This window comes from Miniopterus natalensis, chromosome 3 (assembly GCF_054644295.1).
Source record: "Miniopterus natalensis isolate mMinNat1 chromosome 3, mMinNat1.hap1, whole genome shotgun sequence".
Taxonomy (NCBI): Eukaryota; Metazoa; Chordata; class Mammalia; order Chiroptera; family Miniopteridae; genus Miniopterus; species Miniopterus natalensis.
The window spans coordinates 53,994,667-54,066,755 of record NC_142083.1 but is presented as its reverse complement, the minus strand read 5'-3'; positions in this window follow the sequence as shown (position 1 = coordinate 54,066,755).

The window sequence follows — 72,089 nt, the reverse complement described above, 5'->3', positions numbered from 1 at the left end:
GCCATTAAAAGTATGACGGGAAATGTTAAACAAAAAGTATCCAAGTAAAACAGTGTAATGCATGTTGTAGGTAATCAAAAGTTGGTATCTCTTATGTACTTGCTCCCTCACCTGGCCTGTAGTTCAAATCCTTTCTCAGGTTTGCTCTCTTGATGCTAGGAACTGACTGTACATTTACAAGCACTGTATGTATTCTATACCACCAATTTAAAATTAGGAGAATGGTTTTGTGATGGTTGCTGTTATAGTTACTATTGTTATTAACTGCCCATGACAAGATAAAATGCAAAGGCAAATTTTGAAAATAACCTAATGGTGTTTTATGCAACATTTTGTACAGGAAAATGAGAAATCACAGACCAAGTGGTACCTTGACTTGCTGAAAACCCAGTGGCTAGTTTCTGTAAGAGCCAGGATGAGAGCAAAAGCCCTGATTCTCAATCCCGTTTATCTCTTTTGTTTGTTTATAAGTTGGTTGGTTTCTTTTTGTGGCTTACATTTGTTTGAATTTTATATCCTGCTTTTAGTGATATTTTACTGTATTGCCTACATTTGCTAACATTTGATATATTTTTATTGCCAACTGATGGTAATCATTTACTCATTCACATTCATTCATATAATGTATACATTTGAAAATTATTTCAAAAGAAAATAGCTCATCATGTAACACATAGCAATTTTTTCCATTTGATTCAGTATATTTCCACGGATTGTAGTGTCCCCAAAAATGTATGCACACACTTTGAATAATTTTAAAGGCGCTGTTTATTAAAATACATTTCATTTTCAAAATCGAGCTATTAGCTGTTAAAGTGTGTATACATATTTTTGGGACACCCTGTATATTCATAAACTCCTCTCTCTGAGTATACAGTAGATGATACCAATTATTTTTTAAAAAGACCTTTGTAGCTTACCCTGCAAAGTATTAACCTATTGTTAGGAACGAACTAGTCCTTTGATATTAATTTGTGAAAGTTAATTTGAATAATTCTCTTGCTAATTTATTCATAACACAGGAAGATGCTGATTTCTCCTTAGTGTTTTTCACATATCATTCCATATTTTGATGTACTTAAAAAGTAACTATGAAATGGATATTTATTCAAGCTTTTGATCTTTTTAATGGAGACATTCTCAAATCATTGAAAAGAATTTAGAAAAAGAGCTGTGACTTTATTATACTTAGCTTACTAGAACATAAAACACATTGCAAATAATATGTAACTATAGGAAGGCCTAGGAAATTCCCCTGCAATATGAAGCAAAACTGTTACTAAGACAGGGAGTGTGGGGAGGATACAGGGCCAGTGGACTCCTCATATCTTGCAGCTGGGAGTGTAAAGCGACGCCACGCTTTGGACAAGTCTTGAACAGTTTCTTTTGAACACATTCATACTTTACCCCAGAATTCGTCTCCATGAAAATATATGCTCATGAAAAGGCTTTACAAGTATGTTCATAGCAGCATTGTTTACAAGAGCTAGCGACTGCAAAAACAAACCGAGGAGAGAGAGAGAGAGGAGGCAACAGTGCACTGTCCATCGGCAGGACGGAGAGCGGGGCGCGGGTGGACCCCACCGAGAGGCACTTTCTGCCCAGCAACGTGGGAGGACGACTCCTGACGGCTAACCTGGAGCACCTCCTACCACAGTTCTGAATGAAAGAAGACAAGCATGAGCAAACAAATAAAACTCATTATTGGTGATAGATGACCACGTGGGGAAAGGACCTGTAAAGTGACACTGAGGAGTACTCTGGGGTGATGCAGATAGTTTACGTTTTGTTTTGCACGGAAGTTAGAGCTTTGTAACTGTCAATATCATCAAACTGAACGCAAGACCTGTGCATTTTATTGTTTAAAAATATATCTCAATATAAATTAAAACAACAACACTGATACGTTTTCCAGTGTTTGGAATACATTTAGTACTTTTTGGAAAGAGTGTGAATCAGGAAAGAAATCTCATTGATTTCTTTATCTATATGCATATATTTTAGGACTCCAAGAAAATACCTAGTTTAGGCTTTATAGAGAGTTTCTTTCAAATATTATGAGCTTGGAAAGGACAGCTTTAGTGGAAATATAATTAAACTATTCCCTTGAGGTGAATGGACAAAGTAGATTTATTTTTCCTTGAAAACTGATGGAGGATATATTATTTAATTTTACTTGCTGTTGTTAGCTATTTTAAAGAAATATTGCCCTATTTTAGTGTTCAACAGTCTGTAAAGTTTTCAAGGTTGGGGAATAATAATTTTCTCAACCATATTTAGTTCCTCAATATAATTTGGCCATATGCCAACATTATGTCATTCAGGTACACTTTATGGGTATATTGCTTTGATATATCTTTGTAATCTATTAGAAGAAAAGCAGTGTTGCTTATTGGCAGAGGGGGAAGGACTGGTCCTTCCTGCCTCACTCACCATGGAACTCTATCAGCTGATAAATACTTGGAACTTCACCCAGCATGTAACAAACAGTCTGATGTAAATAAATAAGATGAGTCAAACACATAGTAGATTTTGGAAGGAGATTTTATAAAGCAACATTCAGTAAATCTAGATGAACTGGTGATACCCACACAAAATATGTTGTATATTAAAGATTTTCAAAATTATGAAATACTATCAACCTTGAGATAATTCTAAATTGATGACAGTTTTGGTATAAAAGGTGTCAGGTCCCTTGGCTAATGGATCTCAATTCTGTCTGAATTTTAGAGCTTTTGAAATATATAGATACATGGTCTTACTCCATGTATCAACAATTTCAGGGAGTAGGGCCAATCATAGATAATTTTTAACAATCCACATTTAGTTCTAAAATGCAACCAGATTGTAGGACTTCTGGTAGTTCTGAGGGTTTTTGAAATACCAGTTCTAATTCCCAAACTAAGATAAAGAGAGGCAAGATAAGGTCTGGGTGCTTTAATAGTTAGATCTAAATTTTTCTAATTATTATTTCTCATCTGCAAAATATATCACCTGACTGAAGTCAGCTGTCTGGCCAGTGTAGTACCTTTCTACTAAAGATTTGTTGGAGCTATGTGATAAATTCTCACTTATATCACCAAATGGCATCCAATATTCTGAAAGATACTAGCCAAAAGGATTTTGAAAGATAGCTCCTTGATCTAATTTTCACAAAGATAACTTGACATTTTTAGCAATAATGCCTGGTATCTTATACATAGATGGAGATAAAGGTAATAAGAACACACATGGTTGGTTTCTGGGCAACCAGCCTGCAAACTTAAGATGATTTCCAAAGTAACTTATTAACATAACAGAAGACACCTTTATCGCTCTCATCATTTAGGAAGCTACAGATTTTAGGAGCTCTGTGACAGAAACAGGGAGGAAAACCAAATATATAAATTTCTTATTACAATTACAGTATCACAGAAAGTGGGAGAGAGACCCTGGAGGAATTTAAGCCCTGGTCCCAGTGATTCATGAGACCTGCCACATCTGTACATCTCCTAAGGTTTTTTGGTAGAAGCCATCCATCTGTTACATAAGATATACTAGCATTTTTAAAATAAAATACTTTAGGTCTACTTTTTGCCTAAGTTCATTTGAGTTAGATTTCTGTTGCTCAAAAATAAGACTTCTGATTAAATCAGTTTTATTTATAATAGCAGCAACAGTGAAATTCCAGCATTAGCATATTAAGTAAGTTATGTACTTTCATGTAATGGAATTTTATGCAGCTATGAAAAATCACATTTAAAAAATAACAGTCTCAGGAATGGCTTACATTATAATGTTACAGGATAATTAAGGATACAAACAATGTGATTCTATTAATTAACACTAAAATGTTAAAACCTATAAAAAGAAAATTATCAAAGAAAACACACTGATGTATTAATAGTGGCTACCACCAGATAGTGGGATTCTGTTTGATTTTTTATTATTCTTGATTCTTTCCCTTTTTTTAAAACAATGATCAAGTACTACTTTTAAAATAAGAAAAATAATTGACTTTATTTAAAATGCTGCTCTGATTAAAAAGCAATTTAAATTTTACAAAAGAAACAGGAAATGTACTTGTTTTTAGTAAAAATAGGAGTCAGAAGAGGACACTGGATTACAGTGCCACATTGCTTTCAGATAAAATATTAGTCTCTCTCTCTATTTTTTTCTTTAAAAAGTATCACTTTCTATACAATTAAAAAGCCAATGTAAAGTATCCAAATTTAAGACAATTTTGTATCACGTAAAATTCCTCTTTTGTCTCTATGCAGTATTCGTGTAGTCCCCAAGTGCCCCCTCCAGTTTAAGCAGCAACACTGTTTGGGTATTTAAGAAATTATACAACTACCATGAATTTGTGATTATGGCAACTTTTGTCATATTTTGTCATACTTTTAAAAATATATATATCTTTATTGATTTCAGAGAGAGGAAGGGAGAGAGAGAGAAACATCAGTGATGAGAGTCACTGACCGGCTGCCTCCCGCACGCCCCCCGCTGGGGACCGAGCCCGCAGCCCGGGCCTGTGCCCCGACCGGGATCAAACTGATCTGGATCCTGGGCTGATGCTCAAGCCCTGAGCCACTTCGGCCAGGCTATTTTGTCATCTTTTGTTCTAGAAGATTTAACTATTTTTAGTTCATACATTTATCGCATGCATACAGCAAGTGCTTCAAACAGATCTTAGGCGATGGCAGAAAAACACGGCAGCCTCTTTTCTCTGTAAGGAGGCAGCAGAGTCATTTTACTGTGAACCAGTGATATTTATATAAATTACACCACAGCACTTAGCTTCTCTGTGCCACTAATATGCCATACAGAATAGGAGCATACTTGAGACACGCATCACAGTTTTCAGTGGTTGTTTCAGCCGTCATCTATAGGGTTCCGTGTCGTAGGTGCCAAGAACTACACTAAGTGACTTACCTGGCTTTGAGTAGGTATTGTTGTCATTTTAGAGCCTGGGTAATTTGGGCCTGGGCTGGGAAATTGCAAAGCTTGCTCAAGGTGACATGAATAGATAGAACTGGCTATTGGCCTGCTGGACTTCAAATCCTGTGCATTTAGTACCTAATTCCCTTATAAAATATATATCCCACTCCTTTGGTCTATAGCTTTGACTGTGTAACGTGACCCATTCTACTTCCAGTACTAGTCTGCCTTACCTATAAGTTGGTGATAGACAGAGGTTGGAAACAATATATAGAAAGACTTGGCTCCAGGGTTTTTATGTTACTTCTTCCAGTAAATTAGAGGATAGCCTTGTCTGATTGTGTTTTGGGGGATGACACCAAAGGCACAGGCCAAAAAAAAAGATAATCTGGATTTCATCAAAATTTAAAACTTTTATGCATCAAAGGACGTTATCAGCAAAGTAAAAATGCAACTCACAAAACAGTAAAAAATATTTGCGAAGCACACATCTGGTAAGGGATTAATACTCAAAATATATAAAGAGCTCCTAAAATTCAACAGCAATAAAACAGCCCATTTAAAAAATGGACAACGATTTAAGTAGCCGTTTTTCCAAACAAGATATATAAATGGCCAATAAGCACACAAAAATGCTTAACATCACTATTATTCAGTACTATTCTCCTGTGGAGATTTATATTTACATATTTGTTAAGCATCTACTACCTACTACATATTAGAAAAAAATGATGAATTACTGCTTAGTGTTTGAGTTGGACATGTGATAAATATTTCTGCTACCACCACTTAATGAAAAAATATTTTACTGGAGAATATAATTAGTGGAGTATGTCAAGAAAAAAAATGTTATTGACAAGGAATACATTAAACCAGGGGTGGGGAACGTCTGGCCTGCAGGCTTTATATGGCCAGAGAAATTATTTGATCTGGCCCTGCCAAGGCAACCACAGGCGGAGCTCGAAATTCAATAAATGTAGGAGCTTTTGTCATAGCTAACTTTTAAGTTGATAATTTTGTATGGCCCACGAATTATGTTATAAATATCCAAATAACCCTTGGCAGAAAAAAAGGTTCTCCACCCCTCCACTAAACAGTCGTTATTCAGAGATAAGATAATTATAAATGTAAAAAATTCAAATGAACCCACAACCTCTTATAATTAATAAAGATAGATAAACTTAGGGATGGAACAGAACAGGGAGTTTGGGAGCAGATTACATACTTATAGTCACCTGATTTATGATAAAGGTGCCGTTTAAATTCAGAGGGTAAGGATAATCTTTTAACAAATTATTCTGGATGGACTGGAGATCCATATGGGAAAAAAGAAGCAGTACTTCTTGAACTAGTCTCCAAAGTCCATTGCAGATGAATTACAAATCTGCTATAGTAGTCTATGTTAAAACCCAGAACATCTGATCATCAAAGACTTCTTTCATAGAGTGAAAATTCAAACCACAGAGTGAAAGAAGGTATTTGCAGCACGTGTATCTGGTATATATGGTGCAACGTACCGCTATCAATAACAGACAGATAATTCTTTCAGATAAGTAAGAGAAGAACAAAGAAAATGGGTAAAGGAACTGGTAATGAATTTCACCAAAGAGGATAACCAACTGAAAAATAAACCTATGAAAAACATATCATCAGGAAAATAAAGAATAAAACCGTCCTAAGAGTCACTAGACATCTACAAGAATGGCTAAAATGTAAAAGACAGGCAATACCCAGTGTGGAGCAGCTCCAACTCATGCATTGCTAGTAGGAGCATAAATCAGGCAAACATTTTGGAAAACCGCTTAACACTATCTACTAAAAGTAAATATATGTACACCTATTTTATTTATACAAACATGAACACATTCATTTTTACCCAAAGTCTGTATAATAATCTTCATAGCAACATTATCCCTGTGGTGTGTAAAACTAGAAATAACCTAAACGCCATCACAGTGGAATGGATAAATGGACGGTGTGATAGCCATCCAATTGAATACCCTTCAGCATTGAGAACGAACACTGCAAATACATGTGGCAAATGTATCTTTAAATAAAATAATCCAGACACGCAAAAAATGCTTACTGAATGATTTATTTTACACAAAGTTTAATAATAAGCAAAACTAATAGACAGTGTTAGAATTCAGGGCAGTGGTTGCCCTTGGAAGGGAAGCCCACAGTGACATACACAGCAGCAGAGGGCTTCCCATGTTTTGGTAATGTGCTGTTTCTTGATCTGGATTTTGGCTAGGTAGGTATGCTGACCATGTGGATCTTCAACAAATTATCCATTTAAAAATATTTATCTTGTCTTGGTGTTTATAATATGGCAATAGAAATGTTGAGATGAAAATGCGAGATTCTGCAAAGGTGTTCAGGACAAACTTGGCATGAGTGCTTAGCTTACATATTAAGTTCTACCCTTATTTGATTTGGGTTTGATACATCCTTTTTATATTGCCCGATTTTCCATCCTCTAAGAAGGAGGTATTGTACATTTTGTTTCACATTTTTTAGTATGTGTTAATTTAAAATTAGACACCTAGAACTGCATAGCCAAATTTGGATAGATACCAAAATACAAGAAGCATCATAGACAAAGAGAACATTTTAGATTAGATTTTTCTGAGACAATATTGTTATATTTTTATTTTATACCATTTTTTATTTTGACTAACAAACTCTAAGAATTGGATCACTAACTGGAGATTCTGACAGCACACTTCTAATAATATAACTTTATAAGAGGCTATAACATAAATTGTTTTATATCAAATAGTTATGTTTTTCTAAAGGGAAAAATCATTTTGCTAAGTATTTATCTTAGATTCTCAGTAGTCATTATTGGGAAAGTAAGTAAATACAATCATGCTGACTATGTCTTAATGATTGTATATAGTTGATATTTGATAGATTGAGAGCAATTATTCATCATGGTTTTGGGAATTTCTGTATGCCTATTGTGTCTACTGAAGTGTGAAATGTAGGTGCAACCTTCAAAATTATATTAATGGAAACATTTTATGTCCAGTATTGATTTTTACATGACTTGTTGTATCTTTAATAAAGAGCATATTAAACCCTGGCAATTGAGTTTGAGAACTGATATTAGGTATATGATTTATTCTATAAATATTGAATCTTCCAAGATTTTGTGACATTTAACCTATTTTCATATAAAGAAAAGAAAGTTCTTTCTGAAATGAACTCCCTTTTAACATGCAGAGTTTTCTTAAAGTATACATTTCGATAGTCAGAGTTTTTCCCTAAATTATGGTCTTGCTTTGCTTTGGCATGAATCTCTAGGCCATTTGTGTATACTCACACATTTCCATAGGAAGGACACACAGAATGAATTTTTTTTCCCTTATATAAGTAAGCATATATGGAAATGATTACATTTTCAGGTACCATTTAAAATTTTAACTAAATAGTTGATTTTCTTTCTATAACTCCAAATTGTAAATTGCCTAGATAATTTCCACTGTTTGCCATTTTATTCACCTGCATAGATATTATAATTATTTCAGGTATGCAATACAAATTTGTTATTTAGATTCCCAAGATTAGACTGTGCTAAATTTTTAATATCTTTTCTTAAATGAAATATAGTCTACTTGTAACAAAATTCACCATTTGGAGAGCAGAGTTTGCTGAGCTTTAACAAGTGTGCATAGGTGTGTAAACACCACTAAAATCAAGATATACAAGATTTTCTTCACCTCAAAAAGTTTTGGGGACACTTTGTTGTCAATTTACTCCCCACAATCCTAGTCCTTAGGATTTTTATTACTATAATTTTGACTTTTCTTCAATATCCTATAAGTGAACACATAGAGTATGCAATCTTAGTGTCTGGATTTTCTATTCTGGATAAAGATTTTAGGTTGATCCATATTGTTGCATGTAAATTGCATGTACCTGGAACCATTATTTATTACTGCTGAGCACTAAGCCATTATAATTTGCCATTTATTATTGCAGAATACTATGCAACATTTTTTAAAAGAGAAATTAAAAACATTTTTTCGAGGTCAGAGATTACAACCAGGAGACACAGATTCAGGTAGCAGCTTGAAGTGTGCTTCAGGCATTCTGCCACATTTTGCTTATCCATTTACCTCTTGATGGGCATTTAGGTTCTTTAGATATATTATTAGTAAAGTGGCTATAAATATTCGTGTAGTCTCTGTGGATGTATGTTTTAATTTCTCAGGCAAATGCCCGGGAGTGGAATTGCTGTAGAGGTAAATGCTTAACAACCAGCCAAGGGAGGAGGGCATTTTTGATTTGTAGAGTTTGCTGATGGCCATGGTATAAATATTCCCACCATGACTGTTTCATGCTGCAAACATTATGCCTTGAAGGCGGAGTCGAGAAGAGATGTGCACATAAAACTCACGTGAGACCAGTGTGAGCAAGCTCCAGGCCACATTATGGAACCGCTACTTGAAAGAGGAAGTGCTTATCTAACTATAATAAATGCCAAACTGTTTGCTAAAGTAGTCCATTTTTATATTTTCACCAGCAATATATAAGAATTCTACTAACAGTTGGTAATGTTAGACTTTTTGAATTTTAGTCATTGTAGTGTGTAGTGGTTTCTCATAGTGATTTCAATTCACCTTTGCCTGATGAATAATGAGGGTGGGCATCTTTTACTTGCCTATTAACCATTTGTATATCATCTTTGGTTAAATGTCTTTGCATTTCTTGTTCATTTTTTCATTTGAATTTTTTGTATTTTATTTATTGATTTGTAAGGATTCATGTGGAACAGTTCTAAATGCTAACTGTCAACACTAAGCCAAGTCCAATCAATACATAGCCTAAAGCATAGAATCTCAGCTGATCTCAGTCTCTATTAGCTGACCTGCAAGTCTTCTGCAGACCTGTGTTTTGTCATTATGGGGCTTACTGTTGTTTATTTCATAGGCTATTTTTCCAGCAGCAAATTCCTAAAGCAGGATTTGGCACCTGGAAATGAGGTAATTCAATAACAGCAAAATATTAGCTGCGGGACTGAGTAGGAGGTAAGAAGGAAATTGTTATAAGAGACTACAAAATTGTTACTCATATTTGGTCAATAGTTGGTGTTGATTACATTTTATATGTTGAAACAATTGGTAAAAATATTACCTGTGACAACTTAGAAGGAATAAAAATGCATTTAGTAAACTTGTACGAATGGACAAGTAACTTTTGAGGAAAATAATGGGTAGGAGTTCACTTTTATTATCTGATAATGCTGAGTGATGCAAGAAAAAATGAGCTGTGTTTGCAAACATAACTAATACACAATAGAAAGTGTATTAGTTTCTTAAATTTTAATATAAAAATATAAAAATTCTTCTCATCAAAGTAAATGTGTTGTCATGAGGACAGCTTTAAGACAAGGATGAATTCCAGTGTACTGTCATTATGAGAAAGTTTCAGGGCAAAGCTAAGGGAATGCTAACCTATTGTTAAGACCTCTGAATTAATTATTTTGCTGCCTAGTAGATTTTTGAAGCTCCTCAAGGCACTCCAGAAAGGGAACTGAGAGTGTGTACTCAGATTACCTGTAATAGACAGAAGAAGAGGGAGGGAGACAAAGAGGGAGGAGGAGGAGAGAGAGAGACCATTAAAAAAAATGGGCATATGATTTGTGACAGAGTTCACTGAAATAAAATATATTGAAATATCACATGATGATGAGAGAGAAGAAATGACAAAAGGGTTGCAGCTTAGAGTAAAAGAGGCTATAGTTCTTTGAGATGTAAAAACATCCCCAAACCCTCTAGACTTTATAGAAGGTAGCAGAAGATTAAGAAAGTTGTCCAGCCCTCCAACAGCAGACTTCTCCAATATTGTCTTCACATGTGATCCAGAATATAATATTTAAAAAGTACATACCCCCTAGAGGGCAGAAGCAAAAAATGTGAAAAGCAATAGACTTGGGAGCTAATTTCAGGGAGAAAGCAGCTCTATTTGCTTGATGGGATTTCAGTATTTCTGTTAAGCTCTGTCTCTTGTGTATCTCTATTTCTCACATTTTGATTGAGCATATTTATTACATGTATTTTTATCATTCTTTTACTGATATAAATTGGAAGTGTGGGGGCCACATAGCATCTTTTCAGTTTATAGGTCTCCAGACCATGAACAGCTTACAACACACTCAACATGGGTTCCCATTCCTGGATGTTGAACCTGAGGATTAAGTGCATGAGACTTTAGTGGTAACATGGTGAAGGGGTATTTTTCATAAAAGAGAGAAATACATTTGTGAAAAAAATGCAAAAGAAAAGTAAAAGATTTTGTGGTATGGAAATGTTCTATATCTTGATTGAAGTGGTAGTTTTACAGGTGTATATATTTGTCAAAACTCATCAACTTGTGCTTTTAAAATTAATATATTTAATATAAGTTGCACCTTAATAAAGTTATTTATAAGTAAATAAAATTAAATACAGAGGAATAAATGATTGTTAACTGGAAGAAAAATTAGAAAATATTTAGACAAATATACGCAAAGGAAGAAGAATAGAAACTAGAGAAAAGGCAGAAGAGGTATGTGGGACACAGCCGGGTGATTTAATCTATGTGTATGGATTGAATTGTGCCCTTCCCCCCAAAATCATATGTTGAAGCCCTAACCTCCAGTATATCAGAATGCGAGTGTATTTGGAGATTGGGTTTTTAAACAGGTAATTACGTTTAAGTGAAAAGATTACGGTGGGCTCTAATCTCACCTGGCAAATGCCCCAGTGAACAGGGGCCGTTAGAACACCAGGGCGAGGCGAGAAGGGCGTCGGGGCGCTGAGAAGGGGCCGCAGAGCAAGAGCGAAAGGCAGGCCCCGCAGGCCCAGGAGCGAGGCCTCGGAGGGACGCGCTGGCTTTGGTCTCAGGCTCCGGTTCCAGAAGTGAGAGGAGATACAGGCATGCTGTTTAAACCATCCAGTCTGTAACGTTTGGTTATGGTAGCCCTCGCACACTAATGCAACATGGGATTTAAAATCTTAGGGAGAAAGTAAAAATAAAAATAAGTAGTCACAAAAATAAATCTGACATCCGGGAAAACTGTTGCGCTATGTTAAAACTTCTTTTGGTTAAAAGAAGAAAATGTAAACTATCAGTATTAGGACCAAAGTAAAGCACATTACTAGAGATTCTATAACAAATGTATTTTTTTAAAAAGGATATCAAGAACTACTTACTTTAATAATTTTGACAATTGGGACAAATATAGGAAAACTTTAATATAACAAATTTGATCTAGAAGAATTATTTTAATCTCTTAAAAAATAAATCCACTTAGAAAAATATTCTCTCAGAAAAAAGTTTTAGGCCCTATTGGTTTAACTCATGATTCTTTCAAATGTTTAAAGAAGGCATAATATCAATATTACTAAAAACTTTTGTAAAGTTTTAAATAAAGTGAATATTTCTCAAATGATTTTATGAATCTGGCATAATCTTGTCATTTAAACAGATCAAAGATATAACAAAGAAAATACTCTAAAACATAGATACAAATAACCTATGGAAAATATTATCGATTCAATCTAAATGATAAATAAAAATTTTATTACACAAAGATTAATTTGGGCTTATTAAAAATGCAAAGTCTGTTCAATATAAAGAGTTCAAACAATATAACTCAGCAGATTAATGCAAGAGAGGAAAAATATATATAATCAAATTGATAGATTAAAAAATAACATTTAAAATTTCAAATATGTTTATGGCCAAAATTCTGCAAACCCAGTATTGTAAGAAATTTCCTTAAGTTGACAAAGAGTAACCACAGAAAACCTGAAGCTATTTTTTATTTAATAGTGAAATAATAAATGCTGCAGATTGAAAATGAGACAAAAAACTTACTTTACATTGAACTGGAGACCCTACTGAGGGATCTCTTGACTAGGAGAGAAAATTAGAAATTACAATTAGAAAGGAAGAAGGACTAAATTACAATTAGAAAGGAGGAAGGACTCTCTTATTTTCTGAGGAGATTTTGTACATAGTAAATACAAAAATATCTATATAATAATAAAACAATTTAGCAAGATTGGTAAATCAATTTATTTTCATATGCGTAAAGAAAAATTGAAATAAAATGAATTATGCAATAATATAAAAAACATTGTATTCCTCTGAATAAGTTTAGCAAAAATGTGTTAGATATTTATAGTTAAAAACTACAAAATAGCCTGGGCGGTATGGCTCAGCGAGCGGTTGAGCATCAACCTATGAACAAGGAGATGGTGGTTCGATTCCAGGTTAAGGCACGTGACAGGGTTTTGAGCTTGATCCCCAGCAGGCAGCGTGTAGGAGGCAGCTGATCAGTGGCTCTCTCATCATTGATGTTCCTATCTCTCTCCCTCTCCCTTCCAAAAATGTTTGCTTCTGAGATTTCTGGAGCTGCCATTTAAATAAGACATTGCCCATGGATTTGTTTATTGCTACATAGGAGTTCATTTTTTTCTCATTGTATTCTACAAATGTATTTTCAACTAACATTCACCGTATGTATTCAATTTAGAGAATGATTCTTTTATTTTTGTAACCAAATAAACTAAAGGTTCCAATAATTAACAATTTAAGAATTGAACAAGAGAAAAGATAACACAGAATTAAATTATTTTGATGCCTTTCCATGAGCAAAATATATTGCCAAATTCACTTTAATTATATATGATAAATATATACTAAAATCCTCATTAATAATCTACAAGGTCATTGTAAACTGATATTCAGTAAGCTTCTACATAATGGGATTATTGAAGGATTCTAACTGCTTGGTGTAGCAGAAGGTGGGGAGGTTATATATAGTTCTTCAAAAAAGCACAGATATGTATGGGGATGCTCAAGGACCTCTGTCAATACTATGAATCTGTAATGTGAAGCTTTGTTTTGTAAAATACTGGTGACAAATTATTTCCAACAAACCACTATGCATAAATGCAACTGTTGACTGTTAAGTAGCAAAACTGATTGTTTGTCACTTGTATATTCTTCTGAATGTCATTTTTTAATTTCCTAAAAAATTACATTTGAGTATTCTTACCATATCACTACATAATTGCTACTGAATTAACAAATAATTTTTTAAAATATTAGATATTTAATTGTGAAAAACTATATGTACATATTTTTATATACATGAGTGTGTGAATGTGTGTGTATGTCACAGTGAAAAATCTGTTAGTGATAAATGAGTGATAGAGGATAGGATATCTACCAATTGTTCATGGTGTTTTAGCGAGAAATATATAGTCTGAAATCTTTTCTATCAGCCACCAAATAGGTAAAGGGACATAGAAAATAAAAGAATTAGAAATACTCTTTTTGTTATCTCTTCTTGTGTAATAAACCATCCCGATGCTCAATAGCTTAAAACAATCATTTTATTTGTTTGCTCATAATTATATAAATTTGTCAGGGTTCCTTGGAGATGAATTATTCCTGCTCCACCTTGTATTAACAAGGATGGCTCAAAAGGAGCTGGAAGATTCACTTCCAAAATGAGTTTTCTAGTTGATTCTGGTTGATGGGTGAGACTCCACCTTCCCTTGGCCTGGGCTTTAATTCTTTTGCAAAAGACTTACCAATATCAGTAAATAAGCTTTTCACTGCATGGGGTTCCCAGGGTGATTATACCTATTACCCGTTGGCAAACAAAAGCAGAAGTTGCCAGACCTTCTTTCTTAAGACTGCCTTTCTTAAGACTTAGATTAGAAACTGGTACCACATTGCTTGTGCTATTTACTATTATTTAAATAAGTCATGGGTCAGTCAATATTCAAGGAGATGGTTAACACCATTGTGTGAATGCCAGGAAGCATGTGTCCTTAGGGGTCAATAAAGCACGAGTTTATTGTAGACTGAGATACAGCCCCTAATGGTTTATGTTTTACTTATTTCCAGTATTCCCAAGGTACCATCCATTATGGTATCAGTTCAAGGTGGAAGCCTGTGATTTTAAGATCTAAATCAGATCTAAATATGAAAACGAAGCTCCTCAGGTATAGATTCTCTTACCCTAATGACCAGTAAGCTTACAAGATGAATAAATGCCTTCTAGAAACCCAAATGTAGTGCCGAGTCAGTTGACAAGAACAGCAAAAATATAGGGTGGGGCAAAAGTAGGTTTATAGTTGTTAGTATGCAAAACAGAGTTTGTTCTTGTATTATTATGTATCAGTTATTGTACTGTTTTCCATAGGAACAACAGTAAACCTTCTTTTGCCCCATCCTGTATGTATTTCCACTCCAAATGGCAGATAATAGGAGATATGTAGTTACTGGTCCATAAGGATTCTCAAAACCAGCCAGCCACCGGTTTTTGCTGTTCATTGTTCATAACGTCTGAATTGAGGGAACAAGGAATCTCTTCGTGACAGCTGCTTTGGAATTCCAATTTGTTCTGATATCTGGTTACAGAAAAGCAAATCAGATAGCAAACATCATCAATGTTTTATATATAAGTGCTTTATTTTGGGGTCACAGTCAAACTTTGTAAGTCTCTGGGACCTGTACAGTTTTTCTTTTTATTCAATAATCCAGTGCAAACAGCTGTAAATTTGGTGTTTATCATTTACACAAAGAGAAGGAAATTTAAATCATATCAATCCAGGATTTCTTTCCTATATAGGTTAGACGGAGTTTCAAATAGAAAACTGCTATAGATTGTATGTTTGTGTCTCCCCCCACCCCCAAATTCATGGCTGCCAGGTATGTGATCTCCAGGAGCATGGCAGACGTCAGATAAACAAGCACAAAAGGCGGCTCCAAATTCATGTGCAGGTGGAAGGCCCCTGCAGGTGGCGCTCAACCTTCCCTTGTTCCTGGTTGTCCTTCAGGCTGCCCAGCAACACACACTGGCTCAGCAACTCCTTGGTCTTGCCCCTGCCTGGGTGTCCAGCAGGGCACTCCGGGCATCTGTCAATTCATCCCAAATCTCACCTTGAATACTCTCAGAGAAGCTTCCATCATCCCACAGTCTTTTCATATTGGGAACTTTTCCTTTAGAAAACGTATGAGATTCCAAATATAAGAGAGCAACAGTTCTCCTTTGTTTGTCATTTTCTACCTGACCCTAAACAGTATCTGGAACAGTAACTATTTACTTAATTAATAGAATAGGGTCATTGATAATTGAACTACCAGAAAGACACACCCAGATTTCTCAGTGATATCAGTCATTCTAGGATACATACTAGGTAGGATACTACTCTCTACAGACTGAACTGTGTCTGCAAAATTCATATGTAACCCCCCCCAACCCTCCCCCAGGTAACTGTGTTAGAGATGGGCTTTTAAAGAGGTGGTTACGGTTAATGAGGTACTAAGGGTGGAGGTCTCATCTGATACAATAGACATCCATATAGAAAGAGACATCAGAAGGTTCTCTGAATCCCTGCCCCTCCTGGCACACACATACACAGGGAAGTCCACGTGAGCAAGCTGCGAGGAGGCAGCCATCTGGGCCAGGAGCACAGATCTTACCAGAACCCAACCTTGCTGGCCCCGATCGCAGACTTCCAGCCTTCAGAACTGTAAGAAAATAAGTGTCTGTTGTTTGAGTCACTCATCCTATGCCTTTTGTTATGGCAGCCCAAGCTGACCAAGATATTACCTGTTTCCATGCAGATCCTCTACGCTTTGAAACAGTATTTTGATGATTATATTGAACTACTGACATGAAGAGATTTTTATCTCTGGGAAAGCAGGCTAAGCCTCCTCACCTATCAAATGATTTATAGAAGAATTATAAAGAAAAATACCACAAAATTCACAAGGCGCTGCTGTAATGAATATAAAAGAGCTTAAAACTTAATGATCTGCATTCTGCAGACACAGGAATTAGGTAAAATCATTAATTTAATGGGAGAGATTAGTTCATAACCACCTAGTTATCCTTTTTTCTCAAGATTAAAAGTGAAGTTTTTATGTGTATTTTCTCATTTTAGGTATAGAATAATGTTGAATCTTAAAACTTAACATTTGTTAGCTATGAATATTTTTAAAAGGTAGTCAGCATAGGAAATGTCAGATGTAATATTTTGTAGTTTCAAGTAAGATAACCTAAATATAAATGATATTGGGTATGGGATTTTATTTTTGAATAATTTTCCAAACTTAGAATGAATCAACATGTTCAGTATTTAAATTCTAATGAATTCAGTCTGTTCTGATGAATATTGTTACTTTTCATTATTCCTCATTTTCTTAAGTGGGTCCCAGATGATGAAAAGAAATTATAGGTAATGTTATTCATAAAAACATAGGGATACATAGTTAATAAAATTAAATACATTCTCAGCTATTTGTTTCTTAAGGTACATTTATAATGAAAGTTTGAAAAGGCAAGAATATGTTACCTTCTATGTGTACAGGAAGTCTGTGGTAGCAATATGTTCATCTTTAAGCACATTAAATGACTCTAGTGTCCATCAAATAATTTATTAATGCTGCATTACCCAAAGATGATGTTATCAACCCACTACCATCTAGAAAAAGGTTTAGAGAGCTATATATTCAATAGTGATATCTGATTTGTCTGGCTATCCTGCCCTTGATTAATTATTGGCCACACTGAAAAATTAAATGACCTATGAAAGAGTTGGGGGTTTTTTTGGTTGGTTGTTTTTGGTTTTTTTTTTGGGGGGGGGGCAACATATTACAGAATCATTAATATTACTATATCAACATGGCTGGCCTAACTAATCCATTATTTTAACTGAACACAGATAACAGCTTAACAATGTAGCAAGAGTACATTCTACCTTAAAAGAAAGTAAACGAAAGAACAAATGTACCTTGAAAGGATTCAGAGAAAGTGATGTTTAACTTTCCTCTCCTCTATGTGCTAGTGATGTGGCCAGCCACCTGCTGCTAGGGAACCTTCTCTGCTCTACACCTACTTCTCCTATTGCCTAGCTGGTTAGAAAATTCAGATCAAATGGAGACCCAATAAACACACGATGAATATGAAGAGACTGCATTGAAATTTATACAGTAAGATAAAACCTATTTTTTAAAAAGATGACATGATACCAGGAGCAATTTTCATTGAGTTGTTTTCCCCAACTAGTTGTAATAATGCACATTCAATGCCCCATGAAGAGCTTTGAAATCACTTCTCCCATTTACCTTTTCTCACGTCTTTACTGTTTGCTATCCAGTACTTCATATACAGGGTGGTGCAAGAGTAAGTTTACACCTGTTCATATAACACAGTACAATGGTACAATAAATAATAATGCAAAAATTAATAAAAATACTATGAGAGTAAACTCTATTTTTGGTGTACTCACAACTGTAAACCAACTTTTGCCCCACCCTGTATATAATAAGACAGGTAGAGATAGAAATAGAAATAGAGACAGAAATATATCTTTTATTTATAAAATGCTCAGATTTCTCTCCCCAGCTATCAGATGCATCCCTTACACACCTCAGATTACCTTCTAGCTTTTATTACCTTCAATTTTTCTTCATATACCTCTTCTTCCTTCTGACCTCTGGTCAAGGTCCTTAAAAGACTTGTGAAGAGCCTGGTAGGAGAGGCTCAGCAGTTGGGCATTGACCTAGGATCCAGGAGATCACAGTCCAATTCCCAGTCAGGGCACATGCCCAGGTTGCAGGCTCGATCCCCAGCAGGGGGCGTGTAGGAGGCAGCCGATCAATGACTCTCTCATCATTGATGTTTCTATCGATCTCTCCCTCTCCCTTCCTCTCTCTGAAGTCAATAAAGATATATTTAAAAAAAAAAAGACTTGTGAAGAAAACTATTTAAATATGTAACGCTGGAGTAAGGCTACTTGCTACCTAAAGCTACTTTCAACCTTAGTTGGCTTACACCATAGAAGGTGTTTAAAAAGCTACTAGATAAATCAGTTTTACATTTATAATAGTTTCCTATCTTATTTTTCTGATTTAGTTATATTTCCATTTTGACTTTTCCCTTTACTTCAAAAATTTCCCTCACCTAGTGCCTGTTATAACCTCTGCTGTCATCATGACGCCTACTTGTCTACTTGGCCCATCCTTTACATCAGTGGCTCTCAAAAGTTCAAATTTGTATACATAGATTTTCCCCTGTAGCACCTGTTAAAATTATGATTCAAAATGGCATTCTTAGAAATTCTGATCCTAAAATTCCCTTACACTCAGTCTGTTCTGACTAATGCCTAACAATTTTATTTTAGTTAGTTCAACTTTTTCCTTTGAATTCAGAGTAAAGAGGGATCCTATGAACATTACCTAATTTCAGGGAAGATGTGCTTCTGTGAAAGACAAAGGAGACATTCAAGCACACTATATATTTTATATCATTGAATCCAAATAAATGAATACAATCCTAGACACTTAACAAGCATATTTTCTCAAGAAATAATGGATAGAGAGATAGATAAATAGAAACTGAAATCATGCCTGTGAATTGATGAAAGAACATAAATCTAATCTGAAATAAACAATGATGTCATAAGATAGAATACATTATAATGAGAATGGAAGAATGCCATTCCCATACTACAAGTTTTTCTCAATATTCAAGTAGATTTATAGCATATTCCAACAATAAAAAATGTTGGATATTATTCAAATACCAGAAATAAATGTAAAGTAGCCAAGTGAAATCTAATGAGATATTAGAAAGTGAAAATAGCTGTCATACACAGGGATAAAATATCTGCATCTTCTTCCTACTTGTTAGTGAGCAGGACAAACTTTTATAACATCTTTCTTTGCATGTGAGATTATAGTTAGTCTTGTTTTTTTTCTTTTCTTTTTCTGCATAGTCTCCTATTGCTCCATTATGCCTCTAACAATGTCCATTTAATTTGATGAACATGTTTTTTGTTCAATGCAAAATAGCTGAAATAACCTAAAATGCCTAATCCTCTTTATGTTCTCTGAATTTACAGGAGCTTCCAAAGAAATAATGGATGAAGCCAGGGATATTCTGGGGAATTGAAGCTGTCAAAATACAGGCTTGGAGGCTATTTGACTATTGGAAAAAAGGAAGGGAGTATGATAATTGAAAAGTATAATACATTCTTATAAATAGATCTGTCCCTTTTGGAGACCTTACTGGGCATGAAAATTGAAACACTGCAATAACTGTGAAAAAGAAACAGTGAAATGTAGTTATAAAATTAATTCAATAACAGATGGCCAAGAGAAAGATTATTGAACCCAATATGAAAAATAGTATTTGTTATAATATTTAAAATATACCAGATAGAGAAAAAATAACAGTTTACTTTAAACTGCATTATTTACAGAAGAGGAATTTTCTTTGCCATTTAAAATAAATAATAGGCGAAAATTAACAGTGTATAAAATGAGAGTTCTAGCAGGTATTCATTCAATTGTTTCTTCAACAAAATTTATTAAGAACCCACTACATGAGTTAGCCACGGAAGGAGGCACTGAAGATGAGAAAAATGACTGAGGTACAGTTCCATTTCTCACAGATTCAAATAGCTTAGGAAGCACAGGAAAGTGGAAAGGCAAATGTGGTCGGTACATGGTAGATGGATAGATGGTAGACAGATAGATGATAGATGATAGATAGATGATAGATATAGATAGATGATAGATGACAGATATATAGACGATAGATAGAAAGATATATAGATGATAGATAGATGACTGGTAGATAGATGATAGATAGATAGATGATAGATAGATAGATAGATAGATAGATAGATAGATAGATAGATAGATAGATAGATAGATGATAGATACATAGATACACATATATTGTCCAAAGAAGACACTGAAAGGACTCTTCCTTTCAGACAGAGGTACAAGGCCCAGAATGGCTTTCGCAGGGATACTTGAGCTAAGTATTGAAGGATAAATAGGCACTGCACGCGGACCGTGCACTTGATGACAAGGCAAGTGCAAAGACAGAGAAATGTGAAAAGCATGCAGCACTAGTAAGCGAGTAATTAACGTGGCTCACATAGAGAGTGCACATGACAATAAAATGATCCTTGGTGTTTTATCCCATTCTCTACCCTTGAAAAACGTTCCTTAGCTTTACTGGGCATATTCCCATCCTTCTCTGGAAAATGGGGGTAAATAAACCCTTTAGAATTCCTTTCTGTTCCAATTTATTGTGACTTTATTCATGTCAAAATACTTGCTAAAAATTCTACCACGGACTAAAAACGTTTTAATACCTTTAATTCTTATAAAAATATGTAATATGTTATATAGAATTAGATATAAATTTATATAAATGCATCTATTGATGACATGCTAATCACATGTAAAATTTGTTTCTCCCTCTCCCTTCCTGTCTCTCTAAAATGAATAAAAACATATTTAGAAAAAAAAAATGAGCCAGAGGAAGACAAGGACCATATGATCTCACTCATATGTGGAATCTAATGAACAAACTAAACTATCAAGAAAAATAGAGACAGACTCAGACAAGGAGCAGCAGGCTGCCGGTTCGGGGCCGGGTGGGGGAGGCAGGGGTGTGGGGGGTGCGCAGCCAAGGGGAGAAAACGGGGGGAGCTCAGAACACAGACAAGAGCGTGGGGGAGGAGGGGGCTGGTGTGCGAGATGAGCAGGCTGTAGCCTAGTTGAGAGCAGGGCCTCCCCCCCGAGTGTCCTAGGTGAGAAGTGTCAGGATGGATGCCGAGGGAGACCAAACCCAGCGGCTGCTGGGGCCAAGGGCACACGGGGCTAAGCGCAGGGCTAAGGCGGTTGGGATGACACAGGGCCCAGGCTGAGCAATTTGGAGCCTGTGTGCAACTGTCCAAGGAGAGTATTTGAAGGTAAAATAGTGATAGGATTTTTCAAATACTTACATGAATTTATGACAACTAGTATATGACCACCTGCCAGAATATGAAATGAGATTACTATTAATAACTTTATTAAAATATTATATCGATACTGTACATTATATTACACAATTAATAATTTTGTGGTGATATATAGTTTTGGTTTTTTCAATTGTTATTAACACAGGCTTTGGCCATTATGAGATATATATAACTTAGTGGTGTTAGGGGAAATAAACCAATCTTCACAAATTAAAAAATAATCCCCTAGGGTATCTCAAAACAAAATAATAATTGCTCGCTATGTAAGAAGGGCAGAAAGGACAAGAGGTTTTTTGCAGCTTTTGTTTTTGTTTTTGTTTGTCTTGTTGTTGTTATGAGCAGGAGTAAAAATGCTACCAAAGAAAAAATAGGGGTTCCTGACCTGGCATGTAAGGAGCTTGGAAGTTGTTATTCTGTCTTAAGAAAAAAGCTGAGCAAACTGAAAAATCGACAACTGTTCTTAGATCCATCAAAGAATTGTGGTCACGGGGAAAACCACAGCCCTAGATTGGACAGATAAGTGAATACAGAGAATTACGAGCCACTGCAGCAGAAACCCATGAGCAGAAACCTCCACGGGAACCACTGCTGGGGCAAGAAGCCTGAACTGTTTTTGACAGATTGCTGAAGGCTCAGTGTGGACAAATTGGAGAATTAAAAATTCCGGGGGACTCAGTCATAGGGCTTTCCCACACTTTTATTTGCCTCCAGGATTTCTACAAGGTTCTCACATTAAATATCAGGGGAAAACCCACTCCTGTTTCTAGCAGGGGGAAAGGCGGGAAAGAACTGTTAGGAAACCTGCCAGAGCATTCCTAACCAGAGCTGCCCTCGGGAGAAGTTGCCAGGCCGTAGTCTGCGGCGTTTCCTCAGAGGCTGACTTGGGAGGAAGGACGGGCCTAAAGTGAGCCTGCCCTTGCCTTCTGGGCGCGGGAAGGGGACAGTTCAGCTCCAGGGTGCTCTACCCGTGGCCCTGCGTCCAGCCAAGACGCTATGAGGAAGCCAGGGCAATGCGGAGAGGCAGGCGTGGGGGCCTGCACTAGCATCACCTCCATTTAAGCCCCCAGGCATACAGTTCACTTCATATACCACACCGCTATTTTGGAAAAAGGGAAGGGATGGAGCTCTGAAAGACCGACTACATATCCAGATATCCAAAAGAGTTGCTTATGGTGAAAGAAAAACATTTCGATCCATAGATTAGTTAACCTGGCAAGGACACATTGCTCTACTACGGAGCCCTGTGAAAGCTTATAAAAGAGATCAGCTCAGCTCTGGAGAAAAGAGAAGTTTCTCATTTTTGCACATATCTGAGTTCATTTCAGTAGAACCACAATCCCACTGTAATTTTTGAATCCATATTTTGAATATTCAATGAAGATCCACAATTATGTTTTGCAAAAATACGCCTACACCTTATGATATTCACAATCTTTTGGTTCATTAAATCATTACTGTGTCATAATTATTCAACTTAAAGATTAAAGTATGGCTTTAGTTAAATACATATGCTCCATATTACATAAATAAGGAAGCAAAGGCTGAGGACATTTAGTGATCTGAAGAGTTATAAACACGGTATTAGGAACCGCATGTTAGCGTGGAAATAAAGGCTCAGTATCTCTTCTAATGAAGTGAGGGAAATAGAAGAATATAATAGTCCATAACACTCAGGAACACAAGGACTGAAAAGGGTTTCTTGTAGACTTCTAAATAGTTGTTAAGCTCTTCAATGGAGGAAAAAAAGAAGAGAAGAGGAAGGAAATAGTCTTCTATTTCTTGTATAAGTTAAAATCTTGATTTTCTGTTCAGTTGGAAATATGAAGATTACCATCTACAGGCTCCCTTATATCTGTCTTTGTCTCTCCTGCTTTTTACCTAATTCCTGGACCATCATTGTCTTCTACAGTTGTTTTAAGTTTGCTTTGGAACGAGACAAAAATATATAGGTGAACAAGAATAACTGGTGTACATATGATATCATGGTAGAGCAATTTTTCACCTTTTTCATCTCATGACACACATAAACTAATTACTAAAATTCCGCGGCACACCCCCAAAATATAATTTTTACCGGATGGTAAAAAAATAGTATAATTTTGATTCCTTCACACTGAACGGCTATTGTCATGTTGGCTGTTGTCATTTTTTAATTTGACAATTTAAGGGAAAGGGGTCACTGCCCCTGACTAAATAGTCAGGTATCGCATGTTTTAAACACTCCCCAGGCACAGGAGCTGAAAAATTGCTGTCACAGTGCATTCACTTAAGAAGTTCTAAACTCCTCATGCCTCCCCTTCTCCATTTTGGTTGTTAATAAAAAGGTTAAGAGTTCCAGGGATGGCCAAACCATTGCATCTTATTGTTTGAAGAAAACAAAAAGTGTATTAGGAGGGCCCAGCCGGGCGTGGCTCAGCGGTTGAGCATCGACCTGGGATCCAGGCGGTCGGGGTTCGATTCCCGGTCAGGGCACATGCCCGGGTTGCGGGCTCGGTCCCCAGTCGGGAGCGTGCAGGAGGAGCCGATCAATGTCTCTCTCATCATTGAGGTTTCTGTCTCTCTTCCTCTCTCTGAACTTAATAAAGATATATATTAAAAAAAAAAAAAAAGAGTGTATAAGGAGGAAAGAAACTTGACTTACTCTAAAAAGAACCCTCGGGTTTCCGATCATGAAGAGAAGAAAGGATGGTGCGCAGGGAACGGTGTGTCTCGCCCGGCCTCTCCGCCCCTCTGGGGCGGCCCGTGCCTGCCCTTCGCGCCGTGCAGAGGCTCACGCCCCAGGCTGGCTCGGCGGGCTTCCTGCCCGCGTCTGCTCTTAGCGCCCTGCCCCGGACGCACCGCCCTCCCAATCTCTAGACTCAGGCTGCAGAAGAAAAGAGCCGTCAACAAAACTGCTGAACTTAAAAGAAAAGCGAATTAGGAACGGGCTGTCAATGGCTTTATTTACTTTAGGGCTCCTGATTTCTTCCTGTTGCTCTTTAGCGTCTTGACGCTGATTCCTACACCCACCCGGTTTCATGTCTGTGAAATCAGCTCCTGCACGCCGCGGTCCAGGCTGGGCAATCAATGTTGATTGAAATCAACTTCAAATTGATGCAAAAGGTCCACTGCTGCCGCAAGTCCCAGCTGTGCAAATCTAAGAGGAAGATAGCTGTCAGCTTTTTCCTTAATTATGTATTTCTACAGTTTCTTAAGCCTACTGCTGTTATAATGACCCAGTCGGCATGTGCAGCTGGAAGGGAAATCACTGGGTAAACGCCAGAGGTTCCATCTTCCAGTCCTGCCTCCCTGCTGTGATGTTTGACAGAAGAATGGGTTGCTTCTTTGCTAGTCTCTCAGAAAGGATGCGATGTCTTGAATACAAGGACAAGGTGCGAATTGAGAATATGCTGTTCCCCAGGTAAACTCAGTGGAGACAATGCCTGTTGTCTTGCTGTGGAAGAAAGGCCATAGTCTCAAAATCTTCCCACCTAGTATCCTTCTAATTTCAACTTGATGTTGGCTTTATAGAAAGAAGGCTCACAGCAGAGAGAGACAAGATTGTTTGATTTCTCTCACAATGGGGTTCCTGTGTTTGGCTTTCAGAGTGGAAACTATGGAAGGTGCCTTATAGCTCTTTCCCTTTGTCGCCTTGAGGGGAGTATAAACCATCACCTATTTCCAGGAGAGGTCTTCAGTTGCTCTGCATGGGTACTCCTCCTGTTCTGCTCTTAGCCTGCATGAAATCCCTCACTACTTCTTGCTGTTCCTCCCACCACCCCACAAAAAAGGTGACCAAAAACTCCAAGTAAAATATGACAGTTATTTGTCTCTATAGTTTTAATTCAACTTCATAAGACATTGTTTTGGATTTAGTAGTATATTTTAAAATAAACTTTGCATTTTAGAGGAGTTCACAGCATAATTGGGCAGAAGGTTTAGAGATTTTCCATGATATCCTTGCCCCACATATGCAGTCTCTCCCCAATCAAAGTCCCCACCAAAGTGGTACGCTTATTATAATAAATCAACCTACATTAACATATCATTATCACCCCAACGCAGGGTGTTCCCCCAAAATGTATACATACATATATACATACATACAGCTGACAGGTCAATTTTGAAAGTGAAATGTATTTTGATAAACACTGCCTTTATAATTATTCAAAGTGTGTGTATACATGTTTGGGGACTCTATGCATTAGCTTACATTAAGTTCTCTCTTTGTGTTGTATAATCTGAGTTTTGACAAATGTATAATGACATGTATCCACCATTATAATATTATGCCGAATAGTTCCACCGCAAATAAATATTCTATACTCCACCCATTTGTCCCTCCCTTTTCCCTAAAACCTGGCAACCACTGATCCTTTACTGTCTCAATAATTTTGCAGAATATCATACATTTGAAACCATACAGAAGCCTTTTTAGATTGTTTTCTTTCATTTAGAAACATGCACTTATGGTATATCCATTCCTATCACACACATTTCCTTATTCATCTTTATACATTATTTTTACATTATCTTGGATTTATAACTATTGGTTTATGTATATGTCTTTTAAATAATGTCAAAAATAAAAAGAAGAGTTACAGCCTAAAACTTCAGTAATACCAAATTCTTATTTACTATTTAGTTACCTTTATCAAAGTTCTTTTTTCTTCAAAAATTTCAAGTTACTGTCTAGTATCCTTTCATCTCAACCTGAAGGTCTCTCTTTAGCATTTCTTGTAGGGTAGGTCTGCTTGCAAAAACTCCTTTAGCTTTTGAAGAGGTCCAGTTGGGGGGTGTCTTAATTTCTCCTTTCATTTTTTTTGAAGAATAGTTTGACCATATACATAATTCTTGTTTGACAGTTTTCCCCATTTTCCCCCAACACTTTAACATCCCATTGTCTTCTGGCCTCCGAGGCTTCTGATAAGAAATCTTCTGTTAATGGTATTGAGGCTTATTTGTTCATGATGAGTCATTATTCTCATGCTGCTTTCGAAATTCTCCTTTCATCCTTGAATTTCAGCAATTTGATTGTACTGTGCCCTGGTATTGTATTTATCCTTCCTGGAGTTTATTTAGCTTCCTGAAAGAATAGCTATATGTCTTTTCTCAAATTTGCGATGTTTTTAGTTATTTCTTCAAATGTTCTTCCTTCTCATTCTTTCTCTCTTCTCCTTCTGGTATTGTGGTTATGTTGATGGCATCTCACAAGTCTTAAGGTTTGTTCATTATTTTCACTTTTTCTTCTGTTTCTAAGACTGAATTATTTTTTTTTAAATGTTTTTATTGATTTTAGAGAGACGAAGGGAGATAGAGCTGGAAACAACAATGATGAGAGAGAATCACCCATTGGCCTCATCCTGCACCCTAATCCCACAGGGAATCCAGCAGGCAGCAGGCATGTGCCCTGACCAGGAACTGAACCCTGACCTCCTGGCTCAGGCCCACACTCAACCACCGAGCCACGCTGGCTGGGCTTGACCTATCTTTGACTCACTGATTTTTTTTAATTTTTTTTTAATATATCTTTATTGATTTCAGAGAGGACGGGGAGGGAGAGAGAGATGGAAACATCAATGAGAGACACTGATGGGCTGCCTCCTGCACGCCCCCCACTGGGGATCAAGCCCACAACCTGGGCATGTGCCCTGATCAGGAATTGAACAGCAATCTCCTGGATCATAGGTTGATTCTCAACTGCTGAGCCATGTCGACCAGACTTGACCTATCTTTTAGTCACTGATTTTTTTAATTCTCTCTGTTTATGTCTACTATTAAAATCCTCTATATTTTATTCCAGCCAGCATACTTTTCAGCTCCAGAAGTCTGGTTCTCTGTTATATTTCCTTCTCTTTATTCTCTGGTTTTCATACAGAGACTTTGGAATATTATAAAATTGTGACTTTAAAAATCATATTCTCCCCTTATTCAGCATTTGCTTTTGTTGGTTGCTATAGGCTGAGGCTGTTTCTTTGCTAAGTGATTTTTATAAAGTACTTTTGTAAAGCCTGTATTCTCTGTCATGTATGGTCTCTGAAGTATCTGTTCCTTTGGCCTGTGTTCAACTAGTGTGTCTACAGATATTTTCTTGGCCTCCATAAGCCAAGAGAGTGAGAGTGAAAGAGAGAGAGAAAAAAGGAAGAGGGGGAGGAAGGAAGGAAGGAAGGGAAAGAGCAAGAGAGAGGGGAGGGGAGAGAAAGGTACTCACCGAAACAGTCTGACCAGCTCCCGAAATGCCTGTAGCAAGAAAACGCAAGGAAGGCGAGGACATAGCCCCCGCAGCCCCGAGGCTGCATCTGCCGGGGAACCGCTCTAGCGCTGGCGAAGCCCGTCTCGGTGCCGCCTTGTCTTCATCCTGGGCTTGCAAGTGAGCCTAGAGTTTAGCCAAAGCTGAGCGGGAGTGTTGGGGTCGTCTCAGCACTCCACCTCCCATACGTGCTGTTTCCTTCACAATGAATAAATCACCTGCGGTAACGCGATTAACATTTTATTGTGAAAGAGCTTGAACTCTGATTTTCTCTACATTAAGATTTATATCGAACAAACTACATTTTTCATGGGTGTTAAACCATCAGTTACAAATATTATTTCTCCCCAAATCTTTCTATCATTTCACAGCTGTATTTCATGAGTTCTTTACTGTTAATCATTCAACAAATATACTAATTCAGGAGAGTTTCTGAAGAAACTCTAACACTCTTCTGTGTACAGGACTTGGGGCTCCAAAAATATTAATTACACAACATTTAAAAATTATATGAATTATGCTAATGTTGAACAAGTGACTATATTCTTTGTTCAATTATATACAATTATATTTAAGGATAAATGCCATTTTAGTTGCATGGTAGTCAATGTAACAAATAAAGGTTATGTTAACAAAGTATATTTTAATATTATGTTTCTGAAGAGGTAAATGGTCTCATATTTTCACTAAAACAAATTCAATATTACTTTATCTTTTTTAAAAACTCCATGTTTAATATAGGAGTTCCCCTTTTTTTGTGGTTTCACTTTCTGTGGTTTCAGTACCTTCGGTCAGGAAATATTAAATGGAAAATTCCAGAAATAAACAATTCGTAAGTTTAAATTGCTCACCATTCTGAGAAGTATGATTAAATTTTGAGCCTTCCAGCTCCATCCTGCCTGGGAAGTGAATCATCCATTTGTTCAGTGTATCCAGGCTGTGTACCCTTCCCACCCATTAGTCACTTAATAGATGCCTCCATTATCCAATCTACTATCATTGTATCATCCTGCTTTTTCAAGTAATTTTTATCGTATTCTAACCTACGTCACAATACCTATGTCATTCCCCTCACTTTATCTTATCACACAGGCAAGTTATCATCTCACATAATCACCAGAAGCATGAGTACAGTCCAGTAGATATTTTGATAGGAAGAGAGATCTCATTTACATAACTTAATTGTTCCCTTCGATTATTAGTTGTTGCTGTTAATCTATTACTGTGCTAATTTATAAATTAAGCTTCAATTGTAGGTATCTATATATAGTATATATATGGATTGATATTAAGAGCTGTTTCAAGCATATTCTAAGGGTCTTGAAATATATCCCTTGCAGAGAATGGTGGGACTGCTACTGTACAAGGTCAGTATCATTTGATACACTTTATTTTTCTGAGTACATATTTATAAATATATATAAAATAGAAATGAATATACAAATAAATGTAGCTACAACAGGTTGTCAAATAATGTCATTTTGTTCAACATCATTTTGTTATAACATTGAAGGAAAAATATCAGTTCCTGGTCAGGGCCACTGTCTGTGTGGAGTTTCTACATTCCCCCCATGTGGGCTGGGTTTTCTCCAGGTGCTACAGTTTCCTCCCACATCCCAAAGACCTGCCGCTTAGGTGCTTTGGCATGTCTAAGTCGCCCAGGCTGAGTGAGTGTGTGTGTGTGCGAGTGCTCCCCGAGATGGAAGGACATCCTGTCCAGGGTTGGTTCCCAAGTGGTGCCCTCGAAGCTGCTGAGATCGACTTTGGCCACCTGCAACCCTGAACTAGAACAATCAGGTAGGAAAATAAAGATCTTACTTGTTTATATCAATTAACTTATGATAAAATTAGTTTTGTCTTACATCGTTTCTCTTAAAGTCAAAGTTTTCAAGAACCTATTGATGATGTCACATGAGGGCTTATTGTATATTAAGTACATACCATTCGATTATATTGCTCATCAACTAGAACCAATTTGAATATTTCAGTCACATTTTCTTTACAATTGTCTTACTGTTTTAAAATTACATAAGTCAAAATAGATAAATTGCTGAATAACATGAGAGCAAAAACTCTAAAATAAATTGCCTTTAGATAAGTGAAACCAGATTGTTTTGAAAAGGCATTTGATAGCATTTACATTGAGACATTTAAAAACAAGATTCAGATTCAGCTAGTTGGTCTCTATGCATGTTTGGCATTAAGGTATGAAAACTCAGGAGTCGTGCAATGGCAAAGTTTTGCTAAGATCACCAAGAAGCAGGAGAAGCCAGGGTGCAAAAATAATGTGTAAGCAAAAAAAAGCCAAAAATCAAATTGAAAGTACATCTAATATTTCTGATTACTTTCCATCTAAATTCAGTCCATCTTAAGGAATGATGTATTCCTATCCTTGTATCTGAGAAGGTAACTCTGTCCATATAATAACTCTTATGTGTTTTGTTTAATTCTGCTTCAGTGTGTTTCTCTCGTATGTAGCCAAATGAGACTCAAAAAGACAAAGCACTTTTACGACTGGCCTGGTAAACTTGCTAATCTGTGTGCTCTGTGATTGAACCCTCGCGTTTCTAGGGCAGCCTCTGTCTTCCAGGAAGATTCAGCTATTTTGAGTGATCATCAGTGAGATAACTTCAAATTTATTTCAGAAACTAAAAAAGGTTATGGTCTAAAATAAAATAATAGCAGGACAATAGGCACTTTGAGTAGCTATAGAATTGCTGATGCAGGCTCAAAGGCTATTTAGTTTTTTGATCCAATTCAATAATAAAATGATGAGCCAAGGGGAAAGGAGAGCTATGGAAATACACTCGGAGTGCATTTTTGCCATTACTCTTCCATTGACTTTATCTGTTTAGTAAATCAAAAAGAGTATTATATTAGCTCCACATCTAAAGGATACAATCCTGTATATAATGTTTTAATCGCTAATATTCTTAAGTTTTCTACGTCATTCCGTAGGGCTACAAGATACCAAGCAAGTGGCAGAAAATTTCATACCACTGTTACTGATCACAGTATGAAAAGAAAGCAATAAAGACATCAACAATACATGGTACTAGATGACATCTTTATAGCGAGGCTAATAAAGATGATTTGAAACAGTCATTGACTTTTCCTATGTCCAGACCCTAGAGTAAATATATAATTTAATCTTAGTCTCTGAGTTGAAGGCATTTTCTTTTTCTGAGTGTTGTGACACTGTGTTGTCAAAGATAAGGCCTTCTCCAGCTTTCAGATTTTAAAGCTCAGTTATTAAACTTGGCTTCAAGGTGAAATGTGTGAGGTAAATGGAAGTGACTGAGGATTGGGGATGAACACTGGATCTCTGGTTACAGAACTGAAGGAAATCAAAGTCTGGAGCAAGAGAAATGTGTGGCATCTGGCACTACTTAATACATATGACCTTCAAATTGTAACCCCAACTGTCTATCCCTGAATATGTTTTGAGAAACCCTTTTCCTTTATGTTAGCACCCTGGTGGAATGATTGTTTGGGATTCATAAGGAATATTCAAGAGATAAATAAGTAGTCTCTGGAAAAGAACAACTCTTCATTTCCTTGATGAGTTTTTTTAAGAAGTATATTCAATTTTGCCATTGCCTATTTATTAAATACTTAATATCTGTCTAATATAGTTTTTTTTTGGTCACAGGAAACCATAAATATCCAGTTCACATAAAAAACATACTGGTCTATTCTGCTATATGGAAGTACATTTTTGTCTAGTGAATAAATTCCATTCTTAAATGCATCATGAAAGAAACAGTATATTACAGAAAATCATGTTTTAAAATGTGTTTGAAGAAACAAAAGCATCTTGGCTGAGGATTTCTTTCAAAGTAATGAAATAAAATTTATCTATATCCTATAAAAATGATTCAGCATATTTTTAATACTACTAAGGTTCATTGTCATATTATGAAATGTACCTTGAACCAACCTACAGCGTAATAATAAGTAAACTCTGTGTGAACACAGTGCACATTTGTCACAGAAAAATGGGACAAAGCCTAAGCATTCTACATAGTTTGAGAACCATTTACTGAGATGAGCAGAATAGCAGAGGTGATGGACATTTGAAGGCAAAATATATTTGTTTTAGTATGTTTGGTTTGGGGGAGGGCCTAAATAACAGAAGGCATCCCTCCAGGTATGTGGATGCGTTCACCGACCTGGAAGCTCTCTGAGCCCCTCCTATTGGGATTTCTATAGAGGCATCAGCATGTAGGCAGCATTGATCGCTAACTCCAGTTCCAACCCCTCTCCTTTCTTAAGAGATGAGGGTGGTGGGGGCTGAAAATTCCAGGCTTCTAATTATGGCTTGGGCTTTCTGGTGACCAGCCGCCATCCAGGAGCCACCCGGAAGCCCACCCAGAGTCCCCTCCTTAAAAACAAATACGCTTCTAGTGCTCTTATCGCTTAGAAATTGACAAAGGTTCCAGGAGCTTTGTGCCAGGTGGTGGTGGGTGGGGAGGAAGGGGCAGAGTCATATCTATATTTCACTTATATCATTATGCACATGCTCGTGTACTGATAATGGTGATGGAGAGGGCAAGTAACTTGATATTTTGTAGCTTACAGTAGAATGTAAAAGTAACCTTAATTTGCCTAAAATATATTTTAAAATAGATTATGAACAAAATCTTAAAAATGTTTTAGTTGTACCTCTGCTTCCCAGTTTTACTCACAGAGGCCTCCTCTGTTTTGAATTCTTGAGCGCTTGCTGCCCGTCATTATTTTATCATCACCATTTACTGTCTCGTGCTGGAAATAACCTTCACTGTGTTTTTGTTTCACTATCCCTACATATACAATGTGATCTGTTACCTCTGTGTTATCACATGATTTCATGTTTGTACCACACCTTGTACCTTAAGGTTTTGTCCATCAAATAGTAATTACTTTATGGATATAGAAAATGATTGATTTCTTTCTTCTTTTGACTGAAGTTTTGGCTAAATGAATGACTCCTGAAGTCCTTTCCCTCTTTAAGTTTCTAAGGTATTATAACATTACCGTAGATTTGTGGGTTTTGAAAAATGTTACTTATCCTAATTTTCTAGAGAAGCGGTTAACCTTGAAATTAGACTAAATTGCACACAAATCATGAATTTCACATATGTTGGGATCATTTGTGAATTTACTCCTTGCACCGGAATCATCTAATTTGATCATGTTAATCAGATTCTGGCCCCATAACATTAGTGCACTTGATCTCCCTAACATGGCTTCTTCCTCTACCAGTAGGTCCATGATCTGGTAAATCTACTACATCAATTTAGAAATATTTCACCCTAAATAAAAAATATATCTCACATAGTATTACATAGAGACTGGAAAATTAATCTTTAATGAACACTTTTAATGACAAGGAAGGAAAAAAAAGATAAGAAGGAAGGAAAAAGTGAATTAAGGCAGGATTGAGGAAAGAAAGGAAAGAAAGAAGGAAATGTTAAAGAAAAAATTTATTTATGACACTTGTCAAGACAATAAGGCAGACTGTATTCAAGGGGACCATCAGGATAGGTGTAGGGACCACTGTAATGAGGTTTTGTAGTAGGGGAGAGAGATTGGGCTCAACACTGAATACAACAAGGAAAAGAGGGAATTTATAGCTAAGGATCTGGGGGGGGGGGTATGCAGTAAATATAAAATTAGTTAAGTGGAACTTTCAGGTATAAGGAGGGACTCTATCTAAATAGATCCAATAGGATTGTTGCCGAAGATGGGCCCGGGTGATCAGATATCATCTGGGTGCTGGTGGAAGATAAGAAATCTGATCAGATATCAAGGGTGATCAGATATTCAGAGTGAGGAATTCTGGCTAAACTCAGTGGGATTCTTGCTAAAATTGGACAATACAGAGGAGAACAGAGAAGTCCAAATTGTGAGGTCTTGTTGCTGAAGAGCTCAGAAGAACCTGATTAGAATTTGGTCAAGGATAGAATCTTTGCCACAGGAGAAAGGAAGGAAGACATATGTAATTATGAATCTTCTTTACAAATGGCATTCATGAGGTGCATAATCTTCCCAGAAGCAACAAGCTGCTTTAAAAGAAAAAAACAAACAGCAATTTTAAATTTGACGACATTTGTAGCACCGTGATTTTGTGATTTTTGTTTTGCTAGCAAAAATTCTCAATGAACTTGCACCTGCAAAACTGCATGCTGCAAAACATGTTCAGCATGTCATTCTGTGTGCACAAAGGAACAGGTTACACATCTAAGTAATATTAAGGTTTAAAGATATTATCATTAATATCATAACTGTCTTGAAAGGCATAAAAACCTGACTCGAAGTTCTGGGAGCTGGTAAAGTGCTGTGTGCATGTAACTTTCTTTGATAGACTTTCCACCAGCTATTTCTATTTGCATACTTGTACAACAATATTGAAAAAAATTCAGAAATTAGAGTTTCTTTTGGAGTTTTATTTCTAACTAGGATATAGCTTATTTTTCTTAATATAAAACCTGTATCTCTTGTAGGACCTACACTAAAGATACTTCCATGATCTTGAGACCTGTCTTCTGTAATAACTCAGATACTTTGGGAGCTATTTTATTATTGATTTTCTGCCAAGTTTCCTGGAAGTATTAGCATATAGAAGTCCTGGCCTTAAGATTATAAATGGATTATGTGCTCTGTTGTTTGCACTTTTTGTTTAATTCACTCCACTAATAGGTTACTTTTCAAGCAAACAATTCCAAGCTCACTGTAGACATTTCTATAAAGTTTTGACTTCCCCAAAGCCCACAGAACTGGCCTATCTAGCTGGAATATTTATATAATATTACAACATCCTTCTGGATTCTAACTCTACTTTTGTCCATATTTTAGGTAACTAGTATAATTATTTTTGTAAAACAGAGGAATATTAATACCATGCAGAATATTTTAAATGCAGTAGTATCCAATATATTTTCGCATATGTGTATTTCCTTTTCTGCATTTGTTTTCAAGGGTTCTTCCTTTCCATTGCACCAAAACTGATATTTCTACCTGTGAAATTATGATGATCATATGGTACTGTGCTATTTTATTCATTTTATCTCTAGTATAAGTTCTGTCAAGACCTAGAATTAAAAACAGTGAAAACTCTGCCACACTGGGGCACAGATGGAAATGAATTTTTATTTTAAGAAAACAGGAAGACACATTTTGCTTTTGGATTTGCATGACCATGCATAATATATAGAATTAGTAGAAAATTTGCCTTCATTATAAATGATAGTATGCTGAGTCACTGCCAGAATGGAAAGAGGGAGATTTTTGTTGCTAAGTCTGTCTTTAGTAAAACTAATGATATGATTAAACAGAATTATGCTCTTATAGACAAAGACTTATGTTGCCTTCTGGTTTAATGCGTTTTGTAAGTTTTCAGAGATTTTTTTAAAACAACTTTTCAGGCTGATGGTTTCTTAAGTGCAACTGTTAAGGAGGAGAATGTGTGTAGACCATACGTTGTCTGTATCAGTTTGACTTCAGGCCACTTATCCTTCCTTGAAATAGCCTAAATAATATGTGTGTATGTATATATAGTGTATGCATATAGTACAGTAATACATATTTATAGTATACACATATAGTATATAGTATAGAATATATAGTATCTATTAGGTGTAGTATATTATATAGTATGTTATATAGTATATACATATAGTATATAGTCATAATACACACACACAAATAAGTTGAGGAGGAGAGAAATCTTTGATGATGTAATGCACATGAGTAGGTGTCACGAGTTAAATTGTGTCCCCCCCACACACATACACAAAAAATCATATGTTGAGATCCCAGTCCCCTGTGCCTCCAAATATGGCCTTATTTAGAGATAAAATCTTTACAGGGGTCATTAGAATAGGCCTCTTTGTGGTTCCTGAACCCAATTCCAACAATTCAACCAACAACCAATTCCCCACACACAATCAGCATGTCCTGCAATTCAACTCAGTCCTAACACTATCTACCCAGAGACTACAAACACCAGTCACAGGCTCACATTGTCACCTGTGCTGCTGACTGACTGACGACAGAAGGTGTTCCCACTACACCCTCCTTGGACTTCAGATGCAAGTCCCAAGTCCATGTGTTACCTGTACTTCTGACCAACTGGCCATAAATCAGAGGTTCCCATGACTCCCTTCTTCCTTGGGTTCAATTAATTTGCTAGAGCAGCTCACAGAACTTAGGGAAAATTTTGCTTACTATATCACTGGTTTATTGTAAAAGTATGTAACTCTGGGACAGCCAGATGGAGAGGATGCATAGGGAATGCGTGGGAAAAGGGCCCAGGGCTTTAATCCCTCTCTGGGTGCCCACTCTCCTCAAGCCTACATGTGTTATCAGCCCAGAAGCTCTGACTCTGTCCTTTTGGGGTTTTATGGAAGGTTTATTACACAGGCATAATTGATGCCACCCTTGGCCATTGATGGTTGAAGTCAATCTCTAGCTCCTCTCCCCTTCCTGGAGATTGAAGGTAAAGGATGAGACTGAAAGTTTCAACCATCTAATCACATGGTTGGTTCCACTGGCAACCAGCCCCAACCTTACAGGAACTCCAAAAAGCACCTGGTTAATACCATGAAAGACACTCTTGTTGCTCCCATTACTTATGGAACACCAAGGTTTAGGAGCTCTGTGCTAAAAGCAGGATAAAGAAAAACTATATATTTCTTCTTGTAACTCACAATATCACAGGGCCCTTGTGCCCAGTATGACTGGTGTCCTTATTGGAAGGGGAAATTTGGACACAGACATGCATAGAGAGATGATAAAGTGAAAATAAAGACATAGGGAGAAGGTGGCCATTTATAAGCCAAAGAGAAAAGTCTAGAACAGATCTTCCCTTACAATCCTCAGAAGGAACCAACTGTGATGACACCTTGATTTTGAAATTCTACACTCCAGACTTGAGACAATAAATTTCTATTGTTTAAGACACCCACTCTGTGGTCTGTGTTACAGTAAACTTAGGAAACAAATATAGTATCATCTGGAAATAATGCCACATTGTAGCTGGTATCAATATAGAAAAAAATCCACAAACTTTTCACAAATTCTAGGAGATTATAATCCAATACTAGGTAATTAGGGATACATTATAAGATTATTACTGCCTGCTTAAAACAGTTTAATTTTAAAATTACAATACTGTATGCTGTAATAATATACTACTATGTGACTCATATTCTGCACAAGAGTGAAAGCAATTCCCTTTAATGTTCTTTTGTTTTCAGTTACTTTTTCGCAAATATAGATTTTTTACTATTCTATTTCGTTACACATAGGGGAAAATTTATATTATTATATTTCTTAGAAAAGCACATCTTAGATTTTATTTTAACTTCTTTTGTATTGAACAACCTTAGAAAATCATCTTCTGAAATTTTTACTATTATCTATAAGCATGTAGTTTAGCATATTGGCAGTTAAAACACAGACAACCCAATAAAACATAATATTAGACATAAAATGCTAATGGTTTTGCTAGGCCTAGGTGAAAATAATTTTATATTGTGTATAATTCACCATATGTAGTTCAAATTTATATGGGGAAGACTGAACTTAGAGTACAGCCTATAAGTTAGGCATGGCCATTATCAAAGATCTTTTTGGACAGGTAGGACTACAGTATAATTTCATCTATTATTAGTGTTCCAGGTAACTGAATGCTTAGTGAACTTGAGCAGTGACCTGCTGTCCAGATTGAAAGAAAGCCCTAAGTCTCTGCTTTTCCCTGTTTGTTTTTAATTCAAACAATAAAGAATGTTTTTTCCAGGTATGTGGAGAGAATGATGTACGTTTTTATAGACTCCTATGCTGTTCAACATAAGAACTGTTGAGTAGTCAAAACAGTATTATCATTATTATGTTAATATGATTATTGTATAATCACACTGTCTAATAGAACTTGATGGACATAATCTATATCTGTGTTCTCCAATGTGGTGGCCGCTAGCCATATGGCTGTTAAGTAATTAAAATATGAGTAGAATAGCAAAGGAATTGATTTAAACACACATATATAGGGTTCATTAATATTTGAAGAGGGATCCATGACTACTCAATGGGGAAAGGATAGTCTTTTCAATAAATTATATTAAGAAAACTGGATAATCACATATAGAATGAAATTGGACCCCCATCTGACACTACTCACAACCTTTAACACAAAATGGATGAAAAACTTAAGTGTGAGACCTGAAACCTTAAAACTCCTAGAAAAAAAATAGGGGAAAAACTCCTTGACATTGGCCTGAGCAATACTTTTTTTGGATATGACACCAAAAGCACATGCAACAAAGCAAAAATAAATGAGACTTCTTCAAACTAAAAAGTTTCCGCAAAAAGGAACAGTTAGCAAAATGAAAAAGCAACTTACTGAGTAAGAGAAAACATTTGCAAACCATATATCTGATAAAGGGTTAATAATATATATAACTCAATAGCAAAATGAAAATCTATTAAAAATGGGCCAAAGACTTGAATAGACTTTTTTTAAAGAAGACATACAAATGGCCAATAGGTACATGAAAAGGTGCTCAATATCACTAATTATCAAGGAAATGCAAGACAAAATGACAATGAGATGTCACCTCACATACGTTAGAATGGCTATTATAAAAAAGACAAGATGTAACAAGTGTTAGTGAGGATATAAAGAAAAAGGAACACTTGGGCACTGTTGGTGGGAATGTGAATGGTTCAGCCACTATGGAAAACTGCATGTAGTTTCCTCAAAAAGTTAAAAATATAACTACCATTTGATCTAGCAATTCCACTTATGAGTATTTATCCAAAGAAAATGAAATATTCTCAAAAAGATATCTGCACTCCCATGTTTATTGCAGCCTTATTTACAATAGCCAAGATATAAAACAACCTAAATATCTGTCTATGAATGAATCAAGAAGACTGTGTATATGTGTACAATGGAATATTATTTGGCCATAAGAAAGAAAGAGTCCTGCCTTTTGCAACAGCATGAATGGACCTTGAGGACATTATGCTATGTGAAATAAATCAGACAGAGAAAGACAAGTACTGCATAATCTCACATATATGTGGAATCTAAAAAAGCTAACTCATAGAAACAGAGACTATAAAGGTGGTTGCCAGGGCCTAGCAGGTGGGGAAAATGGGGAAATGTTGGTCAAAGGGTACAAACTTACAGTTATAAGATGAGTAAGGTCTGTGGATCTAATGTACACAAATATTTTATTGAGACAGTCTTTGGATTCTTGTCAATAGATATGGAAACTGGTTAATAATTAGTAAAGCATGGGAACCTAGAACTTAAAACTAGGTCTGGCCCTTATGTGGGGTAGGCACAAGGAAAGCAAAAACATTAAAATCCCAATCCCAATGGAATACCACTCAGCCATAAGAAAAGATGAAATACTACCATTTGAGACAACAGAGAGGAACCTCAAGAATATCATGCTGAAAGAAACAAGTCAGACAGAAAAAGTTAAGAATCATATGATTTGACTCATGTATGGGATATAAAACTGAAAGCAACAAGTGAACAAACAAGAAAAACAAACAAAAACTCATAGACACAAATAGTATGGTGGTTACCAGAGGAAAGGAGGTGGGAAGTTTGTAAAGGGTAAAGGGGGCCAAATAAATAGTGACAGAAGATGATTTGACTTTGGGTAGTGACCACACAATGCAATACACAAATCACGTATCATAAAAATGTACACTTGAAACCTATATAATCATATTAACCAATGCCACTCCATTAAATTTAATAAATAGATAAGTAAATAAATAGTGAGTGGAGAATACTGAGTATGATTGTCCTCTTATATACACCCATGCAATTTTTGAAGTAAATAAAAAAACTTAATCAGAGCCCGCCTTTTGAAAAGTCATTTTACACTCCAGTAAGTGGATGTATGAAGAAAAATTTATTTTATTAAAATAATATGCACTATTGCATATGACATTATATTTCCTTCCAAGTAAAATGGTTGTAACAGACTCATAAAGGAAAACAACAATTTTCCCACCTTGTCGACTTCAATTTTTACTCTTCCAGAGACAATTTTCATTTTAGTAATTTATTTTTTTATACACCTCCATGTTTTTAACTAACATGTGTGCTATGGACTGAATGAAGCCTCCCCAAAATTCATGTTTTGAGACCTAAGGCCCAGGTGATGGTATCAGGAGTTGTGGTGTTTGGGAAGAGTTAGGTCATGACAGCACAGCCTTCATAAATGGGAAATTTACATCAGTATCTGTAATTTTTAATCTTCACCCCAAGAGGAACTCTCCCAGGGAACTGAACAACGCCGTCAGCATACTGAGTGCCATTAGGGAGTAGGCACAAAAATTACATAAGAACTCACTTCCCACCCACTAGGATGGCTAGATTCAAAAGACAGATAGTAGCAAGTGCTGGTGAGGATGTGGAGACATTATAACCCTCATAATTCTGCAGGTGGAAATATAAAATGGAGCAACCACTTTTGAATAGTCTGCAGTTTTACAAAACATTAAGTACAGAATCATCATATGTCCCATAAATTCCATTCTTAGGTATACGTTCGAGATTTGAAACAAATTCACACAAAAACATGTACATGAATGTTCATAACGGCATAGCAATGTAACGTTTATAACGTCATAAGAGCATAACAACTTTCAAAATTGTCAAAAATGGAAACAACCGAACTATCCATCAACTGATGGATAAGAAAACTGTGGTCTATCCACACAGTAGAAGAGTGTTCAGCCATAAAAAAATAAAAGGGGCTGCAACATTGATAAACAGTGAAAACGTTATGCTAACTGAAAGAAGCCAGACACAAAAGACCACATAGTATGTGATTCCTTTTATTGGTAATGTCCAGAATAGCAAATCCACAGACACAGAATGTGGATTCATGTTTGTCTAGGGCTGGTGGTGGGGGAACTGGGTGTGATGACTAAGAGGTACATGGTTCCTTCTGGGGACAGTGACAATTTTATAAAATTGATTATGATAATGATTGTACAACCCTGAGAACATACTAAAAACCATTGAATTGTGTATTTTAAATGGGTGAATTGTATGATGTGTGAATTATATCTCAATAAAACTTTTTAAAGTTACCCCAAACAAATTCACATATCAAATTGCAAATAAGATTACTCTTAATGAATCTATTTAAAGAATCACATTATTAGCTTCAACAATCTTGAGAAAGAACAAAGTTGGAGGTATCACACTGCCTGACATCAAACTATACTACAAGACCATAGGAATCAAAACAGCATGGTATTGGCACAAGAGCAGACATACACATCAATAATGTTCAACCTTTTTCATCTCATGACACACATAAACTAATTACTAAAATTCTACATTAAAATATCTGACCAAAAAAATAGGTATAATTTTGATTCATTCACACTGGAGGGCTATTGTGTTAGCTGTTGTCATTTTTTTATTTGACAATCTAAGTGAAAAGAGGTCAGTGCCCCTGACTAAATAGTCAGGTATTGCATGTTTTAAAAATTGTTGTGGCCACACTCTGTGCTTCTTTCAGCACATCAGTGTTCCTCTTGTGGCATACCCAGTGTGCTGCGGCATACCAGTTAAAAATTGCTAATATAGATCAGTGGAACAGAATAGAGAGCACAGAAATAAACCCATGACTTTATGGTCAATTAACATTTGACAAATGAGACAAGAATATACAATGGGGTAAAGACAGTCTATTCAATAACTGGCGTTTGGAAAATTGGACAGCTACATACAAAAAAATGAAACTAGACTATCAACACCACACACAAGAATAAACTCAAAATGGATTAAGACTTAAATGTAAGTTGCAAAACCATAAAAATCATAGAGAATACATAGCAAAATTTCAGACATTTCTTGTATCAAGATTTTTGCCGATATATCTCCTTAAGTAAGGGAAACAAAGGAAAAATAAACAAATGGTACTGCATCAAACTTAAAGGCTTTTGCACAGCAAAAGAAACCATCAACAAAATGAATAGGGAATCCACTGAATGAGAGAACGTATTTGCCAATGATACATCTGATAAGGAGTTAATTTATAAAATATATAAAGAACATATACTAAACACCAAGAAGACAAACAGTCCAATTAAGAAATGGACAAAGTACCTGAATAGGACACTTCTCCAAAGAGGATATACATATGGCCATCAGACATGAACAGATACTTAACGAACGCCACTAACCATCACAGAAACGCAAATTAAAACCACAATGAGATGTCACTTCACACCTGTCAGAATGGCTATCTTCAATAAATCCAAAAATGACAAGGGATGTGGAGGAAAGGAAACCCTCATGCACTGTTGGTCGGAATGAAGTAAAGTTCTTCAAGTCTTTTTCCTAATAGTATCCAAGACAAACTCTGTTACTCAAAATTACTTAGTTCAAGTACATTTCCACACTCTCTTATGTGAGTTTATGTCATATATGTAATATAGTTGAATTTATCTGTTATAATCTTAATTCAATTATTATAAGAATTTTTAATCAATAAAAGCATAGGACATCCATATCTCAGATTTCAGTACTAAGGTATTAGAAACAACTATTTGGAAGAAATGAAGCATCTCTATAGTGTAGTTAAATTGATAATGTCATTATCATTTTGAATCCCAAGAAACACCATGAGATATTGCTGCCTTAATATAGCCACCAATTGATCTGCATTGTATTTTGATAGTTTGATGGCTTAGGGGGAAAAAGTGAAATCTAGTTTCCAAGGTCTCTCATGTGTAAGGAGTCCACACAAACTTTAGCATCTCCAGTGACAACAGATTTGGGCTTTGAAATAATAAATGGTCCAGTTATTCACATAATTTGGTATAAGGACATTGCCTCATGAAATATAAACCTAAACAGAAACCAAAGTGTAGCTGAAGCATGTAATACACACAAAATAGGAGATCAAACTTTGAGATCAAACTTTTCTAGTCTCCCTTGACTCATTTAACAAATCTGGTCAATAGACTGAGAGGAGGTGATTTGTGTCCCTTTAGGTCAATGCAACTAAAAGCCCAGTATACATCCTGTATTAATACAAACCTTTATTAATACTGCTGGGGAAGCTAATATAAATCATTTGACTAAAAAAGGTGATACTATTTGTTTCATTCTAGAATTATTCAAACAATACTTTCAAATATTCTCCATGGTATGCATACCAGTACACAGTGTGAGTGTTATCTCAGCCCTCTGTATTGTCCAAGCAGACGATCACTCAGTGCTGTGCCATGTGAACATTCCTAAATGCCTTCTGCTAATGGCCACTTAGTGTGAAATCCTCTTCAGTATCCTCTCTTGAATTAAGTCAGTATGTCTACAAACCAGAGAGGCAGTTATGTAGCAGGAGGTCCTTAGACAGCCATTGTAGAATGACTAATATGACCTTGCACTCTGCACCAGCAATTAGTTTTGATGTGCCTTTGGCCAAAGATGCAAATCGTGCTTGACAGAGTTTTGGATGATTATAGATGATAAATGTATAAAATTGATGGCAGAGGGCAGGCACTCTGACCTTGTAATTAATTTTTATTTTTATTTATTCTCAATCTTATTCTTATTCTTTTTGTTTGTTTGTTTGTTTGTTTAAATTTATCTTTATTGTTGAAAGTATTACAGGTGTCACATTCCCCCCCCCCCAATTGATCCCCTCCACCTCCCTCCCAACCCCTCCCCAGGCCTTCACCCCATCATTGTCTGTGTCCATGGGTTATGCATATATGCATATAACTTCTTTGGTTAATCTCTTCCCACCCTCCATACCCCTTCCCTCTTCCCCCTGAAATATGATCGTCTGTTACATGCCTCAGTGTCTCTGGATCTATTTAATTCATCAGATTCTTTTGTTTGTTAGCTTCTTGTTAAAGAAGACCCTTCAACATTTTCTGTAGTGCTGATTTGGTGGTGATGAACTCCTTTAGCTTTGCCTTGTCTGAGAAGCTCTTTATCTGACCTTCAATTCTAAATAATAGCTTTGCTGGGTAGAGCAATCTTGGTTATAGTTCCATGTTTTTCATCACTTTGAGTGTTTCTTGCCACTCCCTTCTGTCCTGCAAAGTTTCTGTTGAGAAATCAGCTGACAGTCGTATGGATGCTCCCTTCTATATAATTAATTGCTTTTCTCTTGCTGCTTTTAAGATTCTCTGTCTTCAACCTTTGGCATTTTAATTATGATGTGTCTTGCTGTGGGCCTCTTTGGGTTCCTCTTGTTTGGGACCCTCTGTGCTTCCTGGCCTTGTAAGTCCATTTCTTCCCGCAGGTAGGGGAAGTTTTCTGTACTTATTTTTTCAAATAGGTTTTCAATTTCTTGCTCTCTTTCCTCTCCTTCTGGCACCCCAATAATACAAATGTTGGACCTCTTGAAGTTGTCCCAGAGACTTCTTACTCTATCTTCATATTTCTGGGTTCTTTTTTCTTTTTGCTCTTCTGGTTGGGTGTTTTTTGTTTCCTCATGTTCTAAATTGCTGATTTGATTCTCAGCGTCCTCTACTCTACTGTTCATTCCATGTAAATTCTTCTTCTTTTCAGTTCATGTAGCCTTCATTTCAAATTGGTACTTTATTATGTCATTGATTTTCTCAATTATTTTCGTCATACTCTTACTAATATCCTTGAGCATCTTTATAATCATTATTCTGAACTCTGTATCTGTTAGCTTGCTTGGATCTATTTCATTTAGTTCCTCTTCTAGAGATTCCTTCTGTTCTTTCCTCTGTGACATGTTTCTTTGCCTCCACATTTTGGCTGCTTCCAGGTGTTTGTTTCTATGTATTAGGTAGAGCTTCTATGTTTACTGGAATTTGTAGAGTGGCTTTGTGTGGTAGGTGTCCTGTAGGGTCCAGTGGCTCAGCCTCCCCAGTCACCTGAGCTGGGCCTTCTAGGGGCTCCCCTGTGTGGGCTGTGTGCACTGTCCTATTTTAGATGAGCCTTGGTTATTGTTGGGGTCCCTGGGAGGAACTGACCCCCAGACCAGTAAGCTGTGTGGACCAGCTGCAACTACAGCCAAAGAGCTTCTGTGCTGGAGACACTTCTGTGGAGCAGGATTTACTTCAGTGGAGCTTTGGTGTTCACCAAGTGCACCCCTTGAGTGTGTCACTCATGGATGTGGCAGGGTTGTAATCCAGCATGGCCAAGTCCTACCACCAGGTGCACTGTCTCTGGGGCCTCCCAGGAGGTGCAAAGTTAGCCGCTGCCAGTGCCTTGCCCAGGAACCCCCAGCATGAGCTACATAGCAAACCATAGATGGCTGCTACTTGTGCTGGTCTTGGAGGTGTCCAGGAGAGGCCAAGCTGTGAGCCAATGCAGCTGCTGCTAGTGCCAGGCCTGGGGCTGCTTATCAAGCCGTATGGGGCCCGTTGCTGCTTGTTTGAGAGATTTGGGAAAGTCCTAAGCATGAGGCTTGAGAGGCCACTTGCATAGAAAAGCCCCTGGAAATGGCCTGGATGAGCTGCAGGTGGGGAGGGGCGGGGCCTCCGGGAATCACGGGGCGGGGCCAAAGGTGGGAGTCAGGTGCTGGCGACTCAAATATGGCGCCTGCCTGCCGGCTGTGTGCGGGGAGGACTCGCCACAGGAGCCATGGCCTCCGACAGCCCTTCTGCCTGGGAGGAAGCCGCCCTCCGCCTCTCGCCCGGATCTCAGGCAGGTTAGTTCCCCCCCGAGTGTCCCGGGTCCTTTCAGGCTGCTGCCCGGCGCTGGGCTCAGAGGGAGCGTCCGAGTGAGTCTGTGCCGGGCCCTTTAGAGGAGCTGCTGGGGCTCCCGCAGCCTCCGCGACCCTCAGGGACAGTCCCCGCTGGTTTCACAGCCTGAAGGTGTGGGGACGTCTCTTCCCGGCCCTGGAGCCCTGGGCTGGGGGCCTGCTGTGGGGCTGGGACCCTCACTCCTCCGGGAAACCCCCACCGCTGAGATTCCCTCCCGAGTTTAAATCAGGCACCCGGTGTGGGCCCGCGGCCCCGTCTCCGGGACTCAGCCCGGACCTGCCCGCATCTCTGCCCCTCCTACTGGTCTCGGTGCTTCTTCAGCTCCCTGACTGTGGGGCTTCTGTGCAGCCGGATCTCAGGAGGCTCTGAGTGACGTTGGTTCTGTGTTTCAGTTGTGATTTTGATGTGGTTGCGGAAGGCTGCGGGTACAGTTGTTACCCACGCGCCATCTTGTTTCCTCTCACTCTTATTCTTATTTTCACTCTTATCTCTCACCTAGAGTAAAGCAGGAGGCCGGTATTTTTTTTTTTTTTTAACACCACCTCATTTACTTCACAGGCTATGGGTTTACCTAGATAATGAAAGCTGACAAGTGCATGTGTTCCCTGATAGATGAATGTGAAATGCTCAATAGAGGACAACAGTCTGAGTTCATCTGTGTGTAGCAAGAGTCTTGCGTAGGTGTGGGGATCACGTGCTATAAAGAAATCTAGGCTCTCAAATGGCAAGGTATTTCCCAAGTAATAATTACTATCACCTGTATTGTTATTTGGAGATTTATAGAGACATTTAGTTATATAGTCTTGTTTGATTGTTACAGTTCTGTGAAATGTTACTAATGTTATCCTGTATTAAAATTAAAACAATCCAAGATCTATGGTAACTAAACAGTGAAACCAGGACCTCGGACTCTAGAACCAGTGCCCTCCGTGGGCCATGCTGTTCTTCCAAGGAAAAAATGTGTGGTTGGCCATAGATCTCTAAACATTTGCTGAAGGCCAGCCATGCATTTTTCTCCAAAGGTCCAGCCATTAAGTATGTGTGTATGTATAGATGATAGATGAATAGATTAGATAGATAGATGATATAGATAGGTAGATAGATAGATAGATAGATAGATGATAGATAGATAGATAGATAGATAGATAGATAGATAGATGATAGATAGATGATACATAGATGATACATAGATAGATAGATGATAGATGATAGATAGATAGAGATAGATGATAGATGGGTGATAGATGATAGATGGATGATAGATGGATGATAGATGGATGATAGATGGATGATAGATACATGATAGATAGATAGATAGATAGATAGATAGATGATAGATAGATGATAGATAGATGGATGATAGATAGATAGATAGATGATAGATAGATAGATAGATAGATAGATGATAGATAGATAGATAGATAGATAGATAGATAGATAGATAGATGATAGATAGATAGATAGATATAGATGATAGATAGATGATAGATAGATATAGATGATAGATAGATGATAGATAGATGATAGATAGATAGATGATAGATAGATAGATAGATAGATAGATAGATAGATAGATAGATAGATGAGATGATAGATAGATAGATATAGATAGATAGATGATAGATAGATGATAGATACATAGATAGATGATAGATAGATGATAGATGATAGATAGATAGATAGATGATAGATAGATAGATAGATAGATAGATAGATAGATAGATAGATAGATGATAGATGATAGATAGATAGATAGATAGATAGATAGATAGATAGATAGATAGATGATAGATACATAGATAGATGATAGATAGATGATAGATGATAGATAGATAGATGATAGATAGATAGATGATAGATAGATAGATAGATAGATAGATGATAGATAGATAGATAGATAGATAGATAGATAGATAGATAGATAGATGATAGATAGATGATAGATAGATAGATGATAGATAGATAGATAGATAGATAGATAGATAGATAGATAGATAGATAGATGATAGATAGATAGATAGATGATAGATAGATAGATGATAGATACATAGATAGATGATAGATAGATGATAGATGATAGATGATAGATGATAGATAGATAGATAGATATAGATAGATAGATAGATAGATAGATAGATAGATAGATAGATAGATAGATAGATGATAGATAGATAGAGATAGATAGATAGATAGATAGATAGATAGATAGATAGATAGATATAGATAGATGTTAGATAAACATTATGTACTGAATACATAGTTGCTGAGGGCCAGATGTACCTACCTACCTACATACATACCTATGTATATGGGCTATCTCAACATTATTTAAGAAAAATAAATTTCTTACAATTTACTTTGTTCTACTGCTTTTTTGTTCACCAGAGATTTGTATCTAAATAATCAAATAAGCCTTTAAGTGCATTAAAGTAGATGTTTAAATAACTTAATCTATAGGAAGAAAGAATGTAAAGTAACCATGCCATCAAGTTCTAACGCAGAATGTCTGGAATCTGTGAGTTAATTTCACAGCCTCCGCATTTTTTTCTTGACATTTTGGGTTTTTTATTTTTATTTTTTTGTTTCTAAGAAAGATGGCTTTTAAAATCTGCAATGCAGGAAGGGTTCTGTGTTTGTTTGAGGTAATGAGGAGTGGAATTGTTGCTGTGTGTGTGGTGTGTGGCAATGCATGTGAAGTTATTTATTATTCCAACAATGTGAAGATAATGGTGACAAGGATATGGTAGGAATAACAAGGCATTTTCATTGTGAGGCCAATGGACACAATGAGTTTTCTTCTAGCCCGCTGTGTTAATGAATCAACCTGGTGCAGACACATTGGGCGGCACAATGTATTTCATGTTGGAGCCAGTCTACTCAGCTAGAGGCCACTTTTCTAGCCCCTCCTTTTAAGAGGTGCATCCGCGAAACCACATTTTCACGTGGATTGCTTCCATATGAAAACACAAGAACTTTAGCAAAATAAATGCAAATAAGCTATTAGGACAATACTCCGTGTTCTGTTAGTTCTTTAACAGAAGTTGTCAATGGTATAAACAATGAGAAAGAAGGAGCAAGTAGTTCGATTGCAATTGTGAAAAGATGTTGTAAATACACTATTGGGAAAAAGTGTTATGAGTATCACTGGTTGCACTCTATCATCTGCATTAGTGTGCAGGCTTCTGTGGGGTTACGGTTCATAGACTGGCACAACATGAGACAATAGTTGAGGAGGGAAGGGGAAGAATAGTAAGTTTATAAAGAGAATTCTGCACATATTGTTCCAAGACCCGAGGGTGGAGCTGAACCTAATGTAATAATGAGGATATAGTGAGTTACTATCCTCTAAACACCTACAGAGATATGCAGGTCACTTAAATGACTGACCTGGGTCAGGTATTGCATTATCAGGTGGGTGATAGGAAACGAGTGATGGGAAAATAAACATCATTCTAAAGAGGGCAGTGTTTACTTATCTCCAACCATGGAGAAATATACTCATTTGTTCAGATCTCATTTTTTATGAGAAACCAGAAATCAAGATTTTTTTTTTTAATTCCAAACTTCCAAATTAATGCTTTTAAATTATAAAGAAATCCAAGGAAAATATGTTTGTGACCTCATTTCGGGCTAGTGGCCATCAGTTTGCCACCTATGCTACCTTGTGACCCTTCTTCCCAACGCCCCACAAACTTTGCGTATTTCCAAAGTCTGTGAAATTAGTAATACAGGCGTAAGCTTAGTGAGAGTTTATTTAGCTGGTCCTTAACTGAAGCCAGCACATGCATTGTACCGAAACCTTCTTGAACTTTTCTACTGTGGCAGGTGTAATAACTTCATATAAGTAGCAATGCTCAAAGTGGAGGTGAGGGAAGGGCTGAGGAGGTGATAGCACTGAGCCAGCAAACAGGATTTCTGCAAAAGTCTTAAAATGCTCCCTTTGTATTTGTATCTATAGAAGTTTTTGGAAATATCCCTTATGAATGCCAGAGATTTGATGTGACCAGATCCTTAAACTGTCATTAAGATATCTGAAGTTATCCCAGCCGGTGTGGTTCAGTGGTTGAACATCAACCCACGCACCAGGAGGTCACAGGTTCAGTCCCTGGAAGGGGCCATGCAGGATGTTTCTCTCTCATTGATGTTTCTGTTGCTCAATTCCTCTCTCTCTAAAATCAAAATAAACATATGGGACTACGTCAAACTGAAAAGCTTCTGCACAGCCAAAGAAAACAGCCTCAAAATGCAAAGGAACCCCACGGTCTGGGAAAACATATTTGCCAAGGATGTATCTGATAAGGGGCTAATTTCCAAAGTGTACAAAGAACTCATACTACTCAGCAAGAGGAAGACAACCCAGTTAAGAAATGGGCAAAGGACTTGAATAGTCTCTTCTCCAAAGAGGACATACAGATGGCCAAGAGACACATGAGAAAATGCTCAACGTTGCTAATCATCAGAGAGATGCAAATTAAAACCATAGTGAGGTCTCACTTCACACCTGTCAGAATGGCTCCATCAATAAATCAACAAATGACTCCTGCTGGCGAGGGTGTGGAGAAGGGGGAACCCTAGGACACTGCTGGTGGGAATGCAGACTGGTGCAGCCACTACGGAAAACAGTATGGAGGTTCCTCAAAATATTAAAAATGGAGCTGCCATTTGACACAGTGATTCCACTCCTAGGAATGTATCCTAAGAATCCTGAAACACTAATTAGAAAGAATATATGTACCCCTGTGTTCATAGCAGCACAGTTTACAGTAGCTAAGATCTGGAAACAGCCCAAGTGCCCATCAGTAGGTGAGTGGATAAAAAAGCTGTGGGACATTTACACCATGGAATACTACGCAGCTGTAAAGAAGAAGAATCTCGTACCCTTTGGGACAGTATGGATGGACCTGGAGAAAATTATGCTAAGTGAAATAAGCCAGGCAGGGAAAGAAAAACATCATATGATCTCACTTATATGTGGAATCTAAAGAACTTAATAAACTGATGAACAGAATAGATTCAATGACATGGAAGCATAGATGAGACTGACGAATGTCAGAGGGATGGAGGCGGGTGGGTGGGTGGAGGGGGAGAGAGTAACCAAAGAATTTATATGCGTATATGCACAACCCAAGGACACGGACAATGGTGGGGAGAGGGACTGGGGAGGGGAATGGGATAGAGTGGAACAGGTCATTGGGGAGAAAAAGGGACATCTGTAATATTTTAAACAAAAATAAAATTTAAAAATAAAAAAATAAAAACATATTTTTAAAAAAGATACTTGAAGTTATAATGGTTAGAAATGTGAAATAGGGAACAGCATCAAAGGTCATCAGAATACTATGAAAATGGGAAAATAATGTCACAGCACATAAATTATGTGTAAGTCACTTGTAAAACTGAAGGTCTTAATAAAACTTTAAGGCATTTCTATGCCACTGTTTGTCTACCATCAGAACATCTCTCTACCCATTCATCCTTTATTCTGGTGTTTATGAGGGCAGTCATGTAGGCATCTAATGAAACATGCAAATTATGACTTATAAGCATTTTCTGGAAGTCACATTACACAGTCTGTCCTTTATAGCACAGTAAGCTCTGGAATATATATCTCTATATCTATAACTTAGAGAAGCGAGTGGCACATAGAAAGGTCAGAAAATATCAGTTATGTTTATTATGAGTATACTCATAAATTTTAGGGATATATTTGATTTGCTAATTTGTCCTTTATATCCCTTTTGAGTGTAATAAAAACAGTATGGGGAAATTAGTTAGTTAAATAAATGGAGATTTAGTATATATCTTTTTTCTTACAATTAAGGCCCTCCCTGTTGGTTAAGAAAGCCTTTACATCCATCTTCTTTAGCTTAAGAGCTTTTGGATATAACCATGATTTATGATCTACAATAGAACAGTAGCCAATATCTGAAAACATCTGCACTTGAGCCATCTGTTTATGCCTAAGTACCAGATGTTATATATGCTGAAAATTTATATTTACTGAAATTGCTTAATACATGCACTTAGCCCACTTGCAATGCTGCAGCTAACAAAAAAACATAGGCTTGATATGTTCTTGAGTCATGGATGGATTAAATGCTTCCCATTATTTCTCTCAGGACATTGAATGTAACTCCTTGGCCGGGTAATAGGGAAAATGTGATGGAACTTTATCTAAGCACTTAAAGGTTTGTGGCTGGTGAAAATAATTGAGTTCTGTGAATAGGTAAATATTGCGTTGATAGAGAAAAACAGGGAAGGCTGTATTACCAAAAGCCATAGAACTGATAACCCTGATAAACATTTTAATATGCCAATAGGCATTGTGTGTGTTTGTGGGGCAGGAGGGGGGATGCTGTATTAAACATAATATAAATTGAAAAGACTTTATCATAGTAATGACAGTGACTATTCTTATAGGAAATAAAAAGAACTATTTAACTATTTTCTCTCACAAATTTGACCACAGAGTTCATTTCAAATTTATACCATGCTGAGTGATATATGGTAACATGTTATACATAACTATATAACTATATATATCTGTATTTCTATATCTATGTATCTACCTATCTTGCTGTTGTTATATGTTAGAGGCAGGCATCTCCTGGATTTTAAATAAATATAAAGTTAACCTATATTACCCAAAGTGTAGTTTAATCTCCAAACTATGGCCCCACAAGATGGCAGAACATCACTCTTTCTATATGTGTGCTTGTGTGTGTTTGTGTGTATGTGTGTGTGTGTGCAGCCATGTGTGTTATTATGAGCATGTCACACTAACCTTTTTCTAAATATTCTAGGTTCAAGGATTTTCATTACATAGAATCAAAAACTGAGACAAAATATCCTGAATAAATTTAGAAATATTTCATTTTAATACAACAATATCAAGAAACAAACTTGAAAATCATTTTATTTCAAGCCTTATGGGCTAAACATAAGAAAGGATAATATATAAACCTGCTAACTTTTATACATTAAATGTCATGTTGAGGAAAAGCCAGGGAAAACTGCTCTATCTGAAGTTCCTGAACCCTGGACATCCTATTTCCTCCCAAGACATTTCACTTCCAATTGGAGAGAGAACAAAACATCATATGACCAGAAAAACAGATTTTTTTTTAGCCTTTCTTCAGTTGTGGGGCTGAGAAAAAGAAAGCAAAAATATGTGACTTTTATATTTCCAGAAAAGGGGTTTTCCCAAGTTGAAAGAATTATGAATAAAATGAAATAAAAATTATATTTAAATTTTTACAATTTATTTTCTATCTGTTAAAATAAATACAACTAAGAAGGACGTGAATGCCCATTTACGTTTCATGTAGCTATTTCTCTTAGGAAAATAAAAATTCTTAAAGCCTGCATTTCTTGATGGTATCACAATGAATTTCCTCTCAGTCATTAACAAGTAAAGTAGAACTCGCAGCAATCATTCTGTCTGTTAGCAATTTGTACTGTCACGGCGATGGCAGCTGAACTTAACACACCATTTGTTTTCAAAATGATGTCTTTCAGACAACAAACTGGCTCAATCCCTACTTTCCTGCTGTATTAATGTGTTTGTGTTTGTGCAAAAACTTCCATGAATGTGGTTGCTTTGAATATTTCAAGTGTCAGATTTTAGACATATATAAATTGACCAAAAATAAATGCATTTCGTTATGTAGAGTATAACACAGATAACACATATAGAAACCTGATTTTAAAATACTTTATTGTAACATCAGATATATGATGCTGATTTTTATATACCAAAGCAGCACATTACTGAGATGTTTCAGGAGAAATGGCAGTGCCATGGTGAGAGATATTTTATTCATATCAGAGTAGAAATATGCTACTCCAGATGTCAAAACCTATATGGCACTGTCATCAGCTCTTAAGTGTCAGCAGCCAATCTGAGATATTGAGCTAAGTAATGAGATATCTTCTTTGCTGACTTTAGCAAGATTTAAATATATCTTTGGTAAAGAAATCAGTCACTTCAGAGGGCCAGAATATTGCTCAAATGTTAAAGTGCAAATATAGAAAAATACACTGATAATCGGTCCAATACACAGGCATAAATGCTTCCATAGAAACTCATTTTTCTGTTTGTCCTTGTAAGTCTAACTTAGGCAGTGTCTCAGAAGATGAGTAATGGTGGAGACTTTGTGCTCTGGGGGGATTTGGCCAGATTAGCGAAAAATGGTGCAGCAAGCAATAGAGAAAGCGGACCCATTCAGCAAATCCCGAACATTTCATCTGCTGTGCCCTCATACAAACAGTGACATGAAGAATTTTTTTTTTTTTTTTTTTTTTTTAGCCCCAGAGAGACAATCTTATTGGTGAAAGAGAGAAGTGGTAATCACATACTTGACTTTGGGTAAATGTCCAAGAAAAAGTTAAAAAAAATACACACACACACACACAAATCATATTATCAACATCATTACAACAATCCTCTCTAGTCGACATTTTCATTTTTACACTTTGAGAATATTTGGGGGAAGCCAAGCTTGTAATACTGGTCTTGTAGTCCAAAACAAGAATGCATCTAGAACTACTCTCTCTATTTTCAACCTGGAGTTGTGTCCCGGACTACAAGCTGTGCACAGCACACACTCAGAATGTAATCAATATTAGTAATCATGATAAAACTAAATACATAGTATTTACTAAATACCTTTTTTTTTTTTATGTGTTATCAGTATAATTAAATTTATCATCTCTTTAAATATATGCCCATCTTTCTTTTTAATTTTTTTCCTTGTTTCTTTATCTTTATTGTTGAGACCATTACAGATGTCCCCCTTTTAACCCCACTGGATACCTTTCTTATTCTCTGTGCTTCACTTATAATGATTTATTATATTCTAACTATGACTTTATGAGGCCGATGTTATTATCATCTCCAAAATGCAGATGTGAAATCTCAAGTACAGATTCACTAGGTCACTGTTGAAGGTCGCACAGCTAATATGCAAAGGAACTGGAATCTTGATTCAAGCTTTGGCTCTATACTTAAACCATTTTATTACAGGCCTCTCCACTCTTGTGCCTGCTCTGTTGCTACTTTTATTTCCTCTATCTCTACCTAGAAGTAACAGAAATTGTGGAAATATGAGTTGTCATTAATAATAATATATAAACCTTGTTTACAAAGAGGTTAAAATCCAGCGGGAAGACAGATGATTAAGCAAAATACATTGGGAACAAAATGAGATAGATTGGATTTTACTATTAATCTCTGCAAAAAAATGAAATTGTTAACATTTCTGAATATTAAAAGAAAAGTATGAGTTCTAACCAAGAATTCATCCATAGAAAGGAAAGAAGTGATGAAAAAGAATAAAGTTGCTTTCCTGTATCCTACTAAATTTGATCATCAAATAAGCCACTTACATATATGCATTATACATTTACTCATGACAAAAGCTCTGTGATGAGGAGACTAAGATTTAAAAGATTAAGTATTGCTCCCATGGTAATACATGTTTTAAGTCAGAATTGAGATAGCAATTCCAACAGTCTCAGTGATAAAATTGAGACCTTAAGTGGGTCTTAGGGAAACAAAAGGAAGGCAAATCACACACTCGCGCGCGTGCGTGCACACACACACACACACACACACACGACAAACTATGGAGGAATAGTCTTTAGTACGTGTTGTTTGAATATAGGAGATGGGCCACATCACTCTTTGCAGTGGTTTTAGGTATTCTTATTGCACCCAGGATTTGGAAGGTAACTAATTTGACATTACTATAGATGTGGCTCATAGCAACTGTGGAACTTAAGGCTGCAAAGAGAAACCTATGTTGTTTGCAAGTAATTATTTGGCAACAAGGTAGTATGAACTCTGTTGAAGGCAATGGAGAGCGCATTTTTCCAACTTATGCAAAAAAATATCTTAAAGAACAGCTAGTCTAAGGCAAGTGGAAGAATTTGTAAAAGCTGGAAGGAACTTAGATATCAGTTAATCCATCCAGGCTATGCTTATTTAAGAGGCACAGAAATGACAAACACCTACCCAAGGCCACAATTAATCAATGACTGACTAAGAATACAGTCACCTATTTTCTTATCTTGTACTATTCCTTCTTTGCAATTGGGTCATCCACAGTGCTCTACATTGTAAAACTGCCTGAAAGTTTAGATATTTTCCTTTTTTCCCACCTCTACTATTTGTCATGCAGAAGTAATTCAGGCTGTGTAGGACTCTGATGTCTTAGTAATTCCCACCACCAAAATAGGCTGAGGCTATTCTGGAAATTTGTAGATCCAAAAGTAGCAGCTATAGACATCTTTTGCTGTAATTCAGAAGATCATGAAGCAACAGTGACTTGGGTAAAGAGGATACATATGTATATTTAAATATGTCTTCATTGATTTCAGAGAGAGGAAGGGAGAGGAAGAGAGAGAGATAGAAACATCAGTGATGCGAGAGAGTCATTGATCGCCCCCTGCACGCCCCCTGCTGGGAATCAAGCCTGCAGCCAGGGCATGTGTCCTGACCTGGAGTCAAACCTCGATCTCCTGGATCATATAGGTCAATGCTCAACCGCTGAGCCATGTCAGCCAGGCAAGAGGATTTTTAGCATAGCTTTTACCACTTATCTGCTGGGTTACCTATGGAGACAAAACCCCAGAAGGCTGATAATTTCTTAGTTGCCAGGCAAGTGAATGCATGAGAATGGTGGTATGCGTTCATGTGCTTTATCATAATTGAAAGCCTCCAAGTCACCATAATTTGTTTGTTGTTATGTGGGTCATAGTTCTTGTCAAGATACAATTTGACTATCTAGCAAAATATTTTCACATTTATATACAATATGCTAGTTTGTCTTTATTTTAACTACATTACTCATTGTCTTTCTCCTACAGAGGAGAAGAAAATATCAAAAAGTCATTATTTCAGATTCAGAGTTAAGATATTAGCAGACGACTAACTTTACATTTAAGCTTTATTGATATCAAGAGCTATGTGCACAAGATAAAATGACCAGTCTGGAAGCTTGTCTTTTTTAAACCAAAATGTTTACTTTAAGATTTTTTTCCCTTTTCCATCACCTGTACTTTTCCTTTTGCTATCATATATGTACCAAAACCCTATAAATATGATGACAAACACTATATGGATATGTTTACTGATGTATCGACAACAAAGCTCTTCCTTCACCTGGAAACTTTTTAATCTCACCTTTTCTTATCATCAGCATCACCATCACCATCATTGCCATTAACAGGCATCCAAATTCATGGCTAATGTGTTAAGTAACTAATCATGAGGGAAGCCCTTGGAGGAAAAAAAATATTTTTCTTACAAATAGCTTTTCTGTGAAAATATCTCTGCTTCTTAGGAAACCATAATAGTCAGAAAGTCATCTAGTTGGCAAAGAGCACTTCGGGGCTGGAATGGACAGTTTTTGGACCAGCTATTGATAGACAGCTGTAAGATAAATGTAATAATTTTGTGAAAACTTCCATTAGCATGGTTAATCCAAATTGGTTGAACCTAAAGCTTTAGTTCAAACAATTTCCTGATTCACTTATAAAGTTTTATCCATAGGAAGAAAAGAGACTCCCTTAAAATCATTTTATTAAATTAGACAAACTAATAATAGGTTTTTTTTAAGCCATGTTCATAAATTTGTACTTTAGTTATTTAGTTAAAACAAAACAAAACAAAACAACAACCTCTCTAAGCTGGTTTAGGGTACGTGGTATTTATTTATTATCAGAAAAAATATTTCATGTCTGCTCCATTAATAGCCATACAACTGTATCCTACCCCCTATATAAGACATACATAATTCCAGATTTACTCATAAGATAAACTATAAAAGTGAGGTCGATAGAAATTATGGAGTTGAGAAATATCACAACTGAAATGAAAAATTCATTAGAAGAGTTCAGCAACGGTTCTGAGCAGACAATGAGATAGGTCAAGGGAGATTATGCAGTCTAAGAATAAGAATGATTAAAAAAAGATGAAAAATGAGCAGAATATCGAAAGACCCATGGAACATCATTAAATGTGCCAATATACTCATAATGGATCACAGAAAGAAATGAGAGAAAGAGTAAGAAAAATATTTGAAGAAATAAAGGCTGAAAACATACCAAAATTGGTGGAAAGCATTAATGTACATCTACAAGAAGCTCGATGAATTCCAAGAAGGAAAAACTCAGAGGACCATACCTAGATTCATCAAACTCACACTGTTAAGTGTCAAGGCAAAGACAGAATCTTAAAAGCAGCAGGGGAGCAGCAACTCAATAGCATAAAGAATAGGGCAGGTACCTAGTGGGAATGCAAAAATGGCACAGCCACTTTGGAAGATAGTTTGGTGAATTCCTACAAAAGTAAATATATTCTTACCGTATGATCCAGCAATTGCATTCTTTGGTATTTACCCACAGGAGCTGGAAAATTATGTCCACCTAAAAACCTGCATACAATTGTCTATACCAGATTTACTTAAAATTGCCAATACTTGAAGCAAGCAAGATGTCTTTAAATAGGTGAGTAGATAAATTGTACATACAATTGAATATTATTCAAGACTAAAAATGTATGAACTATCAAGCCATGAAAAGACATGGAGGAAACTTAAATGCATATTACTAAGTAAAAGAAGCCAATCTGAAAAGGCTATATACTATATGATTCTAATTATATGACATTCTGGAAAAGGTAACACTTTGGAGACAGTGAAAAGATCAGGGGCTGCCAGTGGTTAGGGGTCAGAGGAGGGATGAATAGGTGGAGCACAGGAGACTTTTAGGACAGTGAAAATACTTAGTATGATACCATAATGATAGGACATTATACATTGGTCCAATCCCATGAGGATGTGCAGCATTAAGTGTAAACCCTAATAGAAATGACAGATTTCACATGATTACTATGTGTCAGTCTAGGTTCATCAACTGTGACAGAGGTACCCCTCTATGGGAGATAATAGTGGGGGAGTCTATACTTGTGTGTGGCAGAGAGTTATCACAGATCTCTGTATCTTCATCTCAGTTTTGCTGTGAACCTAAAACTGCTCTTAAAAATAAAGTCTTTAGTCCTGGCCATGTACCATAGTTGGTTAGAATATCATCCCTATATGCTCAGGTTCTGGGTTCGATTCTCAGTCAGGGCACATACAATAATCAACCAATGAATGCATAAAAAGGTGGAAAAACAAGTCTCTCTTTCTCTCTCTCTCCATTTCTCTGTCTCTCTCTCCCTTCCCCTCTCTCTTTCTAAAATAAATTTTGAAAATTAAAAATAAAAATTTTAAAAAAGAATTGGAGAGAGCATAGAGCTATATAGGAATGAAGTTTTTGTATATTATTTGTATTAGTTTGTTAGGACTGTCTTAACTACATGCCACAGACTGGGTGGCTTAAACAACAGGTATTTATTGTCTTACTGTTCTGGAGGCTAGAAATCCAAAATCAAGGTGGGGGCAGATGTGGCTCCTTCTGAAGGCTGTGAGGGAAGGATCTATTCTAGGCCTTCTCCTTGGCTTATAGATGGCTACACTTCTCCCTATGTCCCTTTACATCCTATGGAAATCTGTGCCCAAGTTTCTCCTTTTTATAAGGACACCAGCTATAGTAGAGCAGGGCTTACCCTAATAACCTCATTTTAGCTCCAAATATAATCTTATTCTTAAATTCTGGGGGTTGGGACTCCAACATATGAATTTGAGGAGCAGGGCAGGGATACAATTCAATGCATAACACTATTGAAATTAAATTAGTATGAATCCAAACTCATTGCTGTAAGCTAGTAATTGTAACCTCCAGCAACCATTAAGAAAATAACTCAAAAATTAAGTAAAACAAAGAGAAGAGAATTAAAATTACACACTAGAAAATATCTATTTAACAGAAAACAAAATAACAATGGAGGAATAGTGGAACAAAATATATAACACATTTGTAAAACAAAGAACAAAATTGCAGACATAATCTACCCTTTAATTACTACAGTAATAAATGTAAATAGATTAGCATTCCAATTAAATTAATTAGCATTTTAATTAAAAGACAGACATTGGCAGGGCAGTTAAGAACATACTCCGACTATATGCTGCCTACAAGGGACACTACGCATATTCAAAGACACAATAGGTTGAAAATAAAAGAATAGAAAAAGACTGCCATATATGCAGTAGCCAAAAGAGAATTGGAGGGGCTACAATAACATTAGACAAAGTAGAGCTAGGACAAGTATTTTTACTAGCAAAGAAGGACATTTTATGATATAAACATCACTCTAGCAAGAAAGTGTAAGAACTATAATCATATTTAAACCTGATAAAGACTCTCAAAATACATTAAGTAAAAACAGACAAAATTGAAGGACTAAATAGACAATTCAATAATAATAGAGACTTCAATGCCTTACTATTAACAATGGGTAGGGCAACTAGAAAAAGATCAATAAGAAAATTGAAGATCCGATCAACAATTTATACCAACTTGGCCTAACAGACATCTGTAGAACATTCTATGCAACAGCAAAAGAATATATATTTTTCAAAGTAAACATGGAACATTATTCCAGATAGGCCATCTATGAGCCCATAAAACAAACCACAATTAGGTTTAAAAGGATTGAACACATACAAATAATGTTTTCCAATTTCAATGGATTGAATTTAGAAATCAATAAAAGACAAAGGAAAAAAAGAGAAGATTCTAACTACTGAAATCTGGAATTAAAGCTACCTTACAGAAATAAAAATGATTATAAAAGAATGCCATCCACAACTGTATGCAAAAAAATTACATAACCTAGATGACTTTAATAAATTCCTAGAAATATACAGTACAAACAATAAAAGATGACTCAAGAAGGAAGATAAAATTTAATAGACCTACAAGTAAGGAGATTCAAATAGTAATTTAAAAAAAAATAGATAACTTGGACCTCACTGAAATAAAAAAAATGTACACCAAATGATACTACCAAGGAAATGAAATTATTGTGAATGGGATAAAATATTTGAAATTCATATCTCATAAGGAACTTTTATCCAGAATATATAAAAAACTTATTCAATTTAACTATGAAATGACAAGTAACCCAATAATAACATAGGCAAAGAATATAAATAGACATTTCTCCAAAGAAGATAAACCAATGGCTAATAAGACATTAAAAATGCTGATCATTAGTCATTAGAGAAATTTAAGTCATAAACCACAATCAGATACTGCTTCACAGCCACTAAGGTAGTTGTCATTAAGAAAGAAAGAAAAAGGTAAGTGTTAGCAAGGAAGTGAAGAAATTAGAGCTCTCATACGTTGCTGATAGAAGTGTAAAATAGTACATACAGTATGGAAAACAGTTTATCAATTTCTCAAAAAATAACCACGTGACTTACAACACAGCATTACCATGTGACACTCCTATGTATATACCCGAAAGAGTTGAAAACAGGTACTCAAATACTTGTACATATAATACTCACAACTGCACTACTCACAATAGCCACAAGGTGGAAAATAAAAAACCTTTTTTTTCTCTGAGGAATGACTGAGTGAGGAAACAGGGGAAAGGACAGTGAAAACCACCTGCGTTATATTAACGTGATATTCATAACCTATCACCATTCAGTCTTGAATACATTTTCCAATAGTTAAGAAGTTATCGATTAAAAATCTCTGTAAATGGAAAGCAGGCATAAACTTTAAAAGAAAAACAATTATTTTTATTTAAAATATTTTGAGAAGAATTTTGGTTTAGAAGTGATGTTGACACAATCTGAAGACCCTGTGATTAGCTATGCTTAGCTCTGCAACAAAGAAAATGAATTCTAATAGTATAGTTATGGTCTCTATTTAAATTAATCATGGAAATTGAAGGCCTTGTCCCACTTGTGAATTGGAATATTTAGAAAAAATAAGTACAAGTGGAGTGATTCTATACACATATATAATAGTCTGTATTTCATATGTGAATTTTTCTGTCCATTGATTTTATGCAGCTTTTCCCATGAAAATTTTGTTTCACAATGAGTGAATATCACTTACTCTGGGCTAGAGACACTGATTCATACTGTGACAACTAAATTGTTCCTAAATCTCAGATTTCCTGAACAGTTCCAGTTCACACATTTTGCTCCAGTGTACTTATTTACAGCTCCCAACTTTACTCTCATGGTTTGGATAATAATTTATAATGTCTCTCTAGGAGTAAATTTATATAATTTAGCAAGGGACTAAAGCAAGGCCTCCAATGCCAGTGACAAAATATCCTTAGACTTGTTACAGAACTTGGTTCACATTGATTTTTCCCCCTTAGGTTTAAGTGCTTCAGAATTTACTTAGTTTTGTGTATAGGACTCTATTGTCTTCCCTACTGGCAGCAAAAATTCCTACAGCAAAATAAAAATAAGTTGCCTAATATTCCATGTATAAATGTAATACTATGCAGCTGTAAAAAAGAAGGATCCTCTTACCCTTTCAGACAGCATGGAGGGATCTGGAGAGTATTATGCTAAGGAAAATAAGCCAGACAGAGAAAGACAAGTACCACACGGTCTCACTTATATGTGGAATCTAACAAACAAAATAAACTGATGAACAAAATAGACCCAGAGACATTGAAGCATGCAACAGACTGATATATATCACAAGGAAGCCGGGGAGTGGGAAGAGATTAATCAAAGAACTTATATACACATATGTATAAACCATGGACACAGACAATAGTTCCAGGAAGGCCTGGGAAGGGGCAAGAGTGGGGTGCAGGGGGTCAATGGGGGGGAAGGGGACATCTGTAATACTTTCAACAATAAAGATAAATTTAAAAAATAAGTTGCCCCTAAAAAAATGTTTTAAAAAAAATTTGATATCATTTGAACCAAGCTTGCAAAACAGGGTCTACAGAAAATCAATGTTTTTAAGTGATTTTTGCTAATATCAGCCCCCTTCTTTTAAATTTCTGCTTCAGTGCATCTATGATACTGTTTGGAATGAAAAATGAGGAAAGAATTCAAGGAAAATCCCTAAGGTGAGAAGTAGCTATAGTAATTGAGAAATAGGTAGAAGGCTGATATGTCTAGACTCAAAGAGTGGAAAGAAGTCAGTGGGAGTATAACAGGAGGTGAACCATTAATCGAAATAGAAAGTACACCACATTTCTAGTTTGAACACTTGGCTCTATACTTTTCTCTGTAATTGTTAGTGTATACATATATATATAACCTTTAATATTCAGTAAGTGTTCATAGTCCTTCATGACATTATCTAGACAATGAAAGTATTTGATTACATATATAAAAACTAAAGTTCCTTCCAGCTTTTATAAATTTTGACAAAGGTACTTATCTAGAGCCACATCAAAAATTAATAAAAATTTTCATGTTTAGAAATTACTGTGATATTGGGAAATGAAAATGGATGTAACAAATCACCCATGGATGCCCTATCAAGTCTTGTGGCGATGAAGTTGAACCTACACACGGGCACTTTGCAGGCCTCTTCTCTCACTATCATCACCAATGTCTCAGGAGTCCTTTAAAAGATGTCATATTAAATGACTAGAGAAAGAAAGCACCAAGTGAGCAAAAAGATTCATAAAGGTTATTAGAGCATACATGTCACAGGTATGGGGTAGGCATTATGAAAAACACAACTGATGTCACTATATGTTCATTTTTATTACATATTCAAAGTAGGAGTTTGCCAGATAGTCAAATATGCAATATTTGGCCTCTGTGACAAAATAATATCCCAAATGGTGTCATTTGCAGCATTAAATAAGAGAAAAAATAATGCAAAATGAAAAAATACAGATTTTTACATTTGACAGGGCTTACCAAGGGTTAAAGGATTTTACTGCTAATTTCTGCCCTGCACCTAAATTTCTGTTTTATGGAATTGGCAATAGTATGAGAATGGTAGCAGAGTTTCTAATACATGTGTCAACATCAACTTTAATGACTTTTTTCAAATATTTTACATAGCACTAAAAATTTACCAAAGTATGAATACCTTTGAGGGAGTTGGTTTTCATCTTCTTTCACTTTGTAGGAGTAACCTAGAATCTCTTCATGTTGTAGCATTTTTTCCCTTAATAATACGCCTGTGAGAATAAATTTGAAAAGTCTTTAGACATAAGCCATTTAATTTATCAAATTAAAAATAGAGGTCATATGACACTTTTACAAAATGTTCCCTTAGTGCTATCAAGTTTTTCTTTTCTGCATTTGAGGTCTAGAATTTTCATCTTTCATTCTCTTTGTGCCTCTGCACCCAGACTCCAAGTGCCCTCTGCGAATTTTGTTTCCTGAAACTTCAATTTATAGAGTAAGAATTCCATTTCCAGTCATAGCTTGCATATACTGTAAAAGCAAACCTTAGAAGGAGAAAAGCCAACAATTTTAATATTTTAGGATTTAATAACACAATAAATATATACTTTCAAACTCTAAAAGTATTCTATGTGATCTAGATGTGAACTTTTTGAAAAAATTATAATGGGTTAATGAAAAAAATTATTCTGCACTTCTGAATGAATGACCAGAGGGAAATTAAGGCTGATGGTATCTAGAAATAAAGCCATTTGTGTTTGCCTAAGCTATTAATTCTATGATATGTTTAAATTAGTGATTTACTCCTACTGATTTGACTTTAAAACCAAAAAGGAAACACTGAGTACAGAAGGTGGCAGGGCTTACTTTGAAATGTGTTCCTGCTAATAAATGTTTGCATTGCCCTTAGGTTTTCCCCCTGCATAATATATACCCAAAGGCTCAAATTTTCAGTCAGTTCTACAGATATTAAAGGGACACTTCAATCATACTAGATTAATCATGCCGTTGTAACCATAACTTCTTTTATGATTCTCAGATATATATTTTCCAAGTTTTAAACTGTTAGAAATAAAATTTTAAAAAATCACTATTTTAAGCATTGAAAATATTTACCAGGCTGGCTTCTTATTTGTGTTAGAATGATATGCCATTTGCACATTCCCCCCTTAAAAACTTCTTAATGTTCATTTTATAAACTTTGACAAGATGATATTCTTTTAATTGATGACTATATTTATTTTGGGTAGTAAGATGTTGGATTCCTTTCTAACATAACATGTATAAATTAGGCTTGCCATGAAAACACCTTGTGTCATTGGAACTTATACTATATTTGAGTATAATTGAAGAAAGCTTTCTAGTTCTATACTAGCAAAATAGATGGTATGGGGTTATTTTAGTGAAGATTATTTGGAACTGATAAGTCCTCTAAGTAGGTTATTAAAGCTAAAGTAAAGACAGAGATGTTAATCTGAATAGTCTTTCTATTCATTCCAAGTGAAAAAATATAAGAAAAAATGACAAAATTATAATGTAGTTTTTATTAAGCAGATAATTAGCCACTGCTTTGATAAGTAGACACCTCACTTTCTCTTCATGTTTGCTGGGCATCAAAGTATTTTCATATTAGTTACCCAAAATGACCATGCTTCCCATAAATTACTGATTATTTCTTTAGTGGCATTACACTTTAAGCTAAAAATAAAAAACAGTTCCATTTCTTTTATGACATACCTCTATCTGAAGTGATGAGCACCTTTCAAGTCTTAGGGAAAATGTAGTCTAATATTTGGTTCTATATTTGATTTATCCATTCTCTAATTCTGTTCACTCATTTTACCAATATTCAATCATAATTCTTATACTTACTACCAATGTATTTAAACTGAACATATTACATAAAACTGTTTAGATATAAAAAGTGCAATAAAACGGAAGAATCTGTCACGTCCCATACACTGTACGTCTCTGTTAGCCAAGAGGTATGCAAGAAAATTCCACACATGTAAGTAAATATGATACTATTAATGCCTTAAAATGCCTGAAATTTTGAGAATAAAAGTAAACAACACTGGTTTATATTTATAAGGAAATGATTTCATATCAATACATTGAAATATTGGCAACAAAATGTTGTTTATATAACAGTTGTGACTTCGAATTTTAATAACAAATATTTTCTTTTTCTTTTTATGTGATTGTAAAAGTAAAATGTCTACATAGGAAATATGGAAAATTATTATCATCATTAAAATGTCATAAGAATTAATTACCATTTTGCCAGAACTATCCTACACTTACACAATGTTATGTGTCAATAATATCTCAATTAAGAAAAAGAATAAGGAATGTAAACTCCATAGTGCTTGGCGTAGCTTAGTTGCCCTAGGACTATTGCTGTGTATAAAATACTTTTCAAACAAAATCCCAATTTGTCCTTGTACTGTCTTTGCTGTAGTAATAGAATGTTTTATTCCAATAAACATTATACTTAATTTTACCTAGCCTTTTTTATCAACAGCCTTCACCCAGCCGTGCTTAACCATGCCAAGGCTGTGTTCTCTCTTGTCTGCTCCAGTTAAGTCTCAGAACGTCTGCTCAGGTCTGCAGCAAAACCCCTTGTTACTGTAACATCTAATTTTTTGGCTTATTTTCCATAAAGAATAAAAACGTTGTGTGTAAATGTGTATTGATACATCATGCCATTATTATTTCCAAGGACATTATTTATGTTTCTAAAAAATTCTAACTGTTCTCATTTTAGTGTTCAATGTTGAACACAGTATTGGTTCTTTATTTCCAGCAGTTAGAACATTTTGTAACTTCACCCTCAAATTTCATTGTTTTTTAAAATATATTTTTACTTTCCTTTCATCTGAATGAGCTATTCCCCAGCCCTCACATAGTTCTTATAATTGAGTAGAATATCATTGTTATGTAACCTGTTTTCTCTTCGTGAATATCTGCTTAAGCAACCTTGCTTCATCATTTCCTTTTGATAGTGTCCTTTCTTTCTCTAGATCTTTTCTGAATCTACAGGAGCAATAACGCTTCTTTCTTTAGCTAACTAAATTTATCATTAATGTCCTGATGTTTTAATTCTGAGTTCTGCTACAAGGAAAGGAAAATAAGAATTGCATTTCATATTTGGATGACACTTTGGGATTTTAAAATATTTTTATTGGAATCTTCAAAACAATCTGGAGATATATATATCCTTTCTCTTATTGTTTTACCATTGTCATAGCAAAGCCCAGAAAGACTGGTGACATTTCCATGGCCTCATATACTACAAGTGAGTTATTGTGACTCCACCTCCCGTGTGCTCTCCTTCCAACCAAATCTGATGGCTCTTTAAAAAATACATGATATGCAAGACTTTGATGTATTTAAACTAAATGCATATCAAGGTTGCTTCCAACCATATGATTATATAATTACAATTATTTCTAGAGAAAATGAGAAAAAAATATGTCAGAACTTATTTAAATTATTTCTTGTTCCGTCTTGGTCTTTCCTGTTTCCCCCAGCACTCACCTCCTTTTCTTCTTTCTCATCTAAGAGCCAACAGAGAAAACATGACCATCAGGGGGGTCACTCCCTGCGTTACCAGGCTCTGCACGCTGCTTTCTTCCACAAGGAGGCCTGGATGCTCAGTTTTAAACACCAGCCATGATATTTTTGGTACTTTAATGGGAAAGTCTGTGGGAATTTTGGGTTGCTTTTCTATAGGGCACACTAACTACCTTGGAATCCAAGGCATGGTTTCTCTGCTATGCTTGGATCTCTGCTATACATGGTTTCTCTGCAATACTTAGTTTATGCTAAACTAAGTATATACAGTTTAATATACTTAACTATGCTAAACATAGTTAAGCTATGTTTAACATTTCCAACTGTCAGGATACAGCAACTCATTACATTTGTAAAAGTTTGGGAAAAATGGGGAAATAGAGAACATCTGTAATATTTTCAACAATAAAATTTAAAAGAAGTTTAGGATAAGGGAACATTGGGCAGCATGGAGCTCTTTACTTTTGTACATTTGAGAGAAAGGTCATAATGTTAGAAGTCCATTGGGTAGTAAAAATAAAATTGAATTTATCTGGTTTTTAGACTCCGTTTACTCCCAGAAGATTAATAATAAGCAATATATTTTTGATGGCATCTCCAAATGCATCACTATGCAAGGCAATCATATCATTGTTCATATACATGGATTTACAGATGGTTTTATTGTAATTTTTTAATTAATGTATTTTTTCTCTTTCTGTTTTGTTTATATGAACAAGAGTAGATGATAAACAGAAAATCCAGATAGCAAAATTGACACAAAGCATAGAACCACTGTAAGTTAAATAGCATTGGTCAGACTTTCAAAATGAAGAATTTTGTTCCCCAGCTGGCCAATGAAATTTCAACTCATTACCAACAAAGCAAGTTCCAATACCTTTGTACAGGGCTAATTCTGTAGAAAAATACACTTTAGTGCCATAGTTACAGTTTGATGATGCTTAAGACATGTCTACATTAACTTTTTAAAATATGAGAACTGAGAATCTATTTTGCAATAACTTGGAATTTTTATGTTGGGGGGAAAATTACATAGATGCAATTTCATTCTTGGACCATGATCAGGTTATAATTATGACTGTATTTATATTTTTATCTGTAGACTTTCCAAGCAAGAAGACCATTGGGTATGCTCCTAAGTGTATAATACATTTAAATACATATATGCCCCTCCAAAAGATTACCTTGAGCTCATGAAGTAGCCGTATTTTAAAGAAAGTATGAAAAGTACATCATATAGAAGAAAAATTTTAAAAGTGGTTGTCATAACCAATCAGTCATTTGAAAAATGAGGAGACAGTATATACTAATTTGATGTTATAGTTCTTGCTTACCAGCCTTGTGTGCTAACCGGCCATGAGAGGTGAGCAGGCATAGAAACCTCAGACATATTCTTCTTCTAGGTCAAAGAAACCTTGAAATTTCTGTGACAAATAGTGCCCCAGACATTGATGTATGAGTTTACCTTTCCTGAACAAAGATCCTGATGATGTTTTACTGTCTCTCTAATATTTAGGAGTAATCTTGGAATCAGAACAAGCTGCCTCTCTACCTTGGCCTTTCGCAGAGCACAAATGAAAAAAATTAAGAAGAGATTGGATGTGGTGTCAATTAATACTGTGTTCTTATTCTATCACACCTGACTAATTGGTCAACATTGTTACTTTCCTCAAACTTTCCTTTTTGAGAATTAAGTTGCAGTTGTACCCGATTCTTTTTCTGCTCTGTGATTTCAAAATGATCTCCTCCTATTTATTAATTTCTGCCTAGATCCTAACTATAAGCCCATACATTTTCATACTTTTATAAAGGAAAGGGGTGTGCCATTGCAAAGTTTGCTTGGGGCATATGTATCCATTGACTTACATGAACTTTATCAGTGTCGATAGGGAGAGTATTGTTATTTGTTCTTTTTATAGTTGAACAAAATCCATGTTCATGGAGACTAGATATCTTTAATGGAATCTCATTGCCAGCAAGAACTAAAACACAAGTCTATGGCTTCTAGTCCAATTCTCACTTTATTTTCATTGTTCCATTATTTTCCTAGCCAAAAAAAAAAAAAAGTGTGGCTCTCTTGTACTTGAACATATATAAAAAATTATATTTCCCCAAGATTCTAAGAGAAGAATATTTTAATTAATCGGAGAATGTTTTATTTTCCAGAATTTAACATAATTTTTGGTGAGTGTAAGGACCAAACATATAACTTGGCACAGATATTTTTAACTGCCCATGTAAAGCATAGCTCAGTACAGGACCCAAAGATGACTTTTGATATTGTGAAGTATTAAAAACATTTTTATTAATGTAGTTAAATTATGTTATTTGCTTTGCCATTTGCACACAAGTAAGTGAATAAAGAATATTTGGGGAAAAGAAGATAACTGAAGAGAAATGCCATTGAGCTCTTCAGAATCAGTGTGCATAGGAAAAGGAAGAATCAGGGACCTGGAAAATAAGTTAACTAAAAATGAAATTGGCAGTTGAAACTGAAAGGAAAAAATGAAATAAAAAAGAACAAATTAGCAGGTGGAAACTGCATGCTGCTTTGTCATTAACTATTGTGATTCACAGAGCTCCCTCGGTATTTGTCTCAGGAAAACAGCTATTTTGGGCATTCGGTCAGTTGCTGTTCAAGGATATAAATAAAGTACCCAGGGAAGACAGGGAGTGGAATTAGGCATTTTAAGGTCACTCATCTTACTCCCTTTCTCCCAGATCATCTCTTCCCTGGGGACTACATAAATCTGAACAGAAATAGTAACTAAGTTCAACAAAGAAATTGCACACACGCATCGTTTATAGATATTTGTGTCTGTGGCAAGAATGGAAAGGTGGAAAGTTGTGAGAGTCCCCTGAGTTTCCAAGGCTTTCGAATATAGGTTTGAACAGATGCTGGAGAATCCTACAAATCCTTTTGAACAGTCTGGAGATGGCTGATGGAGGTGGCTTTCCTCCTGGCAGCTCCTTATGGGATCAAAGTCTGAAACAAATTCAAGCATGGGGGGAAAAGCGGCGTAGCCAAGGCGGAGGGGCCTGGTGACTCACGACGGAGAATCCGGAGGGGCAAGGAGAAGCTTCCTTTTTAACAGTCTTCAGAGGACCACACAAATAATCATTCTCATTAAAATATTTTCAAAGGGTTTGATTTTTCACAGTTCTTTCCAGCTGTTCCATAGTCTCCTGAAAAAATATGCTCGACTGGCATAGATGATAGATAATTATTTTCTTGAAAAGAATTCTGTGCTACAAAATATTTTTCATAAAAACTATAAAAAGAAATGATTCTATTTCAGCTAAGTCAAATAGGCATCTATATTTTCAAAAATATATACATGGTGGAAAATGTGCCGAAAATTGCACCTGTGAAGATTTAGAACTTCAGTGACTTTGTGCCATTCTAAATTTCTACCATTTTGGTGTCCATAATGAATTATGGCTTAAAAATATTACTTCACAATGGTAACATCTGGTCAAATTTTGATTTCTGAAGAGTATTGAAAACTACAAGTTTGGGTCAGACTATATAAATATAGCATTACAAATATACATTTTAATTGTGTTACCATTCACACTTCATACCTGAATTTAACACTATTGAGTGATATTAAATATTAGATTCTCCAATTCTGGGCCTGTCTAAAGAAATTAGAAGGGCTGTTCATTTTTTCTCGGTCTATTCTGTCAAAGACACAAGAGCTTACAATCAGCTTTGTGATTTCAGCTCTAAATCAGGTAGAGTCTGGAAACATTTGCATCTCTAACATGAGAATTAATGATGAAATAAAAGCACTTAATGATAAACTCCTGCTCCCTGTATTCTTGATAATTCTTTTATAATCTATTCTGCACTTTGCTCTTGTTCCCTGGGGCTGTAAAGCTATGTGACATCGGTCAAGGCAGCACTCCCAAGCTTTTTATTTCCTACTCTTTTGCATTGTGTCATCTCTTCATATGTAGTGGCTTTTATGTGCTTCCTTCCGTTTTACTCCAAAGCCTTAAAATTGTATACAAAATACATTCTTTTTTAAGAACATTAATAGGTGCGACAAATTGTGGGTTCCTTTGTTAAATGAGTTTATAAAATATGGACTAAAAAAGACTGAATGGCTTTCCTGACTCCAGATATCTCAGTCTGTGCTAAACGAATGAGCAATATGTCATCTAAGAGAAAGAAATCACATGCCGGCGTATGAATGATTCACTGGAATTTTCTGCACAGTTGAAAACAGGAAATGAGAAGCCTAGGGCTGGGATCTGCAGGCCAGCTATGTGTTGTGTTGTTGTATCTGATACTCAGCGAGCAGAGTCAAAGACACTGAATATGTTTTGCTCAGATACAATGTATGTGTAAGACAAAGTAGGCACTGTTGTCAAAACTCTTAAGTTATTAATTGAAGATAATCAGGAGATTGTGGTTATTTAATTCTACTGAGCGATGTACAGTATTCTAGATCAATTTTACAAATGTGAAAAGAGCCTAAACAACTTATTTCCTCCAGGAAACCTAATAAAGGCATGAAGTGTAAATAATATCTCTTTAGGTTAAGTCAATAATGCCTGGTTCCAAAATTTAAATTTCATGATAATACTTAATCTTCAGTAGAATTTGTAAGAGATCAGTAAATTGCATGACCCGAGAATTTTATAAATTTGCCATTGTTGATAATGTGACATTGCAACTTAACTACCCGTTTCTAGTGTGTTGCTTTAGTTATTTTGTGAAGTACTTGCTTCTGGAAAAGTTTACATAGAGAAGTTTGTTGTTGTTGATACCAATGTGTCACAGGAGGGATTGTCTACTTTGTTTCCAAAGTAGAGGAAAAGAAAGTAAAATGGTAAAACATGGGTTTTCGTATACAACTTTATATTCCCTGACCAATTTCTATCGTGAGTTACAGGAACTATTTGTATAGGCTGCCGCACTCACTTTCTAGACCTCAGCCTGGGACTCGGCCCCTAGGTGGAGCTCTGGCTTCTTCTGAGCCA